Source organism: Vicia villosa, linkage group LG3 (genome assembly GCF_029867415.1).
Source record: "Vicia villosa cultivar HV-30 ecotype Madison, WI linkage group LG3, Vvil1.0, whole genome shotgun sequence".
NCBI lineage: Eukaryota > Viridiplantae > Streptophyta > Magnoliopsida > Fabales > Fabaceae > Vicia > Vicia villosa.
This window is the reverse complement of record NC_081182.1, coordinates 216490172-216562260: the sequence shown is the minus strand read 5'-3', so window position 1 is coordinate 216562260 and position 72089 is coordinate 216490172. Positions and strand designations below refer to the sequence as shown.

The 72089-nt window shown below is 35.5% G+C and overlaps 8 protein-coding genes across 11 annotated transcripts in view; 6 read left to right on the top strand and 2 right to left on the bottom strand.

Moving 5' to 3' along the window:
* The first annotated feature begins 5109 nt into the window (after positions 1–5109).
* LOC131593562 (protein NCA1-like) lies at positions 5110–9755 on the top strand. Of its 2 annotated transcripts, none has more exons than XM_058866124.1 (8): positions 5110–5305; positions 5708–5985; positions 6069–6300; positions 6593–6738; positions 7924–8011; positions 8124–8270; positions 8812–8961; positions 9106–9755. In XM_058866124.1, the coding sequence occupies exons 2-8, from the start codon at positions 5726–5728 to the stop codon at positions 9178–9180; spliced, it is 1098 nt and encodes a 365-aa protein (XP_058722107.1). In that variant the 5' UTR covers positions 5110–5305; positions 5708–5725; the 3' UTR covers positions 9181–9755. The 2 variants fall into 2 exon arrangements, with proteins under 2 accessions (XP_058722107.1, XP_058722106.1); XM_058866123.1 differs by having other exon boundaries at positions 5111–5305; positions 5704–5985.
* Positions 9756–13915: 4160 nt separating this feature from the next.
* LOC131659945 (uncharacterized) lies at positions 13916–14398 on the bottom strand. Its single transcript, XM_058929054.1, has one exon. It carries the CDS (start codon positions 14396–14398, stop codon positions 13916–13918), a length of 483 nt encoding a protein of 160 aa, XP_058785037.1.
* Positions 14399–15395: 997 nt separating this feature from the next.
* LOC131657383 (uncharacterized) lies at positions 15396–17236 on the top strand. Its single transcript, XM_058926797.1, has 2 exons — positions 15396–15657; positions 16160–17236. The coding sequence occupies exon 2, from the start codon at positions 16162–16164 to the stop codon at positions 16876–16878; it is 717 nt and encodes a 238-aa protein (XP_058782780.1). The 5' UTR covers positions 15396–15657; positions 16160–16161; the 3' UTR covers positions 16879–17236.
* A 3947-nt stretch (positions 17237–21183) lies between these two features.
* Positions 21184–22511, top strand: LOC131657382 (U11/U12 small nuclear ribonucleoprotein 31 kDa protein-like). The gene has a single exon (XM_058926796.1). It carries the CDS (start codon positions 21362–21364, stop codon positions 22214–22216), a length of 855 nt encoding a protein of 284 aa, XP_058782779.1. The 5' UTR covers positions 21184–21361; the 3' UTR covers positions 22217–22511.
* A 31276-nt stretch (positions 22512–53787) lies between these two features.
* On the top strand, positions 53788–55548 carry LOC131593561 (putative FBD-associated F-box protein At5g56820). Of its 2 annotated transcripts, XM_058866122.1 has the most exons (4): positions 53788–54424; positions 54580–54756; positions 54854–55006; positions 55111–55548. In XM_058866122.1, exons 1-4 carry the CDS (start codon positions 54398–54400, stop codon positions 55393–55395), a joined length of 642 nt encoding a protein of 213 aa, XP_058722105.1. In that variant the 5' UTR covers positions 53788–54397; the 3' UTR covers positions 55396–55548. The 2 variants fall into 2 exon arrangements, with proteins under 2 accessions (XP_058722105.1, XP_058722104.1); XM_058866121.1 differs by having other exon boundaries at positions 53791–54756.
* Positions 55549–57891: 2343 nt separating this feature from the next.
* LOC131593560 (putative FBD-associated F-box protein At3g50710) lies at positions 57892–59583 on the top strand. Of its 2 annotated transcripts, XR_009281009.1 has the most exons (4): positions 57892–58466; positions 58633–58804; positions 58883–59035; positions 59140–59583. XR_009281009.1 is itself a non-coding variant. In XM_058866120.1 (3 exons), exons 1-3 carry the CDS (start codon positions 58082–58084, stop codon positions 59422–59424), a joined length of 1161 nt encoding a protein of 386 aa, XP_058722103.1. In that variant the 5' UTR covers positions 57892–58081; the 3' UTR covers positions 59425–59583. The 2 variants fall into 2 exon arrangements, 1 of the variants encoding a protein (XP_058722103.1); XM_058866120.1 differs by having other exon boundaries at positions 57892–58804.
* Positions 59584–61910: 2327 nt separating this feature from the next.
* Positions 61911–64307, bottom strand: LOC131659944 (uncharacterized). The gene has a single exon (XM_058929053.1). It carries the CDS (start codon positions 64305–64307, stop codon positions 61911–61913), a length of 2397 nt encoding a protein of 798 aa, XP_058785036.1.
* Positions 64308–70441: 6134 nt separating this feature from the next.
* The window catches only part of LOC131657381 (putative FBD-associated F-box protein At3g50710), a 2223-nt gene continuing 575 nt past the window's right edge, over positions 70442–72089 (top strand). The window contains exons 1-3 of the mRNA XM_058926795.1: positions 70442–71386; positions 71478–71630; positions 71729–72089. The exon at positions 71729–72089 is cut by the window's right edge and continues 575 nt beyond it. Of these exons, the coding sequence (XP_058782778.1) occupies positions 70934–71386; positions 71478–71630; positions 71729–72022 (900 nt within the window). The 5' untranslated portion in view covers positions 70442–70933 and the 3' untranslated portion in view covers positions 72023–72089. The remainder of the gene's footprint in view (positions 71387–71477; positions 71631–71728) is intronic.

The following is a 72089-nucleotide window of genomic DNA, read 5'->3' as shown; positions in this document are numbered from 1 at the left end:
CTTGGGAAAGATATAAGTTCATGCTGAGATGATGTCCAAACCACAGTTTTGACAAACTCATGCAAATACCCGTCTTCAGGAATGTTCAATTTGCAGTGTTCATTCAGCGGTGAGATTGAATACGTTAAATATGTTGGTACTTATATCTTCATGAATGTTCAATGTATAGTGTCCATTCAGTAGTGGATTGAATACGTTAAATATTTTGGTACTTATTGACTAATTTCACTAGCAACTGTTATAAAAAAATCCCCCGATTTATCTATAAAAAGTGAAAAAAATGTCAGTTTGACCTTTTCTTGTATACATTTATCAAAAACATGTGAAAAGAACTAGAAATCCATGACTCCACACTAAAAAATAGGCCAAAGCAAAACGCTGATAAAAGCAGGCTCGCTAGGCCCATCATAGGTGCGTTAAGTGCGGTATGGCATGGACATATGGCATAACCTGCTACAATTACTTCATGGTGAAGCAAGGGGTTAGCTTACTAGTCTAAAAGGTGGTACGTTGAGCGAGCAAAGGCGACCAAGGACACGTGGACACATTAGGCATAAGGACGATGCACCTAACGAGAGCCTCATAATTTTGCCTATAAATAATAAGTTCTTATTCAATGGAAAGGGAGTTTCGGCGGATCGAGGTAGTAAAAAATTGGAGTAGGTTCACTTTGGATTATAACATGAGAATAAGAGAGGAGGTATGAAGGTGGAAGTGCTGCTTATGTGATAGTGCATATCACACTTCCAAGGTTGACATTTTAGAGTTACCTGCTACTATGCTAACCATGAGTAAGCATAGCTAAAATATCTTTGTTAGGGTTAGGTGTAGTCATTATAGTAATGTAATAAAAGGTGTACAATTCATATGAACTTGCTTGTGATCCTCAAATTGTCTCAAAGTTTAAAGGGCTAGGATTAGCACTCTGTGTGCTTGCTTGTTACTAAGGTAATTTATGAGTTTAAATCCAAATAATGAGCTGAAAAAGGCCTGGTGCAAAACATGACTCAAAGTGAGTACCGAAAGAAAATGTCTCTTTAATTGTAAAAAAATTATTCAAAGCATTGTAAATTGCTTTTCTACTAATGCAATTAATACACTACAACTGGTTTTGTGAATTAGTGAACTAGTTTGAATTTGTAGCTTGTTTTTTGACAGTTTGGACTTTTTGAACAAATGCAACTTGGTGTAATTCTCTTCTTCTTTTACTGATGTGTTGCAAGTACAATGTTTGTTGGCTGCAACTTGGCTTGATCATTTGTATTATGATTTGTGAAGTCATTAACTAGTTTGCTTATTTTTTTTATGATGCAGCTAGATGCGATGATGTGCGTAAACTAGTTTACAACCCAAATGATGCGACTTGAACTAGTTTCACAACCTGCAAAATGAAATTCGGAGTGCAATGTAATATTTTTAGGAGATTAAGTTTTGACTAGGTGAGAGTGGGGATTAGTCAATTGTATTTTTAGTTTTTGGAATGTGAACTATTTTATGAATGCATGTAAATCAGTAAAATGTGAATTAGTTTATGTGAATTGGTTTATGGATGAATGTAAATTAGTTTGAGTATTTGTGTACATGGGTTGGGTAAACCCAGTAAAACCCACCAAAAGAGTGGGTTGGATCGGGTTATTGGGGGAATACAGTTTTAAAAATGAAAGCCCATTAAAAATAATTAGGTTATGGGTAAATTCACACCCAACTCACAAAATCTATGGGTTATTGAGTGACTATTTTTGGCTCTTTTTTGTAATTATATACGCGACGACTTTGATGTTTTTAATCTTGGTTGCTTCATTTCAACCTTTTGAACATTTTTTATTTTGTAAGTAATGATTTTAACTTATTTAGAATGCCGCACTTCGATTATTTTGATGTTAATTATTGTTAGTTGCAACTATTTTATGCAACTATAGATGTTACTGTAATGTAACTTTGGTTTTTGCAAATATGTTTATGATGAATTTTATCGTGCATTTAGAGTTTGTAAGTGGCTGTGTTATTTCATTTTTGGGAATGTGATACTCTTGAGGAGATTAAATTTGGTTCTTGAGATAAACCAGACATAAAATCTCTGTTTTGGTTTATTAAGCTTTGTCAGAATTATTTTATTGTTTTTAGGTTATCGAGATCAGGCTGAAAATCACTAAGAAGGTTTGCTAGCTTAGCTTGTGATAAAAGCTTTATTTAGTAGGGGATAAGCTTGTAAAAATTTTAAAATCAGATTGTATTATGTTTATGGGAATATTCTATAAAAGCTCAAAATTTTATAGTCAAAATTCCAAGAAGAACTCTTAGAGACATGACTAGGCCAATGTTCGACCAAAAACCTGGATAACTCTGGTGTAATCTCTCTAACTCTAATTGTCTTTATTTTTATGCTATTTATTACTTTTATTTTTCACTGCTATTTACTCTTAAGTAACTACTAACACAAGCTTCAAGGATAATCGAGAAAAAGATATAGCTAATTGCACATTTTAAAACCGTAACTCACCCCGCTAGTATTTGAAGTCACTTGTCCAACAAAGCGAAGCTGGAGGAGGGGGTTTAGGAATCAAAAACTGCAAAATATTGAATACGGCGTTGCTAAGTATATGGGCTTGGAGAATTCTTTTGGATTCTAGTTTAGTGTGGTACTCTTCTTTAGAATTTAAATAGGGTGACAATAAAAATATAATTCTCAATCATTCTTGGAGTGTAAGCTATAAAAAACACTATATTTGGAGGCATGATCTTAGACTTTCCATTTGAAAGTGGGGGGAGATCCTAGTTGGTTTGGAAACAATGTCTCTTGTAAATTGAAGGAGTGGTTCAAACATTCAATTTTGGAGTAATAGGTTGTATGGAACAATTCCTCTAAAGCTTTTATTTCCACGCCTCTTCGAGGTTGCCTAGGTCTCTAGGCTCAAGGTTGATGAAGCAAGATCTTGGATTCTTGGAAGGTGGGATGAGAATTTTGAGTACATTGCATGTCTAAATTATGTTATTACAAGTAGGATTTAGGAGGAGCTTGGTGACATTCTCACGTGTGCGGGTCCCAATCTAGAATCAATAGACTCGTTTGTTTGGTGGCGAGATGCAATAAGTTTCTTTGTATAATTGGTATATGCTAGATTGGTAGGCATTAAACTTCTTGGCTCTCATTTGGTAGAAGGAAATGTTGGTGCCTTTAAGTTGTTATTGTCCAATAATGTCCCAGCAACATTCAAGTCTTTGCTTGGAGATTGCTTCTAAATAAGCTCCAAACAAGGGATGAGCTAGCAAAACATGGCGTATTTGTCGGGTCTGTGAGTGTACTTTCCCAAATTAGATGTTTTACATGATGCCAAAACTATGATCTTTAGTGTTTCTCCATATTTGATGATATCATTTGAGTCGTGTTGTGCATCTTAGCATTAGGAAGCATAAAAACATCTTAGAATGCGTTTAGAAAAGGTTTTGTGCATTAGAAAAGGTTTCATGCATTAAAAATCATTTTATGTGAAAAATAAGCTTATGTGTCGACACATACATGCTATGAGTCGACACATGCTATGATGCATGTATGAGGTATTTATATGCGTGCAAGTTGGAGGCAAAAGAAAACAATAGATTTAGAAAAATTATGCTGAATTTTAAGTTTGTTAGAGCATGTGGTAACACATAAGAGTCATGTGTTGACTCATATTAATGCATGTGTACAGTATTCGCTACCCACGTCTTCCTTGGACGACGACAACTGCACATGGGAATAGTTGAAATCTCAAAGGAATTGCTGCTTTTAACACTGTTACTTGCAACCATTTAATCGTTTTAGGGTTTCAAGAATCTAACACGAAATAATGAATGCATGACAAAAGAAGAAGAAGATAACACGATGGAAATGGAAGAAACAATTTTGGAGAAAAATAGGAATGGGCGGATGGAAGAAGAAGATGTGTGTGGAACCTTAGAAATACAATGTCCAACGTGGAAACTTGTGCACAGTCAACCTTCTTCAATTGGCGACGTAGGCTAGAAACACAAAATCTTGGGGAAAAATATGCATCAAGGTTTTTTTCAGATGAAATATTTGAATGTTAAGGGGGATAACAATTTTTTAAGGGGGGTTATATAAAAACACGCTTATATGACAGGGGTAAAAGACATCTTAATACCTAAATAGGATAGTATATACTATATATGATCAAAAGTTCACGAGTACGACCTTTTAGGCTTAAATACAATCCCCCCCCCCCCCCCCCCCCCCGAGTTTTTCAATTGTTTGATTTTAGCCCCATAAGTTTCAATTGCTTGATTTTGGTCCTTCATGTTTTCCAATTGTATGATTTTGTCCCCTAAAATTTACCAATTGCTTGATTTTAGCTTCTCAAGTTTATTCTCTTTTGCATTTAATAGTCTCAAATCCCTTAGTGACATGTAGATTAAACATTTTTTTACCTCCTCACTTATTTATATATCTTTTTTTTTCTTCTAATTTTCTTCTCTACAATTTTATTTATTTTTTAATTTTTATGCTTTGAACGAAATATTTTGAAATTTTTAATTATTTCACTTAACAAATATTTAATGACAAATGATTCTGACAACAAAAAAGATTGACCACTATGTAATTAAAATAGCTAATTAAAATAATAAACTGTTTGCCAATAACATATTTGAACTTTTTATCAAAGTTATTTTAGAATATAGGGACAAACCTAAAATATCCCATATAAAAAGATTGAAATTCTATACGACCAATAAGAATGTTAGACTTCAGAATTTTATGCTTAAATATGCGCGAGTTATTGATCAAAGAGTTTGTTATTTTAATTAACTAGTGGTTTATCTTTTTTGTTGTTAAAATAATTTGACATTAGACATATGTTAAATGAAATATTTAAGATTTTCAAGATATTACATTCAAAGTTTAACTCTTTTTTGAAGAAAAAAAATTGTAGAGAAAAAAAAAAAAAATAGTCTTAAAGTTATGAGGGGATTATCAAATAAAATCAAACCATTAATAAATTTTAGGGTAAAAGATGCATATAAGTGTTTATTTTATTACCCTCCATTAATTTCCACATATTTTCCCCTATTTTATGTGGTTGAGTATGAAATACATATAAACTTAGGGACTAAGACCGAAATATAAAAGATAAGCCCAACCTCGATCTCCAACCAACCGCGTAATCAATCCACAAATTTCTCAGAAATCATCGCTCAAACTCTCTCAAACAAAACCAAACGTTGAACATCACAACAACAACAACAACAATCAAATCCCTCTTCAACGACGTCGTTTCTTCCATCTTCCTGTTTCCTCTCTCAATATCCTGTAACAAAAATCTCATCTTCTTGAATCTTGATTTTATTTTAGCATAGTTGAAAATTGATGATCTTCGAATTATTGTATTTTGATTTTACCGTTTTAATATATGCCTATGAAATATGAATGCATAGATGTTACTTTTCTATGTTTTTGTTTTTTTTTCAAATTGATAGAATTTTTTAATTTATCATTTTAATTCATGTCTATTTGTCTAATATCTAATATCCGACACGGACACTTGTGTTTACGTTTAATTTATTTATTTTATTTGAAATTATTATTGATGCTGACGTGTCAGACTGAGTGTCGTGTTTCTGGTATCCGTAGACTCTAATTAATGAGGATTGATACAGTAGCAAGTTGTTCTTGAGTTAACTGAATGCAAAAATGTTGTATTTTTGTAGGCAGTTGTTGTTGTGGAACAATATGAAACCGGTTTGTCCATTTGTTAAAATTCCTCGTCCGGATGATAGTAATAGAAAACCGAGTGAAAACTCGGCTAAACATCATGTAGAACATGAAAGTAAGGTGAAGAAAGAGGTTAATGACGCGGCTAGTGTCTCGCCGAAGTGTCCGATGGGATATGACTCTCAGACGTTCAAGCTTGGTCCTCTTAGCTGTATGGTATGCCAAGCGCTGCTGTTTGATACAAGTAAATGTGTGCCGTGTTCGCATGTTTTCTGCAAGTATGTATCACGGCCCGTGTGTTTATTTCTTGAATGTATATTGTTTTTGGATGATTTCTGATTTTAGGTGTGTATCATGTTAGAGCATGTATATCGCGTTTTGAGGACTGTCCGTTGTGTGGAGCTGATATTGTGAAGATCGAGCCCGATGACAATCTTCAAGGTGTAGTTGATCGCTTTATTGAAGGTCATGCTAGGATCAAAAGGTCTGTTAATTTAGACAAAGGAGAAGAAGCAGCAGAAAGTAATAAGCCGGTTATATACGAAGATGTGTCTTTGGAAAGAGGTTCTTTCTTAGTGCAACAGGCCATGAGGGTAAGTATTTCCTTTTCAAATGTTAATGTGGATGAAGTCTTGTATATGAAGGGTTAAATTGAGAAAGAATGATCCTTGTTATCATCCACAATGTAAATGGTCACTAGTCTTGATCAAGTGCTTATTCTATAACAAAAGATAAAATAAAGTCAAAATGTTTACATGGGTATGGCATTGTTGATGGGAACCCTAGCCCTGCCGAATCTACTACTTTTTTGTTTTACTTTGTTTATGTTATACTTTTTTAGACCACATGATAATGAGCATTTTACCATATGAAATTCAAAAACAGGCATTCCGTGCTCAGAATTTAGAAAGTGCCAAATCAAGACTTGGCCTATGTGCAGAAGATGTTCGTAGTCAGATAGAAAAAGTTGGTAATACTTCAGAGTTATGTTCACAACTTGGAGCAGTCTTGGGTATGCTCGGTGACTGCTGGTATGTTGTAGGATATTATCATTGTATTTTATGATAAGATATTGTTTACATATTTGTTGAGCTTAGTGAAATATGGAAAAAATTTCTAATAAGAGTAATGCATCTGTCAAGAAGACAAAATAGTCTAATATACAAAGGCGTTGTCAAAATACTAGTATAAATAGTAACTAGTGTTGTAACATAGCGGCTACAGTGCTGTAGCATAGCGAAATTTGAACAAATCCCTATTGTTCTGCGATAAGCTATTCATGTAGCGGAATTTCTGCAGACCACTATTTTCTGTGATCCATGGTTGACAATACTGATAGTAACACTGAATATAACTAGACTGAGACCAAGACTAATAAAATCAAATAGGGATGTTTAGAATAAGTGGAAATTGTCTTTGGTATTGAGGACATTTTGAGTTTTGGCTATCTATGTCTGTACCAGAAATTGTTTCCCATTGTATCCTCTTTGTATATCTATAATGGAATCCGAATCATCTTTGGTATTGAAGACATTTTGAGTTTTGGTTATCTATGTCTGTACTCTGTACCAGAAATTGTTTCCATTCTATCCTCTATCGATATCTATAGTATCATGTAAACGGTTCAATTTCCTATACTGCTTTAGCCCTTTTTGGTGTACAGAAATAAAATAACTATTTAAGTTGGAAGAAGCTCCTAGTTTTTGCTAGTTTTGCCCTATTATCTCCCACTTTAAAACAGGTCCTAAACCCATTAGCATATAGTTGCCTCCTCTGAAGCAGACGCACTGTCAGACATTGGTAATAATTTGAGAAAATGGAAATGATTGTGTGTAATCACATGTATTAGTATCGTGTCAGTGCTAAACACTGACATAAGCACACCTTTAATTGAAGTTTCAATGCCACGTGTTTGTGCTCTTAAACTATTATGTAGTGGGCCTTTTGGTCTCTTCGTGGTGCATTTTATCGTTTTTGTAGAGCCGTTTAGATCATGAACATCCGTTTAGATCATGAACATTTTAAGAGATTATTTATCGCTTTTTTGTTTTTAAGCCTTTTGTTTTCTTTCTTATTCTCCGCTTTTTCCTTTTTTCATTCATATGTCACATTTCTTTTTGTATCACAAACTATAAAAGAATATAGTTTAATTACATGTTTAATGGGAGGAGGTGGATTGTGATCATCATGTTTACGAAAAAAAAATTTTTTTGCAGCCGAGCAATGGGTGATAGCAGTTCTGCAGTAACTTATTTTGAAGAAAGTGTTGAATTTCTGTCAAAGTTGCCAAAAGATGATTTGGAGGTTATTTCATTAGAACCTTACTTTTCTTGGCTCCCATGAAAAATAATAAATTACCAGATCAAAATGCTTATGTTAATTGTCAATTTATTTCTTTGACCTTGTTGTCTTACAGATTACTCATACACTTTCCGTTTCACTTAATAAAATTGGTGATCTTAAATATCATGGGGGAGACCTTGAAGCTGCAAGATCTTACTATTTTCAATCCTTAAATGTTCGCCGTGATGTTGTCAAGAACAATTCAAATGCTTCATCTCAGGTTAGTAAATAATTTCCACTTATATTTGAATTAACTTTAACAGTAGTGTTTTCTGACTTGCTTTAAGCTTATTTAAGTTGACTTATTTAAGGTTACCTAGTAGCATATTTGGGAGACTATATAGAAACAACTTATGATATATCCATAAGTTATTTTTAACTTATTTATGTAACCTCTTTAGGATAGTTTGTCAAAATAGTTTATAGTTTATAGGAAAAGAGATTGATTTTGTTTTATCTGTCTTAGAAATATGGTCTTGGATAGAACATTATGGCGGGATTTGAACCATGTAACCGACCCCACTTAGTGGATAAGGAATGGTTATTTGGTTGTTATAGAAATAGCCTAAGCACTTGTATGATGAGGTCTTACACTAAGCACTTAATTAGATGTTTGTCCAAAAAGGGCCTTTGTAAGTTGATTCTACCTTACTAGCCTATTTACTCACCAAATGTTTCATTATGTGATTTACACCAATCATGTTTGTTAGATTCTTTTTTAAGCATAGCACATGAAACACTTGCTGTTTATGTCAATTTAGGTCTTAGATGTTGCTGTTTCTCTCGCAAAAGTAGCGGATGTTGACAAAAGTCTAGGAGATGAAAAGTCGGCTAATGACGGATTTCAAGAAGCTATAAACTTGCTGGAATCACTTACTTTAAAATCTGAAGCCAGTGGGCTTGAGCAACGGGTAAGTTGTTAACTATATGTATCCTAATAAATAAGTACTATATTATTGTATTCTTCCTCTGTTTCCTCATCCATAACACAAATTTCATTTTGCGTGCATTTCAACATAAGATCTTGAAATTAACATATGTTTCTGTTCTTATAGCGGCTATCAGTTCTAGACTTCCTTAGAAGCCAACTGGCAGATGATAAACAAGAACAAGTTGAACAAGCAGTTTGAGGTCAGGTAGATGCTTAGCGAGCAAAAAGAAAGCATCAATTCAGATGCAATAAATGTTTCTTTATGTGATTGGATACGTATGTAAAATAAGCTCAGGTCTACGGAGGCGTTGTAATAGAGGAAGAGAATTTTCATTTCAAGTGATGAGTATCTCTGTTATTTTGGGCACTGCAGTAGTACTTGTCTTTGAGATTCTACAACAGTTCCCTCTGTGTTTCTTATACCACACCACTGGAGTTTTTGTATCCACCTCTTTAGTTGAAGATTCGATCCTCTCCCGTTACCGAAAGTTCCTTTCTGATGACTGGAGATGATCGCAAGTGCAACTGTGATGGTTCTTCCTTGCATTTATGTAGCTGATATTAATACGTCTCTAATAAACTAGAAATGAAGAAACATGTAGGTTGTGTTTCAAACTTGAATACATTCTATAATGTGAAGGGTGAAATTTATACAATATTCATAAATGTTTGTGTTTGGGTGAGTTTTGATAAATATGATTAAGTAGAATTCATTTTGTAAAACCAGTTTGGTTACTATGAAGTTTAAAGTAAAAGTGAAGTGATTTATGTTTAGATATTTTTATTTTGAAAGTAATAGAAAGATTGAAAAGTTAGTTACAAAAGTGTAACAAACTTGGTTATATACACAAGAGAATGACCTGCTATAGCAGGTTAGGGATGCTGACAGATGTCAGTCATCCTTACAATATAACTAGTATACTCAGCTTACTAAGTACATCTAATACCCCCCCCCCCCCACAAACTCAGGAGGTGGTAACAACTCTGAGTTTGTGTCTAAGATCCAAAAACTTAGTAGATGCTAGAGGTTTTGTAAGAACATCAGCAATTTGGTCAGTCCCAGGGATGTGAAGAACAGAGATTTTCTTAGCTAAGACCTTCTCCCTGACAAAAAACAAGTCAATCTCCATATGTTTGGTTTTGGAGTGCATGATAGGGTTATGAGCAAGCAGAACTGCAGAGAGATTGTCACACAGTATAACAGGTGGCTTGGTGGTGATGTGAAGTTCTTGCAACAAAGTTTGAATCCAGAGCAAGTCAGCAGTAGCAAGAGCAAGAGATCTATACTCAGATTCAGTGCTGGAACGAGCTACAACCAATTGCTTTTTGGACCACCATGTGATGAGATTATCTCCAAAGTATATAGCAGCACCTGAAGTACTTCTTCTATCATCAGGGTCAGATGCCCAATCAGCATCACAGAAAACTTTAAGAGTGGGAGGAACAGAAGTAGACAGAGGAGAAAGGCACAGTCCATGACTAATGGTGCCCTTGAGGTACCTCAAGATCCTCTTAACAGCAATCCAGTGAGTCTCCAGGGGATGAGACATAAACTGGCACACTTTGTTAACAGCATAAGCCAATTCAGGTCTTGTGATTGTGGCATATTGTAAAGCTCCTACCACAGACCTATAGAAGAAAGGATCAGAGAGAGCAGCAGACCCAGTTTTAGTGAGTTTGCAGGTGGATTGCATAGGAGTACTCACAGGAGAAGCTTCTAACATGTTTGTTCTTTGAAGCAAATCTCTAATGTATTTAGACTGAGTGAGGAGTAAGGAGCCATTGGCAGCAGCCTTAACTTCAATGCCAAGAAAGTAGTCCAAGTCACCCAAAAACTTAAGTGAAAAGGCTTGATTCAGTTTGGTGACTAGGAATGAAATCAGAGATGCAGAGCTGCTAGTGATGATTATATCATCAACATAGACAAGAAGATAAATGGTATGCCCATCAGCCAAGTAAGTGAACAAAGAGGGATCACACTTACTAGGTTTGAAGTGTAGAGCAATAAGAGCCTGTTGCAGTTTCTCAAACCATTGCCTAGGAGCTTGCTTTAGCCCATAGATAGCTTTATGTAGCTTACATACAAGAGTGGAATCTGTAGCTGCAAACCCTTGAGGCTGTTGCATATAAACTTCCTCAGCTAACTCACCATTAAGAAAGGCATTATTGACATCCAGCTGCTTAATAGGCCAGTGATGAGTGAGTGCAATGGTGAGGATTAGTCTAACAGTTACAGGCTTAACAACAGGAGAGAAAGTCTCTGTAAAGTCAAAGCCATGCTGCTGGTGGAAACCCTTAGCCACCAATCTTGCTTTGAACTTATTAACACTGCCATCAGGGTTCTCTTTGACTCGGAAAACCCATTTGCAGCCTATAGCCTGTCTGCCAGGGGGAAGAGGAACAAGAGACCAGGTCTGATTGGCAAGAAGAGCATCATATTCTGCTTGCATAGCAGAGTGCCAGTGAGGAGTAGACAAGGCCTGCTTCACAGTTTTAGGTTCAACATGAGTTAGAAGCAGTTTTGGTTGCAATCTGGGCTGAACAAAGCCTGACTTGGCTCTAGTAGTCATGCTATGCTGATTAACAGGAATAACTGGGGCAGGAATAGCCAAAGGAGGGATGACAGGAGAACTATCAGAAGAAGAAGAGGACTGAGAGATAGGTGAGGAATTGGAAGAGGGATTCTGAGACAAGGAAGAGTTACCAGACATGGAGGATGAAGAAGAGATTTCAGGAGTATGAGATGAAGTATTAGAAGGAGGTGTAGGGGACTCAGAAGGAGTTAGATTAGGAGCAGAATGAGAAGGAATGAGATTAGGAGCAGAATGATGAAAAGGGAGAGCAGATAAAGTGACTCCAGTAGGAGCAGAAACAGGAGCAACTACCTTGGAAAAAAGATCATGAAAAGGAAATTTTGCCTCATTGAAAATAACATCCTTAGAGATGTATAACCTGCCAGTAGAAGATAGGCACCTGTACCCTTTGTGAGAGGGAGAATAGCCAAGAAAAAGACACTCTTGTGACCTAAAATCCAACTTGTGAGAATTATAAGGTCTAAGTAAGGGAAAGCAAGAACAGCCAAAAACTTTAAGAAACTTGTAATCAGGGGACAGTTTAAACAGAAGTTGATAGGGAATCTGAAAATTGATGGAAGCTGAAGGTAACCTGTTAATGAGATACACAGCAGTAGTGAAAGCATAATCCCAGTAGGAAATAGGAATAGAAGCCTGACTGAGAAGAGTTAGGCCCAGATCAACTATATGTCTATGTTTTCTCTCCACCACACCATTTTGGTGGTGAGTGTGAGGGCAAATCAGCCTATGCACAATGCCCAGTTCAGTGAGATAAGTGGTGAATGGTCTAAACTCTCCTCCCCAATCAGATTGAACACACTTAATAGAATGACCAAGTTGCAATTCAACCATAGTTTTGAATTGTTTGAAAAAGGGTAAAGCCTCAGATTTGGTTTTAAGCAAATAGATCCAAGTGAACTTGGAGTAAGCATCCACAAATGATATATAATAGTTATATCCCATGGCAGAAGGGCCAGGGGAAGGTCCCCATAGGTCACAGTAAATCAATTCAAGAGGTGTAGTGTATGTGGTGTGTGAGGCATTAGAGTGTAAACGATGTGCTTTTCCCATACAACAAGCAGTGCAAAACAGAGAATGGTCTTTATTTGAGAAAGGAATATTACAACTTTGTAAAACAAGCTTCAAAGTCTGAAGATTAGGATGCCCTAACCTAAGATGCCATATATTGGGCAAACAAGAATCTACACTAGAAGACTTAGTGCTAGAGCTATCAGAATTATTTGCTGAAAAACAAGGAAGAAGACTAGCTGACTTAGCAGGATTGGACAACTGGATATGAGGAAATTCATAGAGACCATCACTTCCAACAGACCCTTGAAGAAGCACATCATTGGTGACCTGAGATTTAACATAGCAAGTATCAGCATTGAACAGGAAATAGACATTATTATCCCTACAAAACTTGCTAACACTCATTAGATTCTTAGTAATGGAAGGAACAAGCAACAAATTCTTGAGTGTGAGAGGTGTGTGAGGTTGATAAGGAGAAGGAAATGAACTAGAGCCAGCTGACTGAATAGGCAAACCTTGTCCATTCCCTATGAAGATTTGCTCATGGCCTTCAAAGGGAGTGAGTTGTTGCAAGTTTTTAGCATCACTGGTTACATGGTAGGAGGCTCCTGAATCAGGAAACCAGCCTGAGGAGCCTGAGGGAGCAGCATTAGCAACAAATGTGCTAGGAGCAAGCATGATAGGAGCAGCCATCTTTGCAGGTCCAGGAGCTCTAGTCCAGACATGAGGAGCTGGAGTTGCCCAGGCAACAGATGGAGCAGAAGTATAATAGGTGCCAGGCATAGGTGCTTGCTGAGGCTGTTGAGTTTGAGGATAGCCAGTAGATTGTTGAGGCTGGAACTGCTGATTATACCTATGCCAGCAATTCAGGGCAGTGTGACCAACTTTGAAGCAAACCTGACATTGAACATTAGAGTTGCGACCACCACGACCTCTACCAGAACGACCACCACTTCTACCAGATCTGCCACCTCTGAAACTATTGTAATCAGGTTCAGTGGAGGGAGTGGAGTGTGATGGAGGAGCTTCAGCACTAGCAGCAGGTATAGCATCAGTGGATGAAGGAGTTTCAGGTGGAGCTTGAGTAAGATTCAAGGAAGGCACCTCTGAAACTTTCTTGAACTTGGAGAGTCTAAGTTCATGAGCCACAAGGAGAATCTCAACCTCATCAATGTCCATAACTCCAAACTTGCTTTCAATCACCGACACAACCGGTGCAAAATCAGAGGGAAGTCCTTCAAGAATCACATCAATGTGATGCGAAACTGGAAGAGTGTCACCAATAGAAGCAAGAGAATCAACAATCATACGAATCTTGAGAAGATAATCCTAAACAGAGAGAGAGTCAAGCTTCATAGCGCGAAGTTCAACACGAAGTTGACGAGCACGAGCGCGTGTTTGCTTCTGAAAATACTGAAACAGACGGTCCCAAAGTTCATGCGCATGAGTGCAACCTAACATTCGTGAAAGAATCTCACCAGATAACGTGGATTGCAACCACGAAAGGAGCATTTGATCCTTCTGAAGCCACGCGGAATACGCAGGATTCTCAGATCCAGAGTTGCGAGCTTCATCGGTGAGAAAACGAGGTGGAACACGAGTGCAGACGACGAACTCAGTGAGTCCGTGCGCATTGATGAACGGTTCCACTTGTTGCCGCCAGAGATGGAAATTTTTCTCATCTAACTTCTGCGAAAGCTTGAGCGAGAAATTGAAGCGGTGAAGATCTTCGGAAACGACCGGTGAAGGTTTCGCCGGCGACGGATCTTCACGATCGGAAGCGGAGCTAGCGGTGGACGGTGAAGACACCATGGCCACGGAAAGAGAAGGCTACGATCTAGTCTACTGATACCATAATAGAAAGATAGAGAGAGATATTCATTGATTTTGTGAAACTGTTATTGATTGAAAAGTTAGTTACAAAAGTGTAACAAACTTGGTTATATACACAAGAGAATGACCTGCTATAGCAGGTTAGGGATGCTGACAGATGTCAGTCATCCTTACAATATAACTAGTATACTCAGCTTACTAAGTACATCTAATAGAAAGCAAGTTTAATGGAAAATATTTTATCACTAAATAAACATTGACGTTACATAATCATGCATAAATGGGTCTCTCTAAAAGCTATTAAGATCATATTTGGAAACAATTATGAATTGAATCACAAATTAGAAGACCATCCAATTGTAGACCGTTTAAATGTTGAAGAGAATAAAATTTTTGTTGAGATGATGATGAACATGGTTCTAACCAAAATTATACTTATGACTTTCAAAAAAAGAAACTCGTCGTTTAAATGTTGAAGAGAATAAAATTTTTGTTGAGATGATGATGAACATGGTTCTAACCAAAATTATACTCATGACTTTCAAAAAAAGAAACTCGTTAGTGTAATAAATATTAAGTCAATTTATAATGCTAGACATAGAAGCAACAAGACAATAAGGGGTTTAAAAATTAAAATAAAGCAACAAGGCAATAAGGGGTCTAAAAATTAAAATACGTTTGTTGAAATTTTTGGATGAAATTAGTATGTTTCTAGGTATAAAATATTTGTGATAAAAAATTCGTTCAAAATAAATTTTGGATATATCCATCATCCATCGAATTGTTAAAAATTTCCTAATGTGTTAATAATATATTCAACATATACGACAATAAATAATGGTGGTATGATCAAAAGCTGATTAAACTAATTAAATAAAAAAAAAACTAAAACATAATAATTTTTAATTTTATGCTATGAAATTATCCACTTACATATAAGACTGTTTATTAAAAGAAAATCAAAATGGATAAAACCATATATAAAACCAATTCAAATTATCCGGATCCATGTCCAGATCCATTTTCGCTTCACTTCTAGGGTTTCTCAAAACCCATTCTAGCACCTCTCTAGTCTCTACCCTCAAATTCCCTCTGTCGGAGAACTAATTCCGTCGCCGGAAACCGAACGAACTCACCGGAAACAAAAAAAATCAGAACCGAAAAAAATCCGCCGCTGCATCTGCGATTTCGTCACGGTCTCCCCACCGCTCCTCGCTCTCTCAGAAATATCTCTCACAGTATGTTGCATCCCTTTTCCATCTAAATTTTGAGTTCAATTTCAATTAGGTCGTGTTTCAATGGAGAGAGTTGAAGCACTGTTGGTTTGATTTCAATATGTGTATTTGTGTTTTCAAAGGGATTGATGATAAAGTTGAATTTGTTTCTGCATAATTATAATTTTGAACTGCGGTGTTCTCAATGACAGAACGTAGAAAATATATATATATTTTTTAGTGAAATTTAGGTATCAAACTTAGTGATAGGATTACTGTGTATTGCGTCTCTGTGCTTTCTTTTTTTTGCTTTCGCACCGGTTCTGACCTAGATGGTAATCAACTAATCCGGCTCGTGCTAGGGAGGCACGTGCACTGGCCAAGCTTTGCGTCTCTGTGCTTTCTAATGTATAAGTTTGATATGTTTTTGCTGAAGGAAGGGGTTCTTGTATTAGTTTATGAAAAGTTTACTGGATATTATTCTTTTAACACTTTAATTTATACTCTGATATTTTTCTCTTGTAAGGAATGAATCGTTTGCGAGATTCTGCTTTCACTCAACGGAAACGACAAAAAGTGTCTGAGCCGGTGTTGACAGATGAAGAGCGTTTACTCTTTAACCTCATACGTAGCAGGGAAAACATAGGGATATGGACTGGAGACATGAAAAGAGAAACAAATCTTCCTACTACTGTGGTCAATAAATCCCTGAAGACACTTATAGCCAAGAATATGATAAAGGAAGTTACTACTATTCAAAACAAAGGTCGAAAACACTACATGGCAAAAGAGTTTATGCCTTCCGAGGAAATCACTGGTGGTCATTTTTATCATGATGGGAAACTTGATACTGGTTATATAAACAGTTTAAAACTTGTGTGCTTGCAATTCATTTTCAGGCAGAAAATTTCCACATGTGATGGTTGTGTGGAGTGGATTAAAAGAAGTACTACAGTCTTTAATACTGAAGTCACAACAAAACAAATGGAAGAGATTTTGCAAACTTTGGTTTTGGATGATGAGATCACGCAGATGATAAGTACTGGACTTGGGGAATTTTCGTCTATTCCTGTTGGCAAAACTTGTTACATGAGCAAAAGCAAAGGTGGAGTTATAGGGGAAAAGAAGACTGCTGACTTGACTTCCATTCCATGTTTTTCTTGTCAAAGAATGAGCTTTTGTTCACCAGATGGCACTCTCTCTCCAGCAACGTGTGTCTATTATCAGAAATGGTTAGATTTCTGAAATCACTGGATTACTAGTTTGTTTTCTTATACTCTCCAAGTTTTGACTCTCATACAACACTTATTGTAGTTTTTTTTCTTTCTCTTTTTAACTTTATTGCTCAATATATCTAAGTTCCGTCCACATTAAAATAGAGGAAGAGAATTTTCATTTCGAGTGATGAGTATCTCTGTTATTTACAACAGTTCCCTCTGTGTTTCTTATATCACACCACTGGAGTTTTTGTATCCACCTCTTTAGTTGAAGATTCGATCCTCTCCCGTTACCAGAAGTTCTTTCTGATGAACGGAGAGGATCGCAACTCCTGTAGTACCTTATTTGTGCATAAGTGCAACTGTGATGGGTCTTCCTTGCATTATGTAGCTGATATAATACGTCTCTAATAAACTAGAAATGAAGAAGAAACATGTAGGTTGTGTTTCCAAATTGAACACATTATATAATGTGAAGAGTCCAATTTATAGAGTATTCATAAATGTTTATGTTTGGATCAGTTTTGATAAACGTGATTTTAATTGAGTAGAATTTATTTTGTAAAATCAATTTGGTTATTTTGAAAGCAAAGTTTAATGTAAATTGGTGCAACTTTTTAATCCAATCTAGAAGTTACTTTTATCAGTTCTAGTTAAACTGAAGTTTGAAGACAATTGATTTTGCCAGAAGCTTAAATCCATGATTTGTATGTATGTTTCTAGGTATGCTTAGTTACAGTTATTCATGTGTTTACTAAGGGTATGGAATTGTTTCTTGTTTATACACTTTTCATTATATTTGAAAACAAAATAATGTCAACAATCTCATTATAAATAAACCAATAAATATTCTTTAGTACTTTGGAATTGGGTTAGAGCATTTTTATTGAAGTGAATAATAAGGAACTAAAAGTGCATAAACTAAATTATTTTTGATGGGGTCAAATTGTCACGTATAATTTAAGGAATTGAATTTATAGTTGATTTAACTTTTTTTTTTTTTACTTTAATTATGAGATTTTTTTTTTAAATAACCAAGTTTTTCAAAAAAAATTCGTATATAACCAAACTTCCAATGGCCATTTTTTCACTATTTTAATACATAGTCGCCACTTGCATTGGCGAATTGCAAATTGGGGCGGTTTAAAACCCCGCAAAACATTTTTCTTAAGGCAAATCGCCACTTGCATTGGGGACTACACTTAAATTTTAAGTTTTATTGTAAACTGTGGAGGTTCAAAACCGCCGCAAAGTTTTAAAAAATTAAAATTTTAATTGTAGTCGCCAATGCAAATGGCGTTTTGCTTTAAGAAAAATATTTTGCGGGGTTTTAAACCGTCCTAATTTGCAATTCGCCAATGCAAGTGGCGATAATGTGTTTAAATAGTGAAAAAATAACCATTTATGTAATTACTTTGAAAGTTTGGTTATATGCAGAATTTTTTTGAAAAACTTGGTTATTGAAAAAAAAAAATCTAATTATGATTCTTTATAAATAATTCAAACTTAAGTTCACATTTTTATATATTTTTATTCGTAATTAGTTTTATTTCAAATTTAATTATATTAATTAAAAATATAAAAATATTAATTATGCACAATAGTAATTTTAAAACATTTTATAAAAAAGTTATCTTAATAAATGTTAAGATATTATAAAATAAAAAATGACATAAACTCTTAATGTTAAATGAGTTTGCTACGGGCATGCATTTTGGAAGACGGAGGGAGTGGGAACTAACACTCATCGTTAATTGAGTTTGCGTATAACAACACTCGCCATTTTAGTGTTAGGATGTCACCATACAAGGCTTTATAATGTAGGAAGTGCATGACACCTTTGTGTTTGGCAGAAGTGGTTTAATAAATTATTGAGAAGATAAAACCGATTCAAGAAAAGATGAGAGATCAAAATCACCATAAAAGTTATGCAGATACACGTAGGAAACCGCTAGAATTTGAAAAAAGATATCATGCTAGAATTTGAAGAAAGGGATCACATGTTTTTAAAAGTTACTACTGAGTTAGGCCTGCAAGGATTATTTAAGATGAAGAAGTTAAGCCCTCCATACATATGACATTTTCAAATATAAATCAAGTAGGAGTGGTGACGTATCATTTGGCGTTGTTATCATTTATATCAGAACTACATGATGTATTCCATGTATCTTAACTTAGAAAGTTTGTGCCTAATATCTTTCAACTCGTATTGGTGGAGTCGATAGAGCTAGAATCAGATCTCGCTTTTAAGCCTCAACCAATTCAAGTGGTGGGTAATTTAAGGGTGATAAAATAAATCGTCCCTACTGTACTAGGTGGTCCACACTATTCAACTGGTCAGTTGCCTCTTTCACACCTAGATTGTCTTGCAAATATTGAATGTTTAAGAGCATCTCGTGTCTAGGCATCAATAGTTATGAAAGAGGCTGCTATGAAGGTTGGCTTGGCAGAACTATTATATACGTTGGAAGAATAGTAAGCGTTGGAATGTTCTCGATCAGTTCTTCGAGGAAGAATGTCTTATTCAGTAGAAGCATAAGGGGAGGTCACGAGGACTAGAGGAGGCAACAAATTTTTGTTAGTCTCAACGGTTGCAGTACTGACGTAAAACTGAGCAACGAATCTGGTAATGATCGATGTTACCATGAATTCAAGAGTTCGTTATTAGATTTGTTCGAGGAAAGAGATTGGTGTTTGCAGTGAGGTAGATCGATGATTTGCGAGAAGGATATAAATGATATGAGAGAAGAACATCGATGATCTACGACAAGAAGAACGATGACCTACGAGAATAAGATCGATGATCTGCATGTTTTGGGGAAGATACTATGGTTTTTGTGGAAAAACAAGGGAAATCAAGAGTCAATTTTCACACACAGCGCCATTGTTGAATTCAAGAACTAAAATTGTGTAGTTAAATGGTGAAATGAGGTCATGGAGCGGTGGAATAAGCTTTCAGTACGACGAAGAAGGGATGAATTTGCAAGGTTAGTACTCCAATCCAAGTCACCTACTGAGTGAAGAATTGTATAAAACGAGAATGAATTGAATATATGAAATGAGGCGACCTGATCTTTATACAATATGGACAATTAAACCTCCCGCATTTGATTTCATACTCTATACGGATGACCACTCAATCACATATGACCGATGAGAGACGTGATAGAAGGTGTGATCGAGTGTCCTCGTCAAAGATTAGAGTCCACATGTTCGATGTGCTTTTCCTTTCAACGCGTGTTACTGAGTCATCTTCGTAGGTCTTGCAGACGACCCATAACATATGATACTTGCTGAAGTGGCACAATCTAACCATTTCTGGAGAGGCTTTCAAAAATTCAATAATCCATTTTTTCAATTAAAAAGCTTGTGAAAGACATTGAATGCAACAACCTTTTACAATAAGGTAGTTTAAATATGAACTTGGAAGAGATTAATATGTGTTGGCATGTTAATGAAATGGATAAAGCTCAATTGTGGTGGTGCCTTTTAAGTAAAAGAAATATTAAGTGTACACTTAAAGTTACACAAACACCATATACAAATACGATTAGATATACATTTTATTTTTTTAATAATTTTTTTTGTATGTTTTGGTTTTTGTGGAACACTAAATAATTATATGCATACGTGTAAATGCCATACGGTGTAGAAAAATCAATATACACATAGCATAGCTCTTTAAGTAAAGTTTACATATGGTTGAATGTGGAGGTCTACTTTGTGATGTAACCATTAGGTGAATTAAGAGTTATTCTAAGAAAATTGACACTTCTGATATTTATTCTATAAAGATGTGGCCAATCATTATTTTTCACAAATAAATTTTAAATACTATCCTTTTAACTCATATAATCTTATATGAGTTAAAAGGATAGTATTTAGAATTTATTTGTGAAAAGTAATTTGTAACTCTTATTGATATGATGCTTGATAAAACTACTATTCCTTGTTCAAAGAATTCACAAGTTTATAAATAAAGAATGTAGCATCAAGGTTTGTTAAAAAATTCACAAGTTTATAAATAAAGTATGGATCATCAAAATTTATCACACATCTTGTAAAATCAATCATAAAGCTTAACTACTCACAACTTTAATTTGAACATCATGGAGATTTACATCTTTAATAACAATTTCCTTGAGGATTTAAAAAAGATGTTATTTAAAAATTATAGTGGAACTTTATTCTTTTTATCTTTGATCCTATATTGTATAAATAAATAAAAAATAAAAAATAAAAATAAAAACACTAGTTTGTGAGCAAAATATCCATTTATAAATGGATAAAACCATATCCAAAACCGATTCAAATGATCCGAATCCATGTTCAAATCCGGTTGGAGTTTTCGCAGTGACACATAACCATTTTCGCTTCACTCCTCTAGGGTTTCTCAAAACGCATTCTAGCACCTGATTTCCTCTCTGTAGATTTAAGAAGCATCGGAGAACTAACTCCGTCACCGGAAACCTAACACCGTTGCCGGAATCATAAATCTAGAACTGAAGAAAATGTCAAGCAAGAAGAAACACAAACAGAAACACAGCGAAAGCGACGAAGACGACGACGTTTTCTTCTACCGCTACTGCGCTTCATCATCAACCCCCAACGGCACCACCACCGCCGCCACCACCACATCCAGTAACCAAACCCAATCAAAACCGAACAACAAACGATCGTTAATAGGAGAAACAGGAGAACCCTTAGCACCGTCAAAATCAACGCTATACGTTTCAAATCTAGATTACTCCCTAACAAACTCCGATCTCCACACGCTCTTCTCCACTTTCGGCCGGATAGCGCGTGTGACCGTTCTCAAAGATCGTCACACGCGCCTCAGCCGTGGAGTCGCGTTTGTGCAATTCGTTTCTCGTCATGACGCGCAACGTGCCGTGACGGAGATGAATAAGAAGATTCTCAATGGAAGGACTCTGACTGCTTCTATTGCTGCTGATAATGGACGTGCTCCGGAGTTTATTAGGAAGCGCGTGTATAATACTGAGACTGAGACTGCTTTGTGTTATGAGTGTGGGGGGCATGGTCATCTGTCGTATGAGTGTCCTAAGAATCAGTTGGGGCCGAGGCCGCGGCCTCAACCTAAGAAGCCGCGGCGGGGATTTGGTGGGGTGAGGGATAGGGATAGGGATAAGGATGAGGAGGGTGATGAGGAGGAGGAAGAGGGTGGTCGGATTGATGCAGAGCAGTTTGAGGATAATTGGGCTTCTGTTGTGGATGATGAAGCGGGGGAGAGGTTGCTGGGGAGAAACGGAAATGATGGTGAGGGTTTGGACAAGAAGAAGACTAGGAAGAAAGGAAAGAAAGCTGGGTATTTTAGCGATGAGAGTGATCATGATGATGATGATTGATCACGAGTGTATGTAGCATTGACACTTCATTGTGAAGGTGTGTTTAGTATAGCATTATCGCATTATTGTGAAATATGATTCTAATAAGAGTAATGTACCAGAAATTGTTTCCCATTGTATCCTCTTTGTATAACTATAATGGAATCCGAATCATCTATGGTATTGAAGACATTTTGAGTTCTGGTTATCTATGTCTGTACTCTGTAAGAATATTTGTAATCAATAGTTGTAAATGCTCGTATTATTATATATAGAAGCAATACAATAAAGAAAGGCATCAAGCCATAATTCGTGACATCTAGTTGTTATCTACCTATGTCAAGTGTCAACCAAATTTGAAGAGAAATCAACTTAAAGTTTGTAGTTTATGCACTTGTATTTTGTACACTGGACAAGGTTTACTATGGATTTGTGCGAAGGAATACTGGATATCGTAATCTGCAACTTCATGGTCTAGAGAGTAGAATGACATCTTGCTTTCAATGGAAAAACAACTAGTACGGTCTTACTTTGCACTCCACTCCTCTAGCTTTTAGAATTTCATAACTAATTCTCAAAATTGTGGCTAGGAGGATATTTCCTGTTTTTTTTTTGTGTCTGAGTTTGTAGTTTTGCTTGCTGCAGATGTGTTGTAAGTTTTTGTTTTTTTATGTGCTGATTTTTAAGGTTAAACTTAAGATTACAGATATTTATAAAATTGTTTTTCTATGTGCTGATCTTTAAGGTTAAACTTAAGATTACAGAAATTAATTAAATTGTGGACTGTGCTTGTTAGAAAGAAGCAACCAGGTAATTCATATGGATATAAGTTTTCTAAACCCTAATCAGTGTGAAAATTTATATCCATGTTATTGAGGTTTTCCTGTAATTTTACTGTGCAGTATTATCCCGCGGTGGAGTAGTTTTTGCTCGAATAATGTTCAACTATGGTTTATTTTCTGAGTTTTATTTGATTGCTTGAAACATGAAAATGTGCTTGATTGTTTGATTGGTTGGAAGTGTGTTTTTTGGTGTATGAACATCTTAATTTGAATAAGTAGTTAAAGTGTATAAGAAGAAAACAATAGGTATCGTTGCATAGCATTTTGAAAAACAAGAAATGAAAAGCATTGAAAATTTTCAACAAAGGCGATTCTTAAAATGCAACAAATCAAATAAAAATGTAAACAAAGGCGATACTTAAAAAGCAACAAATAAAGTAAAAATATTACATTTGGTAAACACATTTTCTAACACTTTTTATAATTATTATTGTTCAATATAAATTCTATCAAATTATGTAAATTTAATGAAACTATTATGTGTTTGGGTTAAATATGCTAGGGGTCTTATGAAATATTGAACATTTAACTTACCATCACTAAAATTATACTGACACTTCCTAATTTTTCTTAATATTAAAAATATTCCTTTGAAAAAAAAACAATTTTTCTGAACAAAATTCCTGGTACCATGTTGAAATTTTCGGTATGTACAAAATTTTTGATAGTTCATTTGAAACTGTCGGTAAGTTATCATTTTTTTTCAAAAATTTCAAAATCTACCATTCTATACCGGAAATTTAGTTAAAAGGTGAAATTTTTTGTAGTGTATTGACTTGAATTTTTTTAACGATTAGGATTTTCGGTAATGTATTTCAAGATCTGTCGACGACATAATCAAGATGCTGAAACGTCCAGAATTATCTGGTAGTACCTAGGTTTTCATGTTCAGTTATTTTTAATTTATGATTGTTGTACTGTCTTATGTTATGTTCATCTTCAAATTGAAACATGTAATCACTAAAAGATTATGAAACATGTAATCGCTAAAAGATTATGCAATAAAAGAACTGTGAGAAGTTGTTTGAATTACAAATATACAAAAAATACAACTATCAAATAAAAAATCTAAATAGGTCTCCCACAAGCTATGTGTGCTAGCCTAGATAATCCTATAAAAACTTTACCATCCGGGTTTACCAAACCCATGATATTATCCACAGTAACAATGATCATCTGGAGACGCTCCTGGTCATATGTGCCTGGTGGAGGTGGTGGTGGAGGCACGTTCTCAGCTAGTACCTCAGCATTAGAAACCCTAGAAACAGAAGGCCCTCAAGCATTCAAAGACCCCAAAACATGTGATATGAGGCGAGGATGTGATATAGTGAGATACCAATCCATTAAACCATCCTCACATTGCGAAGGATATTGAACCCTCATTGCCATAAATCTAATGTCACGGGCAGAGTAGATGATGTGGATCTGAAACAATCTATGAATGCCCCCTTTTGGAGCCTCCGGAACTCATCGAGGGATGCCCTGGACATAATTATACTATTGCAGACACCTCTCACGAAAATGTCTAGCCACCGAGGTCTCCCACCTCATATGCCCTGAATTTAATGTAGCGTCGTCAAATGCACGATGAGCCTGGTGAACTGTGTATGGTATCCAGACGACATCATTTAATTTCAGAGCATCAAGCCTCCTTCTATACTCCACAACACCACCCGGAATTTCTTTTCTGGTCTTCCATCTCCTCGTCCGTGGAAAGTCTGCTACGGCATGCTACACTCTCCTATCAAAAATGTTAGGGAAATGCTCATATATCCAACACTGGAGAAATAAAAATTAATTAATGTCACAAACAACAATTAAATAAAAACTAATTAATGTCACAAATAACAATTATGAAATGCTCGTATACCTGGAATAGACTCAGATAACCAACAATTTGTATGGTCTGAAACACAGTCGCAACTCTAAGTGTCGTATAGAGCATGGTCAACACGACTACTCCCCCAGCCCAGCATGGAGTCTTTAGGATAATGAACAATCACAAGTATCAAACATAAATATAAACACCTGAATTATCCGCAAAGAGAGTACATGCTGTAACACCCCAATTCTACCCAAAGCATTTAGGCAAGAAAATATCAGAGTATTAAAATTTCATACAACACAATTAGGATGTTACACTAAGTAACCAAACAAACACCTTGAAAATAAACGGACATCACCGATGCCAAAAGCATACACACCTACCAATAACATGATACATAACACACGGAAGATATGAACATATATATATATATATATATATATATATATATATATATATATATATATATATATATATACGTGTAGCTCTCACTCTCAAAGAGGAGTTTTCCAAAATAAAGTGTTTACAATACACAATGGCACGTCATCACATATACATATTCAAAAGAGTCATATACAAATAAATAACAACAGACTCCCGACTCCCCGGTGTTACGTATCAGAGCAACCGACAAGACCAACTGGAGAACTACCTCTTCCAAAAGACTCCCAAAGCGGCTAATCTGCAGGATGCCACTCAAGCATCAAATCAGCAGAAGGGTGAGAATATAATTCATAATGAAAGCATGACAAATATAGTAATGCCAACAAGTATCATCAAGAATCATACAACAAAGTAATCCACTCATTCAACCACAATCAATATATAAGTAATGTGACACATGAATGATAACATAAAATTATACAGACAGACAATGATGAATGAGACTCGACTATGCATATGCATGTGGTACCAAATCCGGAGTAAAACTCCTCCTTGTCATTATGACAAATACACCTTTGCCGAGCATTATGCTGGGACTTCTTTCCCTCAGGAAAATACACCTTTGTCGAGCAATAAGCTACGACTAAATGTCATCGAGCATTTAGCCCCCACTGATGACCTCTTGCCACTCGGGCAAATACACCTTTTTACCGAGCATTAAGCCCCCACTGGTAATAATTGCCAATTCAGGCCACCTGCTAATAGCATTCCGCCATTAACGTAATGAAATGTTATGCTGTGCAAATATATGACTCTATTACACGACAACAACATCATCAACAATATAACACGGTCACATACCCACGTTACACCGTTTATATTCTATCCAAAAGGATACATCACCAATTAATAACATCGTTATCAATTACATCACACCATAATTACCGCACGGGCACTAATAAGCACACAACACACATTCACCGTAGACACATACTAGCCACATCGGCACAAATGATCGCATAATTGCATCACATCAATTAATATTGGCCATTGGCCCACAACTCCATCAATACATCATCAAAAAGTTGTAATAACAACAATTCAACAATGATAATACACCATTCTCATAACAACAATTACTTGCCATAAGACCACACATCATGTTAATAACAAACAACCAAACATTGTCACATATTAAGAATGAACATTCATTAATACATAACACATACGAACATGATCTCATGTTATCGACAACTAATCACATACCTCGTACCAATACGATAACATTCGCACAACACATCATCATGATTTATCATGCACTAGTTCACAAAACCATTTATGAAAATCAACCACCCACTACTACATCCTACATCATTAACAATTACCACCAAGCACTAGGATTATTTACCTATCATATCACGTATATAAACAATTATGTGTTTTTAATCAACAACACCTCATAACTAATTAATAACAAGCTAACCAAGCCTATACTATCATATAGAACATCCAACTAGCTTCCTAACACTTCGAACGGCGTACGAAACAGAGCTACGAATCAAAAGTTACAAGGTTTCAAAGTTTGGATAATTGAACATACTACACAACTCATTACTTGATCCTAATAAAAATAATGGGATACTACATACTATTAATAATTTAATTAGATAATAATATAGTTCATTGCGTTAGCTTTCCAACGCTTCGAACGGCGACAAAATCGGAGTTACGGTTCAAGAGTTACGAAGTTTCAAAGTTTTGGAAAAACAGAAAAAGCTGTTGTCCGCTTCAGCTCCGCTCAGCGGACCTTCGCAGAGAATTTTCTGCAACAGAACCTCCGCTCAGCGGACCCACCTCCGCTCAGCGGACCTGCGTAAACCCAGAAAAAACCAGAACGAACCAGAACTGTTTTAACCCCCTTATACCCACCAAAACCACTCCCAAACATCATTATAACACATACAAACCATAGAACCAACCTAACATCAAACTTTTCATGGTTGATTCATCAATCTATCTCAAAACCTAACTTTCTATCCCAACTCAATCAAGCCATAGAAATGGAAAAGAAAGCATGATCAATCACCATAACACAACAAGGATATCATTTAATCATCATACAATCATTCTCAAACAAACTTAGATCAAACAAAGACCACACAAGAAAATTGTGGAAATTGGAACAAGAAGAACAAGAACAAGAACAAGAACAAGAACAAGACTATAAGAATCATACATCCAAGATAAATTAGATTCACCCCCTTACCTTGCTATTGTGACGATCGACAATCGATTCGGTTGAGAATCCTCCACTTTCTCTTGTTTTTCCCCTTTGCTCTTCTTCTTCCTCTCTTCTCTTTCTTTCTCTTCTTTTTCTTTCCATCCTCTTTCCTTCTCACAATATTTCTTTCTTATAAAGAAAATATCTATCCCGCGGAAATGACCAAAATGCCCCTACGCTCAAATATCGTTCAAACGCCCCAAAACGCGGAATATTACCTTAATAATATTTCCAGTACCAAAAATATGAAAACCTTCAATTAAATATTAGTCCGCCATCCCGAACTAATACCGACTGAAACGACTCCAAAAACGGTAAAATTCCAATAAACGTCACAAACGTCCAAATTAAGCATATACTTATTTTTCCGGGCGTTACAACTCTCCCCCACTTAGAAGATTTCCGTCCTCGGAAATATCCCAATCGCAAACAAACCTGGATACGCTCTTGTATCCGACTAACCAACTATCGAGCCACGAAAGCAACGACACAATCATCACCAACAACGAATCACTCTTGCTAAAAGCAAAACAACCAAAACACAACAACGGCAACGAGATGCAATGCCCATACAATGCACTCATCGACTAACACCAAAACACAAGAAATAACCAAGACACAGACAACAACCCGGTCGCACAACATCCAAACAACCATGCCAAGACATAGCAGTCAAACATGTAACCAAAACATCTGGTGGTCTTATAATTCCTACCACATCCACTGTCCACAATTTGAACTCTAACAATTCCTACACATACGAACCGCGTCATTCACGCTTCCGATGTGCACTCTGATTTCCCACAACAAACAGATCTACCAATTACATATCCAACTTCCAGCCCTTTCTAGTATTCACCAGAAACTCATTGTTCTCTCTTATCATACTCAACCTCTTAATATGCTGTGTCAGCTTGCACACCAGACAAAATTCTTTGTATTATCCAATCAAAGGCAAAAAGCTAATCCAAACACATCCTTGTTTCACAACACAAGCCCTCATAGATCCTTAAGTGACCAAATCGTCCTCTCAGTCTGACCATCCGTTTGAGGATGATACGCCAAACTCAAACGCAACTTCGTACCCAAAGTACTTTGTGAACCTTCTCCAAATTTCAGAAATAAACCTCGGATCTCAATCTGAACAATACCTTTCGAAACACCATGCAAACAAACAAACCAACAAACAATTTTATCAACATACCACTCGCCAGTACTTCCATCGGTTAATCCATTCTTATCGAAATAACGTGAGCAGACTTCGTCAATATATCCATAATAACCCAAATCACCTCACAATTACTTGGTGTCCTCGGAAAACCAGAAACAAAATCCATAGAAATGCTATTCCACTTCTACTCAGGAATGGATAACAGTTACATGAAACCAGACGACTCCTGACAAGTCAAACACCAATAAACAAATCCCTTCATATCCTTTTTCATTACCTTGCCACTAAAAATGACCTTCTCAAATCTTGATACATCTTAGTAGCATCAGGATGAATACTCAAATTACTATGACGCACTTCATCCAAAGTCCTCTTTTCAAATCCGAACATTAGGGATACAAACTTGATCATGACATCCCATGACATTGTTCTTATCAATCCGAAGATCACCATATTTATCTTTGACTAATAAATGTCATCTTATCAACCCATTCAAATCCGATTTCCGACCTTTTCTAATCTCATCAAGAATACCACAAGTAAGCTTTCACATATAAAGCTCAACACTTGAAGAAGTCGCTTTACGAACCAAACTCAAATCTCACAACTGTTTCATCAATCACAATACTCGAATCATCAACGTAGACGTATGCAATGGTTTCTCATATTCAACTCGTTCTGATCAAACGAATACTTCAAACTCTTGTAGTCACTTACACACACAAATCTCGATCCGAATAATTAGTGCCTTCAAATTTCCCAAACAGAAATAACAACTGCCAACTCTAAATCTTGTGACAGATAAATCCTTTCAAAAATCTTAACTTGCATAAAAGCATAAACCTCCACTTACCTCTTGAACATTCACTTCACTCAACCAAAAACTCACATAAGGAAACTTTGCAAACAACTTCTTCTTCCCAACACGGACAAAACAATTCTCAAGTACTTAGCATGACCATCTTCACACTGATGATACCCATACCTCAAATCAAACTTGCAAAACAAACAAGCTCAAACCAACTTGATCCATCAAAATATCAATCCTCGAAAGTGGATACTTTTCCTTAATTGTCACTTTTCTCAATTGTCTAAAATCGACACAAAGCCTCATAGAACCTTCCTTCTTAACCAACAAAACACATGCACCCTACGGCGACACACTCGAACGAACAAACCTCTTCTCAAGAAAATCCTTAAGTTGACTCCTCAACTCTTTCAACTCAGAAGTTGGCATCCGATACGGAACCCTCGACACAATGAAAGTTCTAGGAACTAAATCCATCAAAACAGAACTCCAAGACAAAATTCCTCTTTCCGAAGATGAATCACTTAAACCTTCAAGAAACACTTATACAAATGCACAACTATCCGCAATTCCCAGAATTGCTCTTCCTCAAGAACATCCAAAGTCGTCGACAACATAAACAACGTCGTACCACCTTGCACCAACTCATTCACTTCCAATATTATCAAACTAGCCAGATAAGCCTATCACGTCCAATACGATTCCGTCTACTATCAACAAGAGATTAAGGGTGATCAAGTCCTCAATTTGTCAATAGGTAGCCGACAATCATAATAGAGTATAAACTATCAGTACCAACATTAATAATATTCTTTTCCAACTTTTGCTCATAGCACAGAAGCACTATGATTCCGTAATTCACAAATCTTCCAAGATCATCTGAACCAGCTAACACCGACGTCTTGTAGCTACGTACCAAAACACTTCTAACAATATCTCAAAACAAAATTCCTGAGATCCTACTCATCTCTTCATACTCCTAATTTTCACTCGAGTTCCAAAACGTTTCCAACAACGTCAATAACTCCTACAACAAAGTCCACCACAATAATTTCCTTAATCATTGATCCAACAACGACACCTCACACAAGGCTACTCAAACAACAACTTCATAGTCCATCAGTAGCGTTAGAGCATCACAACTCTCTAAATTCCATTCCTTAGAAATAACCAAAATCTACTCTGAGACACTCCAACTTGATTAACAACCAAAGTCTTAAGTCCAAGTCGCCTTCACTTCAGAAAACAACAAATTCCAACAACACTAGTACTGCTGCCCTCAATAGCATACTAACATCTTGCAACTGAAACATATCCGAGAAGCATATCTTCTCCCCCACTTAGCTTCAAACCATTCCTGCATACAACCGGCTAGAGGCACAATAAGTACTGACAGTGCTCCACACACTTATCACATACTGAGGAATTAAACAACATTAGACAACACTGGTCGGACAGACCGACCTGCTCTGATACCACTAATGTAACACCCCAATTCTACCCAAAGCATTTAGGCAAGAAAATATCAGAGTATTAAAATTTCATACAACACAATTAGGATGTTACACTAAGTAACCAAACAAACACCTTGAAAATAAACGGACATCACCGATGCCAAAAGCATACACACCTACCAATAACATGATACATAACACACGGAAGATATGAACATATATATATATATATACGTGTAGCTCTCACTCTCAAAGAGGAGTTTTCCAAAATAAAGTGTTTACAATACACAATGGCACGTCATCACATATACATATTCAAAAGAGTCATATACAAATAAATAACAACAGACTCCCGACTCCTCGGTGTTACGTATCAGAGCAACCGACAAGACCAACTGGAGAACTACCTCTTCCAAAAGACTCCCAAAGCGGCTAATCTGCAGGATGCCACTCAAGCATCAAATCAGCAGAAGGGTGAGAATATAATTCATAATGAAAGCATGACAAATATAGTAATGCCAACAAGTATCATCAAGAATCATACAACAAAGTAATCCACTCATTCAACCACAATCAATATATAAGTAATGTGACACATGAATGATAACATAAAATTATACAGACAGACAATGATGAATGAGACTCGACTATGCATATGCATGTGGTACCAAATCCGGAGTAAAACTCCTCCTTGTCATTATGACAAATACACCTTTGCCGAGCATTATGCTGGGACTTCTTTCCCTCAGGAAAATACACCTTTGTCGAGCAATAAGCTACGACTAAATGTCATCGAGCATTTAGCCCCCACTGATGACCTCTTGCCACTCGGGCAAATACACCTTTTTACCGAGCATTAAGCCCCCACTGGTAATAATTGCCAATTCAGGCCACCTGCTAATAGCATTCCGCCATTAACGTAATGAAATGTTATGCTGTGCAAATATATGACTCTATTACACGACAACAACATCATCAACAATATAACACGGTCACATACCCACGTTACACCGTTTATATTCTATCCAAAAGGATACATCACCAATTAATAACATCGTTATCAATTAAATCACACCATAATTACCGCACGGGCACTAATAAGCACACAACACACATTCACCGTAGACACATACTAGCCACATCGGCACAAATGATCGCATAATTGCATCACATCAATTAATATTGGCCATTGGCCCACAACTCCATCAATACATCATCAATAAGTTGTAATAACAACAATTCAACAATGATAATACACCATTCTCATAACAACAATTACTTGCCATAAGGCCACACATCATGTTAATAACAAACAACCAAACATTGTCACATATTAAGAATGAACATTCATTAATACATAACACATATGAACATGATCTCATGTTATCGACAACTAATCACATACCTCGTACCAATACGATAACATTCACACAACACATCATCATGATTTATCATGCACTAGTTCACAAAACCATTTATGAAAATCAACCACCCACTACTACATCCTACATCATTAACAATTACCACCAAGCACTAGGATTATTTACCTATCATATCACGTATATAAACAATTATGTGTTTTTCATCAACAACACCTCATAACTAATTAATAACAAGCTAACCAAGCCTATACTATCATATAGAACATCCAACTAGCTTCCTAACACTTCGAACGGCGTACGAAACGGAGCTACGAATCAAAAGTTACAAGGTTTCAAAGTTTGGATAATTGAACATACTACACAACTCATTACTTGATCCTAATAAAAATAATGGGATACTACATACTATTAATCATTTAATTAGATAATAATATAGTTCATTGCGTTAGCTTTCCAACGCTTCGAACGACGACAAAATCGGAGTTACGGTTCAAGAGTTACGAAGTTTCAAAGTTTTGGAAAAACAGAAAAAGTTGTTGTCCGCTTCAGCTCCGCTCAGCGGACCTTCGCAGATAATTTTCTGCAACAGAACCTCCACTCAGCGGACCCACCTCTGTTCAGCGGACCTGCGTAAACCCAGAAAAAACCAGAACGAACCAGAACTGTTTTAACCCCCTTATACCCACCAAAACCACTCCCAAACATCATTATAACACATACAAACCATAGAAACAACCTAACATCAAACTTTTCATGGTTGATTCATCAATCTATCTCAAAACCTAACTTTCTATCCCAACTCAATCAAGCCATAGAAATGGAAAAGAAAGCATGATCAATCACCATAACACAACAAGGATATCATTTAATCATCATACAATCATTCTCAAACAAACTTAGATCAAACAAAGACCACACAAGAAAATTGTGGAAATTGGAACAAGAAGAACAAGAACAAGAACAAGAACAAGACTATAAGAATCATACATCCAAGATAAATTAGATTCACCCCCTTACCTTGCTATTGTGACGATCGGCAATCGATTCGGTTGAGAATCCTCCACTTTCTCTTGTTTTTCCCCTTTGCTCTTCTTCTTCCTCTCTTCTCTTTCTTTCTCTTCTTTTTCTTTCCATCCTCTTTCCTTCTCACAATATTTCTTTCTTATAAAGAAAATATTTATCCCGCGGAAATGACCAAAATGCCCCTACGCTCAAATATCGTTCAAACGCCCCAAAACGCGGAATATTACCTTAATAATATTTTCAGTACCAAAAATATGAAAACCTTCAATTAAATATTAGTCCGCCATCCCGAACTAATACCGACTGAAACGACTCCAAAAACGGTAAAATTCCAATAAACGTCACAAACGTCCAAATTAAGCATATACTTATTTTTCCGGGCGTTACACATGCCATTAGATATAGCATGTACGCCCTAACAGCAGCCTCATACCTCTTTGCCTCCATAAGTTCCTGATACTTGTCCCGCAACCAAGAAATCCGAAGGTGAAGTCCTCTGTTAAAATCAAACTCTGCTAGCACGACATCCTTAATGACTTACAAATCATTTACAACCTGGAACAATATTGTAGTCTGGTTAGTGATAAGACTGGTAAAGAATCTACCGCCATTGGGGAGATGAAATAAAGAGGAGACACCATCCAAAGTGATAGTCATCTCCCCAAACGGAAGATGAAGGGAAGATCTCTCCGAGTGCCATCGCTCAACAAAAGCAAACAAAAGGGATGCATCGAGCATGGTCAATGAGCAATCGACGAACTCGAGTAGACTGAAATAAGAAATAATACGCCTGACTTGCGCAGACATCAAACTCAGGGGGAAGTTCTTCAACACCGAACCGTGGGATGCAACCTTCATCGTAGGACGCTCATGTAGGAATCAAAGTTAATAAATTATCAGTAAATTTTTAACACATCACCGAACCATAATAAATATTTTGTAAATAAAAAATATAACATATATAACTCTTCATGCCATATTGTATACACGAAATGGTTAACATACTCTGTGAGCACAAATCAGTCACTAGGTCTTTTCGGAAAGGCTCTATCTATGTGAACATATGCCTTTATAGAAGCACGAGTTGTGGCCTCTGTATTAATAAGAGTAGCTAAAGGTGCGAGAAACACAAGAAAAAGGGGATTTGATTATTACATTTCGTAACACATTTTCTAACACTTTTTAATTATTATTGTTCATATAAATTCTATCAAATTATTTAAATTTAATGAAACTATAAAAAACAACAAAAAAAGTAAAAATATTACATTTAATAGAGTTACTGATCACAATATTGAATATTAATGGGAACCTGAAGTTACTAATTAAAATATGGGACCCTGAAGTTACTGATTAAAATATTAAATATTAACGGGAAAATGAAGTTACTGATCAAAATAATGAATATTTTCGGGAAGATGAAGTTACTGATCACAATATTGAATATTAACGGGAACCTGAAGTTACTGATTAAAATATTGAATATTAACGGGAATATGAAGTTACTGGTCGCAATATTGAATATTAACGGGAACCTGAAATTACTTATTAAAATATTGAATATTAACGGGAACATGAAGTTACTGATCAAAATAATGAATATTTTCGGGAAGATGAAGTTACTGATCACAATATTGAATATTAACGGGAACCTGAAGTTACTGATTAAAATATTGAATATTAACGGGAATATGAAGTTACTGGTCACAATATTGAATATTAACGGGAACCTGAAATTACTTAGTAAAATATTGAATATTAACGGGAACATGAAGTTATTGATCACAATATTGAATATTAACGGGAATATGAACTTACTGATTAAAATTTTGAATATTAATCAGTAAGATGAATTTACTAATCACAATATTGAATATTAAAGGGAACGAGAGCTTACTGATTAAAATATTAAATATTAGCGGGAACATGAAGTTATTGATCACAATATTAAATATTAACGGGAACTTCAAGTTACTAATTGAAATATTGAATATTAACGGGAATATGAAGTTATTGATCACAATATTGAATATTAACGGGAACCTGAAGTTACAAATTAAAATATTGAATATTAACGGAAACATGAAGTTACTGATTAAAATAGTGAATATTAACAGGAACATAAAGTTATTGATCACAATATTGAATATTAACGGGAACCTGAAGTTACTGATTAAGTTATTGAAAATTAACGGGAAAATAAAATTACTGATCACAATATTGAATATTAACGGGAAACTGAAGTTACTGATTAAAATATTGAACATTAACGAGAACATGACGTTACTCATCACAATATTGAATATTAATGGGAACCTGAAGCTACTGATCAAAATATTAAATATTAATCAGTAAGATGAATTTACTGATCACAATATTAAATATTAACGGGAACCTGAACTTACTGATTAAAATATTGAAATTAACGAGAACATGAAGTTACTGGTCAAAATAGTGAATATTATCGGGAACATGAAGTTACTTATTACAATATTAAATATTAACGGGAACATGGAGTTATTGATTAAAATATTAAATATTAACGGGAACATGAAGTTACTGATTAAAATATTGAACATTAACGGAAACATGAAGTTACTGATCACAATATTGAATATTAAAGGGAGCCTGAAGTTACTGATCAAAATATTGAATATTAATCAGTAAGATGAATTTACTAATCACAATATTGAATATTAACGGGTACGAGAGCTTACTTATTAAAATATTGAATATTAATGGGAACATGAAGTTATTGATCACAATATTAAATATTAACGAGAACTTGAAGTTACTAATTGAAATATTGAATATTAACGGGAATATGAAGTTATTAATCTTATTATTGAATATTAACGGGAACCTGAAGTTACATATTAAAGTATTGAATATTAACGAGAACATGAAATTACTGATTAAAATAGTGAATATTAACAGGAACATGAAGTTACTGATTAAGTTATTGAAAATTAACGGGAAAATAAAATTACTGATCACAATATTGAATATTAACGGGAACCTGAAGTTATTGATTAAAATATTGAACATTAACGAGAACATGAAGTTACTCATCACAATATTGAATATTAATGGGAACCTGAAGTTACTGATTACAATATTGAATATTAATCAGTAAGATGAATTTACTGATCACAATATTGAATATTAACGGGAACCTGAACTTACTGATTAAAATATTGAAATTAACGAGAACATGAAGTTACTGATCAAAATAGTGAATATTATCGGGAACATGAAGTTACTTATCACAATATTAAATATTAACGGGAACATGAAATTACTGATTAAAATATTGAATATTAACGGGAACATGAAGTTACTGATCAAAATAGTGAATATTAACATGAACATGAAGTTACTGATCACAATATTAAATATTAACGGGAACATGAAGTTACTGGTTAAAATATTGAATATTAACGGGAACATGAAGTTACTGATCACAATATTAAATATTAACGGAAACATGAAGTTACTGATCACAATATTGAATATTAACGTGAACTTGAAGTTACTGATCACAATATTTAAATTTAATATGAACTTGAAGTTACTGATCAAAATAATGAAATTAACAAAAACATGAAGTTTTTTTATACAAAAATTGAATAATAACGGGAACATGAAATTACTAATCACAATATTTAATATTAGCATAAACATGATGTTACTGATCAAAATATTGAATATTAACGGGAACATGGAATTACCGATTTAAATGTTAATTACTTTTAATATACATTTTTTTCTATTAAAAAATATACTTCTTAAACAAATGCGCGTCCCATACCAGAACTCATGCGGACGCACAAATTTCTTACTAGTTTGTTGAGTAGACACTAAAACATTTTCTCTATCTTTTGTAAACCTAAGTGTCTTATTCTTCCTCAAAATTGGTCTTCTTCTCCAAAATTGATTTTCTTCTTCCCCATAATACTCTGCAACAAGTTTCCATCAACCATCAGAAGCAAATCCATTTGAATGTCGTCTTTTATTTCAAGGTGAAGCAAACCTTTTTCATTTCAGCCCACATGTGTGAGCAATGGTTAGGGGTGTTCAAATTAACCGATTATATAAATATCCATATTCATATTCAAATCCAGTTATAAAAAACTGGTTAATTTTAGTATGTGTCATACCCCAAAATTTGCCCACCCCATTTTATACTCAAGCTCATTTGAATATCAGAAGCTCAAGACTCGACTGAACAACAACCCTCAAACTAGGTTTTTTTGTTTCTCTTCAAGAAAAATCGAGTTCTGACAATTCAAGTGGACCTCATAACCTCCCATATGCCTCAAAGGAGCCCAATATTTTTTTAATCTTGGTTCACAAGTTACCAATAGGGTCCATATCCGATGCCACAAATTATTGATTATTATTTGATTTTATATGAATTTTTGATTCATTAAAAAAATCAATTTAATCAAAAAATTTAAATAAAATGCATGAAGAAAATATGGACTAAACTTGGAAATTCTTCAAATGGGCCTATGTTTCTTTGATTCAAACATATTCTTAATATTGCCAAGGAGTTCCAAAGCCCATTTACATGCCTTGTTGTCATTTATTTTATTGTTGGATTAATTTAATTTAATTCAAATTTAATTAAAATAAAATACAACAAATCAAGTTAATGAAAATACATGGGCTAGGTTCAAGTTGTATTTGAGATCCAAAACAAGCAACAAGTCGTGTGAATCATAAATCTCTATGGAATCTTGGTTAAAATTGGAAAGCTTTCATGTGATTTGCAAATCAAATCTCTCTACCATAATCACAAGATTGATCTCACAAATACTGACCTAAAAACACTTGCCTATATATTCACAACAAAATCATAATGATGAGAAGGAATTTATAAGGATTGGCTGCCCAGAGCATCGTAAAAGTTCAAACCAATTCAAGAAGAAACTCAAAATAGGTTTTCCGAATTGGAGGAGAATTAAAGACTCTTGAAGGTTTAAAAGCGATCCTTGGAGATTCAAGAAGCGATTCCAGTCATTCTCAGGAGTCCCGCGCATCCAGAACCAACACCTTGCACTCACGGTTTGTTCAAATTAATTTCAATTCGATTATAGCCATTTGCGCATCATACTCCTGTTTTACTCATATGTTTGTGTTCGTATGGATGTGTAAATGAGTTCTGGGTCGGTAGTTTCGAGTTTGGATGCTGATTTAACAGGTTGCCATTGTTAGGTTTTTTGAGCTCAAATTGGGAATTCCGAATCGAGTCCAAATTGGACGAAATCAATGGATTTTATGGTTTTAGATACTGTTGTTTGATTGATTCACGCCTTTACTTTGAATTCATATGGTGTATTGTGTGAGATTTATTGTCGCAGGGCTATGGCTACAAACATGCAACCGTAGGTAAAAGTATTCATATATTCTGGAAAAGTGAACGAAGAAGAAGACTCCTCATGGGCGCGCAATTGCTGTTTTAAACCGTTTATTTTCAATATATTTTGTTTATGTGTTAATTTGTTTTCAGCGAACCACAAGTGGCTCAGTGGAAGAGAAGGGACGCGTTTGATGCATTCGTCATGAGGACGCTGGTTCGATCCAGCCCGACGACGTTTTGGTTTTAATTTTCTATTTCAAATGACCTTTTCACTGCAAATTCTACGCGATGATCGTGCGAGGGTCTATCGTGTGCCCTCAACGGATAACCACTTGATCGTCCCAAATAATGATCTAACGCCCAGGAAGCATGATGCGCACCATGCACCCTCACAGGCAGTCCACACTGAATAAAAGCTGAGTTCTTTTACTTTTATCATATAATCTGTTTTTTCTATTTTATGTATTGTTTGTTTTTTTAATATTCTTTTTAAAAATAAAAAAAAACCTCTTTCTTTAAAAATTTCCTTTTCATAAAAGACAATAAAAATTAAAATATTTTTTATTTATTTAATATTTTTACTTGATTTGTAATTAATTTAAATTGTTTAATTTACTTTAATTAATTATAAATTGTTTATTTTTATTAATTGACTAAAAACCATATTAGGGTTAAACTATTTTAATTGAAATCTTATTCTCACCAATTTAATTAAGTGGGTTGAAAACCAACAATTAATCTGAATTTGTTTATTCTATTAACCATAGTTAACTTGTACCCTAGTTAGGATTTACGAGGATTTGCCCTACACTGAGATATTTGTTTACCGTTCATTTTTTTTAGGATTGCTTTTCAAATACACCCCGACTACGCGCCACGTCAAAAGAACGAAGCTAAGTTCTAAACCTTTTTTTTATTAATATTATTTACCTATTATTTTAATTAGGGTTTAATTTCCTCGCACATAGAATTTCTCCTACACTCATTCCTTTCCTTTTTCTTTGCCAATTCTCCGATGGTCAGGGTCAATGCTTAAGGCTCGAGGCAAACCTTTGCCTATCAACCTTCGTCAATTGAAGCTAAGTATCTATTGTTTATATGTTTATTTATTAATTTCTTTATCTTTTTTTTTTTTTGGGTTAATTTCGTTTGCCTCCGAATGGATTATGCACTCACCCCCTTCTTTTGTTTACTCTTCCTTTTCCAATCTTCAGGGTTTATCAATTGCCAAAGCTACGTCGTTGGTAACCCTAAGCTCTAATCTTTTATTCTTTCTGTTTAATTATTACTTATTGTCATACCCCAAAATTTTCCCTCCTATATTCAATCAAAGATTCCTCTATGCATCTCCAATAACTCAAGGCTCTAAGGTTTTCTCAAGTCATTCTCTCATATCCAAAACTAGGGTTTTGTATTTTATCAAAGGTGTTTGAATCTCTGAGGCCTCAAATGAACCTCAAGGTATCTCATATGTCTCAAAGTGTCTCCATGTCAATTATTAAGCTTTAATCCCAAGGCTTTCCCATTCAAAGGCTCAAATGATCAATAATCGACTATGTTGACCTAAAAAGTTAACTATAGTCAAAATACAGTCAAACTTCAAGATTTTTGGTCAGCATCAAGTATGTGAGGTCATATCCATCATTTGATCAAAGTTTGATCATGATCCATTAATAAAAACTCAAAGATGAACAAATGCAAAGGTTCAAATTAGGGTTTTTCATAGGAAAAGTCAACTCAACTTTGACTGGCCGTAACTTCTACATGGAGTATCAGAAATTCCTCACTCAAAGCCTATTCTGAAGGAAATTTGATTCTCTACAACTTTGCCTCTCACAAGCCAAGGCTAGAAAGGCTTCATTTGAAAGATATAGTCCAATACATTATAGATCCTCCACAAAGGTCAACAAAAACACCTTTTGGGTCAAAGCTCATAATTTGAGCATGGAAGCTTCAATTGAGATGAAACTAAAAAGGTCATTTAGAGGACTCTTTTAGCTTTCTAAAAAGTCATGGAATGCATACATATGATTAAAATTGAGAGAGATGTGCGTGGTAGAAGTTGGTCAATTTTGGGGAAATACATGAAGCCCTAAATGAAGAATCTTGTATTTTCGAGTAATGGGCCATGAGTTTTAGGTTATCCACGTGATTTTGAGATCATGCAAGGCCCAAAGATCATTTGATAATTATTTTATGATTTTTATTATATTTATTTTGGATTTATTCATTTAAATTCAACTTAAATCAAATAAAATCAAAAATAAATAAAATCAAATCATGCAAAATATTTCCATTCATTGAATCAAGTCAACTCTCATGTACCAAGGGCCAATTACACGTTGGAAAAGTTATGGGAAATAGCATGGAGCTTAAAATAGAAATATTTCATAACAAAATCAAATAAAATTTTCTTTAATGAAGATTTGATCTTTCTCCAAGTCTTTTTAACCTAATTTGATTCTCCTATATAAAGGGGAGAAAGACTCAGAGTGGGGGGACGAAATTTGGAGAGGAGAGGCTAGGGTTACGAGACACAAAAAGTCAAGAAAAGGTGAAAAATTCGTATGCCCTAGTGCAGCCAATTTCAAGGGTTCCAATTCAATCCATTCTTCTCATAGGGTATAAGAGAGTAAGTATAAACCGAAGGAGATGAGGAAAACAACCAAAAACACGTACTGTTCATTCATCATGTCCATGTAAGTTTTGCTTTCGTTTTGCATGTTTGATCATATTATACCCTGAACTAACATTTGTTTTGAGTTTATGCCGTGATTTGGAGGAGGTATGACGTGTAGCATGGAGGTTTAGAGCCCTGGATTGACATTTGCCATTGTTAGGGCATAGAGGTCTCTTTTTTTCGTTTTCATGGTTATAGCCGGTTTTGAGCCAAATAAATTACACCATTAGATTCACCATGTGTGAATTATTAGATCTGGGTGGTCACTTTGTTAAGGTAACATTGTTTTACTTGAGTTTCGTTATATGTCATTATTGTGAAAATATACTGAAACCGCAACTTTGAGGCTGATTTTCTACTTGATATAGTCCTTTATTTGCATAAAACTAATGATGTTTGTGTTCATGGAATTTGGATCTACAATTTTGGTTTAAACTTCGTGTGATTTCGTGGAGAATTGATAGAGTTATGGATGTGTGAAGATGGGAGGATGAAATCGCGATTCACGGTTTTGGGGTGGTGTTCATGCACCACGAAGCATCTCCATGAGGAAGATGATTGGGTGTCGTCACGGCAGTGGTCCGTCAGCACCGTGTGGGACCCAGTTCTTTTGCTTTTTATTTTCTCCTATGTCTGTTCGTGTGCAGATTATTTGTACAGTCTTGGTGATGATTAAAGCAACAACACTAGCATGGCCCAGTGGACGAACCGTATATTGGTAATCCCAAGGGCCTGGGTTCGATCCCCAGGCTCCAGTATTTATATTTTGTGAATTAAACATGCCCTTAATCCAGCGCGCAGCACCAATTTAGCCTTACAGCGTACCCTCAGCGATAGCCCTTGGATGACTTGAGAGACGGATCTGACGCACACAAAGATGAAGGCACACCATAGACCTTCGAAGGCCACACGCACAGAATCGACACCAGGTTTTCTTTATAATTTTTTTATTCATTAATATAGATCATTCTTTTTTAACTAATTAAGCCATTCTTTTCTCTATAAAATTCTTATTAATTAATTTAAAACTAGTTACTAGACAATTAGTCAATTTTTTTAGGAAAACAATTGATAATTTAATTTAGGTTAATAATTAACTTAAAATTGGTTTAATAATATAATTTATTATTCGCTTCGATTTAAATCAATTGATCGCGGTGGGTAATAATATTCTTTAATTAAATATAAATTAAAATAATATTTATTTTGCTAAATGGTTTTAACCAAAGCTATTGGTTACGATGATTAGCATTTTCCCCTTATTCAATTCTTTAGCATAAACCTTACCTTAATACTCTTAGCCATCAAACCTTTGCCTTAGATTCAAAGCCAATAGGAAAGGGTTGAGGGTGCCTAACACCTTCCCTCGACCTGAATATAGTAACTTACCCTGAATCTCACATCTGCGTAGGGTTTCCTATTCGCCCTTCAGAATAGGTGGCGACTCGAAAGCTAAAATTTTAGGCAGGTTGCCACAGCTGGCGACTCTGCTGGGGAGACTATAATGGTGAATTATTATGCTCCTATAGGTTTTGGCAGGGTTTAGGTTTTTGGCAGACTTCTTTTAGGGTTTGGCTAATTTGTCAAAATTGGGTTTTATTTATATTTAAATATTTAAAGTTTTTACTTTATTTATTTATTTATTTATAATTTCATCTTTTACATCAATTAAATAAATACCTGTTTATTAAAAAAAAAGTATATGTTTATTTAAATATTTGCTGCGTATTGTATTTTTTTTAAATCGCAAGCGGCTGGAGTTCAAGGTTAGTTTTAAATATTTAAATTCTATTTATTTATTTATTTTCCTTTTCAATTTCATTACTGCAATTTAATTAAATATTTATTTAAGTGAATATTTATTCCTATTATATTTGCTGGTGTCTTTTTTATGTTGTGTTAAACCCTAAGTGTGGGAGTTAACTTTGAGACCAATAGGGGAGTATGAATCTCCTACGAGTCTCATTGATAATTCCACTCGGAGTGGGTTGAGTATTCGGAAATGTCCAAAACGAGGCTTGACTTTGTTGAGGGCAGGACTGGATACTTGGCTGATCTCTTCGAGAACCTACCCCAAAAATTCGAACCTCATGGATAAAACGAGTTGTTCTAAAATCCGAAGAGACAAAAAGTCTCGGAGGCTACGAACGACCCCATGAGACCTGCTAGAACCCCCTATTAAAAGGTTGGCTCCCAAGAGCCGCTACGTCGGACCTATGAACCTAGGACTTTTGTGCTTATGTGCTTATTATTTGTTTGCGATTTATATACTTCGAATATCTATGCGTTTCAATTTTGCAGGTATCCCTACGTAGTCCCTAGCCTGTAAGGGCTCTAATTTCTAAGAACACGTCTTTCCCACGAAAGACATCACCTTCTATGCATTTCCTAACCTGTAGGGATTTTATTTTTATATCCTTATATTTTTACAACTATGCGTCCTTCCCACAAAGGATATCTCCGTTAGCATACGTCAATTGGTCTCTCGATGGCCATGAGACATAGTGACTGTCTCGAACAGTCACTCTATGCTTGCTCCCATGAACTCCCTAGCCTGTAGGGATTTGCTTTCACGTTCATGTGTTTCTACAATAACGTGTCCTTCCTACGAAGGACATCTTTATTAACGCACGTCAATTGGTCTCTCGATGACCATGAGATCTAGTGACTGTCTTGAACGGTCACCCTGGGCTTACGTCCATGTGTTCCCTAACCTGTAGGGATTCTAATTCAAAAATCGCATCCTTCGTTCGAAGGACGTCTTTGTCTATGCATGTCTATTAGCCTCTCGATGGCCATGAGACCTGGCGACTGTCTTGAACGGTCACCAGCCGCTACCTTCTGCATACTCCCTAATCTAAGGGATTCCCATGGGTGTGTCATAACATCTATCTCGCAAGGACTTCACGAGGGTCTAATTGTCGCCTCTAAAGCGATCCCCAGGAGTACATGTCACACGTCCGCATTTCATACAAGGAGTTACAATAAAAAGGAGTCTTGTACATACGCATGCATTCGCATTTTCATGTGTGCATACATTTACAATTTACATGTGCATTTTCTATCTTCGCCCGCATCCATACTTACCACACTAGCCGATTCCCCGAGGCTCACGAAGAAAATCAATGAACCATAGACTATGGAGAAAGGAGGATAAACTACTGAGAATGATCTCGGCCTTACTAAGGAGGAAAAGGATGCCTTTCGTCATGCCACATGTCCACGCCTTATCGTAACAGGATTATAAAAATAAAAAAGGTTGTCGTCGGCAAGGGTTAGTTCAACAAAGAAGTTCCCCATAGATACACTCAAGATGTATCTAGTCATCAAGGGGTCCATCTTAGAACACATCAATTTTACAAGGATGCTCTACGATAACCTGAGGGCAAAGGATTAGTCCAACAGGGGCAATATCCTGAACAAAGATGCATAACTACGATGGGGGGAATGCGACATAGGTTAACTCCTCACTAAGGGGCAAAAGGGCCATAGGTGTTCCCTATCAATTTATAAACTCTGGAGGTTACCAATGGTGTGATACTATCCTTAGGAAAAGCAAAAGAGGTTCAGTCTAAGGAAACTCATGAAGTTCCGAAACGACGAAAACCCACCGCTAACGGTTTATTCACGACAGGTTTGACGTGCCCAAGGAGAATTCGAGATCACCCTTTACTTCTACAAGTCCATGAACTAAGGAGTGAAACGAGGTCAATGGATTCACAAAGGAGACTGCCCTTAGGATCAATAGGTTTTACCATTTCAAGTTGTAATTTCTAAGATCACAAAGTGTTATTTGATGTAAAACGTTGTACCTATCGAATATTAATTCAATAAAATGATCACGCATGTTTTGAAATCAATTATTTCGCTCCGCTTTTGCATTACTACGACTTTCCATTCCAAATTATCTTTCAAATTATCACTCCCAATCATTAACAAACTTGAGGGAGAATGACGAATACAAATAACTAAGTCCAGCTAAGTATATGCTTTCAAGGTAAGACCGAACCGACGATGTACAGGCATTGTTTCAATCCCCAAACAGTGGAGAAATAAGGATGTTAATCCCTCGTTACCCCCTCGAGCCAGGAGTTGGAGTGTGTTTCTACTTTTTCAATTAAACCTTGGTTTTAACCAGGGGCAGGGTAGATTTCGATTAATTCAATGGTGTATTTAGGTTGTCAAGAGAATCAATCAATTCAAGCAAAGTTTCAAGCATATCTTCTTCCTCGCGTTCATCCAAGGTTGAGGAAGCAAATGAAGATAACATTCACAACAATCTTCTTCCTCAATACATCATTCAAGATCGAGGAAGTGTCAAAGTCGAAGCTTACAAATCAAAACCAATATGGCAGTCACAACATTAAATATCCAAGGATCAATATTTCCAAAGGAGCATTCAAAAGAAAAACGCCCGCTAAGTCAAAATGGAAATTTCCACGAAAGAAAACAAAACGACTTAGGCAAATTTGGGCATCCCGATGGATCAAATTCAAAGGAGTTGGTTCATGCAAAAAACAAGGGATAAAAACAAAGGTGAAATACAAAGGATAATCTTATGACTGCCACAGCTTCTCATAAACGCTTGGATCTTTACAACATTTTTCAGTGCTTGGATCTCTACTAAGGCCTCCGCGCAACATCAAAACTGATTCTCTTACAAACAAAGCACATCCATTGGATTAAGCGAATTTTAGGACTGGGAGAACATCAAGGAGAAAGGGGTGGGCTAAATAAATTTTGAGCCTTATATCCATTGTTTCTTAAAACCGTGAACCAGGCCAAGATACAACATTCAAAAGTCCTAATTGAGGCAAGGTTAACTACGAAAGCATATTAAGCAGGATTTGTTATACTGACTCCTATGTTTGTTAACACTATTTCTAATCACTACGCTTCTTCAAGCATCCATTTCTAATCATTCAACCTTAATTCATAACGAACCTCGATTTCAAAACTTGCATTTGCATTACATTGAAGTTACTTCTCAAAAGGTACAACACCGTCTACGAATATACACTTAGCATAAAGGTGATCATTTCTGATAAAGACTCTTGAATGGGGAAACCACGTCCAGAGGGTTTTCCTAAACAGAGGCATACAACCAAACATCCTATTAACTAGGGGCATTCTTCCTAAGGTTCAATTGACTTGGGTTACATCTCGAAGCAATCTCAATCAGGGGCATGTCAAACATGGGAAGAATTCAAATTCAAAAGGATATAACACTATGGGTAACCCTCCATATCTGGGAAGTCAAGGGCATACCCTTCAATCTAAACGTCAAAGCATATGACAAGGTTATTTCCTGGGGCATTTCCCTCATAAGCATCTTCTTCCACTAAAATAATGGGGCAATGGATACTAAATCCATAAAGCGCACAACAAAAGACACTTTCATATTCTGCAGCTTCGAACAAATCTTCCTCCTAACTACAATCTTCAAAATTCGAACAAAACAGGTATTGGGAAATCGCGCTAGCATCACACCCTACCTTATCCAACAGCCTCACAACATTTCGCATACGCTTTGGTTATCAACAACATATCATTCGAGTACCATGCAAGTACATATAACTCATGCATTACATACAATGGCTGTTACATTACACCACACCTTTTTAGGTAGTCTTCTTTAAGACAAGTCCTATGATCATTTCCGATAACCTTTTTAGGTAGTCTTCTTTAAGACATTCATTCCTAAGAACCTCTTCAGGTAGTCTTCTTTAAGACATTCCAAGAACCCTTTTTAGGCAGTCTTCTTTAAGACATTCTCTTTCTACAGGTAGTCTTCTTTAAGACATTCTACGAACCTTCCTGAGTAGTCTTTTCTAAAGACATCCATTATCCTTTCCAAGAACCTTTTTAGGTAGTCTTTTAAGACATTTCTTCCAACCTTTTCAGGTAGTCTTATAGAAGACATTATTTCGTTCCACTCGTTACATCAATCAACATATGCATAAGCATAAGCATTATCCCATGCATCGAAACATCCAATTCAAAACTCTGGTGCTAAGCTACATTGTCCACCTGCTTCCCGGTAACCTTACCGATGATAGCAACCCTGCTGAACATTTCATAAAACATATACATACGCATTAGCATATACATACCATCTAACATATTCACATACTGCATATCACAGAGGTCCAATTTTCATGTACAAATCCAAATCCTATTTCAAATCCTATTCAAGTTCCTAGTCCAATTCCTACCTCCAATCCTATTTCAATTCATATTCCAATTCCTATTCCAAACTGATTCCCCATCCTATTCCCAACTCCCATCTTTCGAATCCTATTTCAAATCCTATTTCTAAATCCTATTTCAATTCCTATTCCCAATTTCCAATTCCAAACCCCAGCTTTCAAATCCCATTTCAATTCCAATTTCAAATCCTATTCCAATTTCAATGACAATTTCAAACCAAATCGTAACCCTCGCGTTACGTCTTATCACGGCAGTGATAACGGCAATTTCAAACCAAATCGTAACCCTCGCGTTACGTCTTATCACGGCAGTGATAACGGCAATTTCAAACCAAATCGTAACCCTCGCGTTACGTCTTATCACGGCAGTGGTAACGGCAATTTCAAACCAAAATCGTGACCCTCGCGTTACGTCTTATCACGGCAGTGATAACGGCAATTTCCAACCAAATCGTAACCCTCGCGTTACGTCTTATCACGGCAGTGATAACGGCAATTTCAAACCAAAATCGTGACCCTCGCGTTACGTCTTATCACGGCAGTGATAACGGCAATTTCAAACCAAAATCGTGACCCTCGCGTTACGTCTTATCACGGCAGTGGTAACGGCAATTTCAAACCAAAATCGTGACCCTCGCGTTACGTCTTATCACGGCAGTGATAACGGCAATTTCCAACCAAATCGTAACCCTCGCGTTACGTCTTATCACGGCAGTGATAACGGCAATTTCAAACCAAAATCGTGACCCTCGCGTTACGTCTTATCACGGCAGTGATAACGGCAATTTCAAACCAAAATCGTGACCCTCGCGTTACGTCTTATCACGGCAGTGGTAACGGCAATTTCAAACCAAAATCGTGACCCCGCGTTACGTCTTATCACGGCAGTGATAACGGCAATTTCAAGTTCAAATCGTAACCCTCGCGTTACGTCTTATCACGTTAGTCCCTTGGCAGTGATAATGGCACCTTCAATTTCAAGTTCAAATCGTAACCCTCGTGTTACGTCTTATCACGTTAGTCCCTTGGCAGTGATAATGGCACCTTCAATTTCAATCCAAATCGTAACCTATCGCGTTACGTCTTGTCACATTAGTCCCTTGGCAGTGATAATGACACTTTCAATTCCAATTTCAACCCCAACCATGACTTATTGCGTTAGTCCCTGAGCAGCAGTAAGATTATGTCTTATCACGTTAGTCCCCTGGCAGTGATACAAAGCTACGTCTCTTTGCAAGTAGGGATTTATTTTCCCTGATCACAAGGTTTATCAAACAGTTCTTCAATTGGGTTTATCACATTAGTCCCTCGGCAGTGATCTTCTTCAAAATTTCAACAATAACAAGCAAGGTTCTATTTTTCTTTTCCGAAGTTACTAACTTCAACTAACATAGCTAATAATCATGCATCATTCGACTAACATATCTCATTCATACATAATGCATATACATACATCGCTCTCATTTATTTTGAGAAGCTCACTGCATCATACATCACATGCATCGTAACATTGCATAAAATTCAGGTTGCCTCTTTAGGCCGTGTTACAATCAAAGCAAGTGGTTCTTTCGAAAGAATATGCTTCGCACTCTAAGAAAGGAGGGTATTCACCTTGGATGGCATCTTTAAGCCCATCTCCCGCATAACTTCTTCCCAAACAAATGCAAATTTCGGGGCATTCTCAGTGTCCAATCATCTTCCACCTTTAGATCACGATAGGCAGACGTGCCTATCCGACTCTTCAGGTTTAAGAAGATTGAACAGGGGCAGCTGTCATACCCCAAAATTTGCCCTCCTATATTCAATCAAAGATTCCTCTATGCATCTCCAATAACTCAAGGCTCTAAGGTTTTCTCAAGTCATTCTCTCATATCCAAAACTAGGGTTTTGTATTTTATCAAAGGTGTTTGAATCTCTGAGGCCTCAAATGAACCTCAAGGTATCTCATATGTCTCAAAGTGTCTCCATGTCAATTATTAAGCTTTAATCCCAAGGCTTTCCCATTCAAAGGCTCAAATGATCAATAATCGACTATGTTGACCTAAAAAGTTAACTATGGTCAAAATACAGTCAAACTTCAAGATTTTTGGTCAGCATCAAGTATGTGAGGTCATATCCATCATTTGATCAAAGTTTGATCATGATCCATTAATAAAAACTCAAAGATGAACAAATGCAAAGGTTCAAATTAGGGTTTTTCATAGGAAAAGTCAACTCAACTTTGACTGGCCGTAACTTCTACATGGAGTATCAGAAATTCCTCACTCAAAGCCTATTCTGAAGGAAATTTGATTCTCTACAACTTTGCCTCTCACAAGCCAAGGCTAGAAAGGCTTCATTTGAAAGATATAGTCCAATACATTATAGATCCTCCACAAAGGTCAACAAAAACACCTTTTGGGTCAAAGCTCATAATTTGAGCATGGAAGCTTCAATTGAGATGAAACTAAAAAGGTCATTTAGAGGACTCTTTTAGCTTTCTAAAAAGTCATGGAATGCATACATATGATTAAAATTGAGAGAGATGTGCGTGGTAGAAGTTGGTCAATTTTGGGGAAATACATGAAGCCCTAAATGAAGAATCTTGTATTTTCGAGTAATGGGCCATGAGTTTTAGGTTATCCACGTGATTTTGAGATCATGCAAGGCCCAAAGATCATTTGATAATTATTTTATGATTTTTATTATATTTATTTTGGATTTATTCATTTAAATTCAACTTAAATCAAATAAAATCAAAAATAAATAAAATCAAATCATGCAAAATATTTCCATTCATTGAATCAAGTCAACTCTCATGTACCAAGGGCCAATTACACGTTGGAAAAGTTATGGGAAATAGCATGGAGCTTAAAATAGAAATATTTCATAACAAAATCAAATAAAATTTTCTTTAATGAAGATTTGATCTTTCTCCAAGTCTTTTTAACCTAATTTGATTCTCCTATATAAAGGGGAGAAAGACTCAGAGTGGGGGGACGAAATTTGGAGAGGAGAGGCTAGGGTTACGAGACACAAAAAGTCAAGAAAAGGTGAAAAATTCGTATGCCCTAGTGCAGCCAATTTCAAGGGTTCCAATTCAATCCATTCTTCTCATAGGGTATAAGAGAGTAAGTATAAACCGAAGGAGATGAGGAAAACAACCAAAAACACGTACTGTTCATTCATCATGTCCATGTAAGTTTTGCTTTCGTTTTGCATGTTTGATCATATTATACCCTGAACTAACATTTGTTTTGAGTTTATGCCGTGATTTGGAGGAGGTATGACGTGTAGCATGGAGGTTTAGAGCCCTGGATTGACATTTGCCATTGTTAGGGCATAGAGGTCTCTTTTTTTCGTTTTCATGGTTATAGCCGGTTTTGAGCCAAATAAATTACACCATTAGATTCACCATGTGTGAATTATTAGATCTGGGTGGTCACTTTGTTAAGGTAACATTGTTTTACTTGAGTTTCGTTATATGTCATTATTGTGAAAATATACTGAAACCGCAACTTTGAGGCTGATTTTCTACTTGATATAGTCCTTTATTTGCATAAAACTAATGATGTTTGTGTTCATGGAATTTGGATCTACAATTTTGGTTTAAACTTCGTGTGATTTCGTGGAGAATTGATAGAGTTATGGATGTGTGAAGATGGGAGGATGAAATCGCGATTCACGGTTTTGGGGTGGTGTTCATGCACCACGAAGCATCTCCATGAGGAAGATGATTGGGTGTCGTCACGACAGTGGTCCGTCAGCACCGTGTGGGACCCAGTTCTTTTGCTTTTTATTTTCTCCTATGTCTGTTCGTGTGCAGATTATTTGTACAGTCTTGGTGATGATTAAAGCAACAACACTAGCATGGCCCAGTGGACGAACCGTATATTGGTAATCCCAAGGGCCTGGGTTCGATCCCCAGGCTCCAGTATTTATATTTTGTGAATTAAACATGCCCTTAATCCAGCGCGCAGCACCAATTTAGCCTTACAGCGTACCCTCAGCGATAGCCCTTGGATGACTTGAGAGACGGATCTGACGCACACAAAGATGAAGGCACACCATAGACCTTCGAAGGCCACACGCACAGAATCGACACCAGGTTTTCTTTATAATTTTTTTATTCATTAATATAGATCATTCTTTTTTTAACTAATTAAGCCATTCTTTTCTCTATAAAATTCTTATTAATTAATTTAAAACTAGTTACTAGACAATTAGTCAATTTTTTTAGGAAAACAATTGATAATTTAATTTAGGTTAATAATTAACTTAAAATTGGTTTAATAATATAATTTATTATTCGCTTCGATTTAAATCAATTGATCGCGGTGGGTAATAATATTCTTTAATTAAATATAAATTAAAATAATATTTATTTTGCTAAATGGTTTTAACCAAAGCTATTGGTTACGATGATTAGCATTTTCCCCTTATTCAATTCTTTAGCATAAACCTTACCTTAATACTCTTAGCCATCAAACCTTTGCCTTAGATTCAAAGCCAATAGGAAAGGGTTGAGGGTGCCTAACACCTTCCCTCGACCTGAATATAGTAACTTACCCTGAATCTCACATCTGCGTAGGGTTTCCTATTCGCCCTTCAGAATAGGTGGCGACTCGAAAGCTAAAATTTTAGGCAGGTTGCCACACTTATGTCAAACCCTATTAAGGGATCCGCTGGTTACAATTTCCCTCCCCCATATCTGTTTTGATTATACTATTTAAATGCGTGGTTAGTAATCCTAGGGAGTGCAACCTTTGAATTGAACATAGAATCACTAAATTTACAAGATAATATGTTCGAATATGATCACGTGATTGATGCACACGCGCACACTTTTGGGTAACCTCTCTGTTGCCTGTTGCCTTGTTGCCTGTTGCCTTGTTGCCTTGTATTTTGTGCAGAATAGCCAGTCCCTCGAATACGAGGATACCTCAGCCATGTTGCCTCGATAAAAGGTCATGAGACCCTAAAAATGATGCTGCCTTCGATACACTAACATGACCTCGACCCTCGGAAGTTGCCCACGAATAAGGATGAGGTATCTTCTGGTTGCCTACGAAAGGCTATTCTGATCATTCCCTTTATACTACCTGCCTTTCTATGGCATGGGTCAGTCTTTGGGCGAATGGTATCTCGACGACCCTTCAACCTCCAAACGAAAGGCTTCCTGCCCTCTTATGGCAAGGATAGACCCTTTCATTCTGAAAGGCTAAAAAGAGACCTATCATCTGAGTTTAAGGTAATTGCCCCTAATTGCCTTGCAATGCTCAATTTTCATATTCTTTCTCACAATTCTTCAAAAACTGGCTACGCTCATTTACGAGCTAAAGTCCACTTTTTTTTCTTTCATCTACTTTTTCTAAAGACAAACGAGCAAGCAAAGCAATTAAGAGCCCATGGAAAACCATGGATGCAAAGGGTGCCTTACACCTTCCCTTTGCATAAATTACCCCCCGAACTTAGATTTCTTTAAAAAGGTTTTTTTCTGTTTCTTTTTGCCTTTCCGATTTAGTTTGGATAAAATAAAAGTCGGTGGCGACTCATGCTTAACCGCGACATTTCGATCGATAAAAAGTCAGTTCACCGTATTACAGTATGGTTTTTAACCAAATCCACATTTTGGACATTTTATAAATATGGTTTTAACGAAATCTATATTTTGGACATCCATATCCAAAATAAAAACTAAATTTAAATATTTTCTGAAAATCCATTTTTTTTAAAGAAATACGAATAAATTTAAAAAAAAAATGATAAAGTTGATTTTTTTCGAAAATACGAATTTTTTTCGAATATATGAAAAATCATTTTTTTCTCGAAAAGATACAAATTTTTTAAACCGATGTTAAATTAAAATTTGGTTATAATTTTAGAACCGATTATAAAATGTGGTCATAGATAAATCGGATTTATAAACAGTTATGTAAAAATATAACTATTTATATGGACTGATTTTATATCCAATTATAATAAATGGTTATTAATTGAATATGAATTGGATTGAGTAATTATCCGTCCATAAGCACCATGTTCCAAAAACATACCTAACAAAAGAAGGCTTTTATAGGTCTATTTTGGCAGATTCATGTCTTTTTCATCCCAAATGATTTGTGATTTATTCTATAGTGAAACATGTTTGACTATAATTGTAGGGTGATGAAGACATAAAACAAGGAAAAGATGCCCATCGAATATCAGCACGGCCAATTGAGGGTTCTCTATCATCGATCAATGCCAATTCTGATTTTAGAACAGATACCAATTTATGAGATTTTCTATTGCTAATTAGATGAAAAAGGACATGATAGCTTCTTACTTTTATCGTTAGAAATGATTTGAAACTTGAAAACATGCCTCAAAACGCTGGAATTTGATCAAGAATACACGAGGCTGAATTCCACCGTAACCGCCACCTGAGTCTGAATTCCGATGGCAGATAGAATCAGCGACCTACCCGATCCAATCCTCTGTCACATTCTCTCCTTCCTCCCAACCAAACTCGCCGTATCAACAACCATTCTCTCCCGTCGATGGAAATCACTCTATCTCCATCTCCCCACCCTCCACTTCAACGACGAAACCTTCAACCACTTCGACACCTCCATCAAATTCATCTCCACAAAACTCTCCTCTCCCAACATCACCGTACCGATCCATTCCTTCACCTTCAAACGCACCTCTTCCGTTCACAACCAACCAATCGTCAACGTCATTCTCATCTGGACTTTTCAGCGCTTACGACTCCACAATCTCCGTTTCCTCGAAATCACATTCCACGAGAATCTAAATGCTCGATTACCGAAACACATTAGTTGTAAGAACCTTCAAATTCTTAATTTGAATTATGTAATGATGACAGATATCAATATTTCTACTGAATTGGATTTTGAATTCCATTTCGATTTTCCACTTCTCAAAATTCTCCATTGGAATACTGTTAAGTTCCTTACTGCTGAATCTTTTCTCAAGTTTATGTCTAGTTGTCCTATACTAGAAGAATTGCACGCATGTAATTCACAATTCATATCTCTTGAAGATGAATCAGAAAAGTTTAAGTTGTTTCCGAATTTGAAAACAGCAAGGATTTTCGATAATAATGTTCCAATTACCGTGCTCTCTGAGGTTCAGAGTCTGCATCTTGAATTGGTAAATACGAAATTGATTTTTGTATGTATGTTTGAATTGTGTTCAAGATATATGAAAATGAACTTCTTAATTAAGCTGTTTATGCAAATATATGCAGAATATGAATCGGATTCGTTGCAAGCAGCTTCCCTTGTTTCGTCGACTCATCAACATTGACATCATCTTTACCAATGAATTGTTGGTGGGGCCGTTGAAGCGGTTGCTACAATTGCTCCAACATTGCCCCATACTTCAAAATTTTACAATTCAGGTTTAGAATTTATTTATTCCTTTCTTTTTAAATATAAAATTCCAAGTATTTCAAATTCTAAAAACAATCATGTGAATTGTTTACCGGGTGTGAATTGTTTACAGGATTGTGTGGACCATCAGAACAAGTTGGTTGGCGACTATTGGATCGATCCACCAACTGTTCCAGAGTGTCTTTCATCGCAGCTCAAAACTTTCTTCTTTAGAGGCTACAAAGACAACGAAAATGAGTTCCAATTTGTCAGATACATTATGCAGAACTCAAAGGTACTACAGGCAATTACAATTAAGAGCACTCTCGATGCAGATGTCAATAGGAAAGACCAAATGTTAATGAAATTATCTTTAACTACAATGGGCTCTACAACATGTAACCTTTTATTTGATTGATTGATGGCAGCTCGAGTATGTAATACTAGATTAATTCTATATGCACAATAGTAGGATTTGATGGTTTGAAATACATGAATGCTGTTTCATTTTTCTCTTTATGTCATAGAAGTTTTTCAAATATATTCTGTTTCACTTAATTAATTCCTTTTACATTCTAGATTCTCTATCTTTTCTTTCGTTTACTTTCTTATTGATGATTGTGTTCTATTTGAGTCAATGTTTGTTTTTGGTTTTCTTATATTAGCCACATATAAACATGTTTTTCTTATCTACCCATGTCAACTCAAAGTTTGTAGTTTATACACTGGACAAGGTTATTATAATCAACCAGAATTGTTGACAAACCAGTTGCAGTGACAATTGATTGTACTTCTAGACTAGATTTATCAAATTCCATAAATTTGAAGAAAGGATTGAGAACCTTAGAAGAAACTTAAAATGGAAGTATGAATACCAATAACATGATAAAGCAATTCAGGAGTAATCATTTGTGCAAATGTATTCTGCAAACATGCTAAGTTTTTTTTTTAATATGAACTCATATTAAAATAAAAGAAAGGCCAAAGATTAAAAACGGATGAAGAAATGTCAAAAAAATTAGGTAAAGCTTCGAATTCAATGAGGTTCTGAGCCAAAGAATTAGGAAGGTTTTGTTGGGAGAGTTCATCAAGCAGTTTAAAAACATCAGCTACCAATGCGCGTTCGTCTTCGACGACAACAAGGAATTCATTTTCAAATAAGTATTGTTTGAGTTGTTGCAAGTTGAGGGTGGTGGAAGCCTCCGATTCAGGCACATGAGCAACTGTTGAACCAGAAGATTGAACGCTAGCAGAGGCCTGTCGAAGTTTTTGAAGTTGACGTAATGTTTTTGCTGGATTCTTCTGCATCATAGTCAATGTCTGTGTTCTTCCCCGTCTGCATCATAGTCAATGTCCGTGTTCTTCCCCGCAACTATGATCATGGTCGTAATGGTGCAATATGATAATTGCGATATGAAACGAGTGTTGATCGACATATATATTATTCTGAAGTGCTTTTTAAACAATCTGGCTCAACCCTAACATACGGTTCTCCTGAACCGTTTCAAGTAAAAAGTCATGTAACGCTCAAAACAACATTCAAGCGCCATTATAATCAAAATAAAATACCCCATGGACATCAAAATAATATATTTTAGTCATTCTTTGATTCATCAAAATAACCAAGTCTATGATTGGTTTCAAGTTTTAGGCGTCTAGAATTGATTCTGGATGTCTAAAATTGATTTTGAAGTGTTTAGTTGCTCTCCAGCAGAATTGATTATATTTTACAGAATTGATTATATTTGAAGCTAGGATTTATAGCTTTAGGTCAAACGTGATTTTTACACTGAAATTTATTGTTCAACTGATTTTTGCAAGAATTTCACCAAACATAAATCACTGTACCTTTAACTCACTTTTATTCCAAATCAATTTTATATAATCAATTTATTCAAAACCAATTTTTTCACCGCACATTAAAGTCACTTTAGTGAGTGAAGCCATTCCCTTTTTTGGAACTACATCAAAAATCACGTTTCTTGTAAAGTAGCTTCTCCTCACTTTTCAGGGTTAGGGTTTTAAAAAGTTCATCGGAGCAAATTGCATTTCCACTACAACCGCAAGCGCCACCTGAAGCTGAGTTCCGATGGCGGATAGAAATGCTCTCATGAGTAATCGAGGATTAACTGCCCACTTCTATGTTCTATGAGAAGTGAATGCAACTTCCTAGACGTCTGGGATTTAGGTCTAAAAGCTCATATAATACCTCAATCCAGAGGTTGAGAACGACAATCAGATATTCACACAATTTTAAGACACACAGAACTTCTCACCTCCATACGTGAGCTAGCTTTAAATCTTACAATAAACCCAAGCCGGAAACTCTTAATCATTAGGGGTTGTCACATATTGTACTTTTAGCAAGAACAAGTGGATTCCACTCTGATACCCAATAAAATTGATTTGGGCCACACTCATCGTTATCTATTGTTTGCTTTCACTTATCTTCTCACGAGGATGTTTGAGCAAAGCGTTGAGATTGCTGTCAACACTATTTCCAGTGGTTTTGTCTACGGGGGAGAATTCAATTCTTCCCAGAGAAAGTACGTCAAACAGGTTTTTACAACAACCATTATACTTGCTAACATTACCAAAATCCTTGGAAGAGAACGAGAATCCAAAATCACCTTCTCGAATAAAGACGTCGTTTGTGTTCTTCTGCGCAACTATGACCATGGTAATTATGGTGCAATATGATAATTGGGATATGAAACGAGTGTTGATCGACATTATTAGTTCAACATATATCTTATTCTAAAGCGCTTTTTAAACACCCTAACTCGACCCGAACATCCAATTGTTTTGCTGGTGATCTATTTTAAGTAAAAATGATGGGCTGTGTCCCTCATTGTGGGACAGAGAGTATATTTTAGTTACTCTTTTATTCCCTTTCTTAGAACTACATCAAAAAGTCACGTTTCTCTTAAAAATAGCTTCTCCTCAATCCTCACAGTTCACTCTAGAAATGCTTAGGAACGTGAAAACAAACATGCCTCAAAACGCAGGAAATTGATCAAATAGACTAGGGTTAGGGTTAGAAAAGTACATCGGAGCAAATTGCATTTCCACCGCAACCGCTCGCTACCCGAGGCTGATTTCCGATGGCGGATAGAATCAGCAACCTACCCGATCCAATACTCTGTGACATTCTCTCCTTCCTCCCAACCAAATTCGCCGTATCAACAACCGTTCTTTCACACAGATGGAAATCACTCCATCTCCATCTCCCCACCCTCTACTTCGAAGACGAAACCTTCCAACACTTCAAATCATTCATCAGATTCTTATCCACAAAATTTTACTCTCGCGAGATCACCGTACCAATCCATTCCTTCACCTTCAAACGCGACTCTTCCTTTCGCAACCAACGAATCGTCAATATAATTCTCATATGGATTTTTGAGCGCTTACGACTCGACAATCTCCATTTCCTCGAAATCACATTCCACGAGAATCTAAATGCTCGATTACCGAAACACATTAGTTGTAAGAATCTTCAAGTTCTTAAGTTGAATTATGTAATCATGACAGATATCAATATTTCTACTGAATTGGATTTTGAATTCCGTTTTGATTTTCCACTTCTCAAAGTTCTCCATTGGAATACTGTTAAGTTTCCTACTCCTGATTCTTTTCTCAAGTTTATGTCCAGTTGTCCTATACTAGAAGAATTGCACGCGTGTAATTCACGAATCACGTCGTCTGTTGAAGATGAATCAAATGAAAACTTTAAGCTATTTCCGAATTTGAAAACAGCAAGGATTTTCGATAATAATGTTCCGATTACCGTGCTCTCTGAGGTTCAGAGTCTGCATCTTGAATTGGTAAATCAGAAATTGATTTTTGTATGTATGTTTGAATTTTGTTCAAGATATATGAAAGTGAACTTCTTAATTATGCAGAATATGAATTGGATTCGTTGCAAGCAGCTTCCTTTGTTTCGTCGACTCGTCAACATTGACATCATCTTTACCAATGAATTGTTGGAGGGGCCGTTGAAGTGGTTGCTACAATTGCTCCAACATTGCCCCATACTTCAAAATTTTACAATTCAGGTTTAGAATTTATTTATTCCTTTCTTTTTAAATATCAAATTCCAAGTCTTTCAAATTCTAAAAACAATCATGTGAATTGTTTACCGGATGTGAATTGTTTACAGTATTATGTGGACCATCAGAGTGAGTTGGTTGGCGACTATTGGATTGATCCACCAACTGTTCCACAGTGTCTTTCATCGCAGCTCAAAACTTTCTTTCTTGGAGGCTACGGAGGCAACGAAAATGAGTTCCAATTTGTCAGATATATTATGCAGAACTCAAAGGTACTACAAACAATGACAATTGAGAGCAACCCTGTTGTAGAGATCAATATAAAACACCAAATGTTAATGAAATTATCTTCAACTACAATGACCTCTACAACATGTAAGCTTTTATTTGATTGATTGGTGGCAACTAGAGTATGTAGTACTAGATTCTACATACAGAATAGTAGGATTTGATGGATTGAAATACATGAACTTTGTATCATTTTGATTTTTCCCTTTGTCATAGAAAATTTCAACTATATTGTCTTTCACTTAATTATTTCCTTTTACATTCAAGATTCTCTATCTTATGATTGTGTTATATTTGAGTCAGTGATTGTTTTTGGTTTTCTTACATTAGCCACATATAAACATGTTTTTCTTTTAAGGTTCTGATTGTTATCTACCTATGTCAAACAAACAAATTTGACGATAAAGCTACTTAAAGTTTGTAGTTGACTATGGCTTCTATTTTTTACACTGGTCGAGTTTATTGTGGACTTGTGGTAAGGAGTAATGGATGTCATAGTCTGTAACTACACTGTGTAGTGATATACAGTCGTTGATTCTATGAATGAGTTGTCTTTGATGTTATAATATTCAGTTGTGGTGTATTTTCTGAGCTCTGTTTGATTGGTTGAAACATTAAAAAGTGGTTGATTGTTCGGAAGTGTGCTATTAGTTTATGAACATCTTATTTGGAATAGTTTATATTTTAGAAAAACCAGTATGTTAGGTGAAGTATAGCATTAGCTATGATTAGACAAACATTTAAAAGGTTTTGAAGTTGGTGGTTTGTGAAGTCTTCCAAGTTTATCAATTTTAATTTTGTACTTAGAGGGATACTGGAGTTTTCCTCTACTGTTAGGAGTTAATCTTCATTTGCAATGAACTCCAAATTCTTATCAAAATATTAACATTAGCTGTATGCTCTAGAATTTTTCAATAGCATCATGCTAAAGAACTTGATCATGGAAACCGATTTGTTAGTGAACTGGATTTCAAGTCTATACAGGGCATGAAATGTTGTTGCAGATTGCAGAGTATCTGTTTACTCAATAACATGGATTTTAATGAGATTGAGGAGTGATAGAAGAGGGTGCTTTTAAACTTTATTTTCTGGAATGGTGGTTATATTTTAAGCTAGAAACCATTGATTGAGGAAACAGTGTTTAAGACCAAGACAATCTGCCGAATTCAGTTCCAGGCTATCTATGGAGCACCCAACGGTTAATTCCTTTGAAATTTAAAGGAACCGATTGGTATACACAATCATGGCTGAAGCCTGAAGTATTCAAAATATGAAAAGTTGCATCTCTTACAATTCCCAACTTTGAGAGACTAAAATAGTTACAGTTAAAACCTTTAAGTATGATCACATCCATTTATCTTCAACTTGAATATCCACATATTTCAGACTACATTAAGTATACAAAGACATTCATTTGGAATATGGTAGTTACAAGAACATGTATCCGAGGTTGCCATGGTCTTCTCTTGCAGCCATGGTCTTCTCTTGCAACAAAGACATTCATTTGGAATATGGTAGTTACAAGAACATGTATCCGAGGTTGCCATGGTCTTCTCTTGCAGCCATGGTCTTCTCTTCACCTACCAAGTCTGTACAGTTAAAATCTTGGAATTTGAGAAATGCATAAGGATCCTATATTGCTTACATACTCCGAATCCATATTTTCGAGTCATCCAAAAAGACCATTTCATGGTAGTAACATTCACATCACGATAAAGATAACGAAACACAATAATCACCTTAAGATTGCTACCAATATGGAGCTTCTTGGTTCTTCCTTAGTTGAACAATCCCAATCACGGAAGCACAACAATAAATTTGGTTTCATCAGGAGATGACCTATTAAAAAAATGAGTTGACATTGCAATAATCATAAAATTGAGCAGCTGTATGTGTAGGTGTATAAGAAACCTGTTGGAACTTACCACTATTGATGTTATAAAGTTTATCTTGGTGATGAAGGAGGGTTGACAGCGTGTTGCGCGTCAGAACGGTTCAACGGGATTTTAGGTGCACCATACGAAATATTAAAGGTGTTTCATATTAGGTGCATCATCTTATCATCTAGGATTGTTGGAGATAAGATTACAAGAAAAGGGAGGATTGTTTTCTTTTCTTGTGGAATAAGTTTGAAGAGGATTGTTTTTGATAATTTAGTTAGAGTGTTGTTTAGGGTGATTTAACAATATTAAAATCTCTTACACATAGTAAGGGGATTATACGTACTCTCGAACTCTGAGAGGAACTAGTATAACTTTTTGGTGTTCTTTACTTTCCGAACTTTATATCGCTTTCATTGTCTAACCTAACAAGAAAAGATAGAACCAATATTCATTAAATCGGATAAAATTTTAAAGTCCTTATCCACTCCCCCTTTTAGGCGCACTCAATACTTACCCTTTAATGGTCCCAATGTCAAGCTTTTCTCATGGATAGGAGACAGGGGCGGAGCCAGGATCAAAATTCAGGGGATTCCCATAATGAAAATAAAATATACAAAAAGTACGAAGAAAATTAATGACATAAAATATGATAATATTACTTAATAAAAATGTATTAGTATTTCAATTACAACTTAAAAATAAAAAACATTCTAATCTAATCGTAAATGCATTCTTCTCTTGTTCATTCCTTGGAAACGTTTGATGATATCCATATCATCGATTGTATTAAACACCTCTTTCTCCACAAATGTCACTAAGCAATCATTTAGCCATGGATTAGCCATTCTACTTCTCAACTCATTCTTAACATATTTCATCCCCGAGAATACTCGCTCAACACTTGCAGTGGCCACCGGTAAGGACAAAGCTAGTTTGACAAGTGTGTACACAAACCTAAATGTCTTATGCTTCTTTGTTCGAACAAGAGTCCTACAAAGTTCCGAGATGCCAGTCAAATTGGAAAAGCGATCGTCCATCTTGACACTCTCAATATAAGTCTCCAATTCACTAGACAATTCCTTATCAGTAAGATCCTCAAAGTCATTTGGGTACAATCTTGCCAATCTCACAAGTGATTTAACATCAAATGATTCAAATGAATAACAAGGACTCAGGCAAGCAACATAATTGATCAACTCAATATTTTCAGGTGTAAACCGATCATTCAACTCTTTCAATACCACATCTATGACATGTAAGAAGCAATCATTCTTGAAATAATGAAAATTTGTAACAAAAGGAGCAAGTCGTTTGGATTTCTTATCTTTTACATACCGGGACTCCATGTCAGGCACATCAATTTCAACATTTCCACAAGAAGCCACAACTTGCTCATAAAGTGTTTCCCATCCATCATCTCTAAATTCTTGCAACTTTTTCTTGCATATTTGAACAAGTTCCATGGCATGCACAATATCTTGATCCCCCTTTTGCAATGATTGTGACAAATTATTTGTCAAAGATAAAATCTCAACCATTAAGTGCAACATAAACACAAAACTAAAAGTTTGCATAACAAGTAACAAACTTTTTGGTTCACCCTTAGAATGACTATCACTTTTCAAATCTTCGAACACTTCAATAATAGGAGTAAACAAATCAACCAACCTATTAAGAGTTCGAAAGTGAGATCCCCAACGTGTATCACCCGCTCTTGCAATGGACAACTCTTGATTTAAACCAGTACCAGTTTCCACCAATTCTTTTTCAATTAGATTTGCAAAATGAGCAACTTGTTTATTCCGAAGTAGAGCTTGTCTTTTGTTAGATGATTGTAAGAAAGTGACAATACGAGACACTTCACAAAAAAACCAATCAACATCTTCATGCTTTCTTGCCATTGAAACAAGAGCCAATTGAAGTTGATGAGCAAAACAATGGACATAATAGGCTTGCGGATTTTGCATTTGAATCAAAGTCTTCAAACCTCCAAATTGACCACGCATATTACTTGCTCCATCATACCCTTGACCTCGAATTTTAGATATACACAACCCAAACCCCGACAACAAACATTCAAGAGCCCCTTTAAGCGATATCGCACTTGTATCCTCAACATGAACAATGCCGATAAATCTTTCTACAACAAACCCTTTAACATCAACAAACCGCACTACAACAGCCATTTGTTCTTTACCAGAGCAATCACCAGATTCATCAACAAGAACACAAAAGAATCCATCTCCAATTTCTCCAACTATCTTCTTAATAGTTTCAACCGCACATGCATTTGCAAGTTCTTTTTGAATAATAGGAGAAGTCATCTTACAATTTCCCCCACCACTTGTTATTGCTGCAGCTATTTTCTCACTATTTCTTCCTAAGGCTTCTACAAATTCTAGGAAATGACCCTTATAAATAGAATTTTCACCCTCATTATGTGCCCTAAATGCCAATCCTCCTCTAACAAGATATTTGACAGCCTCAAGTGATGCTTTTAAACGAACAAGATAATCTACTTCTTCTTTTGAGCTATATTTTGCATACGAAAACTCAATACTCTGTTTTTTCTTCATAAGATCCTCACATGCTTTCACACACTTTTTATGATGACTATTCGGTTTCTCACCAACATGTTTATCCAACTTATGCTTTAGATTCCAACCTCTAAAACCAGTCACCACAAATGCAGAATTACTAGTACCATTGTAACACACATAACAAGGCAAACAAAAAACAGCATCTTTTTCTACACTATATTCCAACCAGTCATACTCTTCATGCCAACTATATTGAAAAGAACGTTCCCTTCCCCCAATATTTGTGGATTCATATTCAGTTAATTTAATTTTACATGGCCCATTCACAAGGTAAGCTCTTCTTACCTCATCTTGATCATTTGGATAATACTCAAGAATTTGACTTCTTTTTCCAGGATCCGTCTCCAAATAAGCACCTTTTTTAAACACCTTATATGAAGAATGAGGTTCTAGTTGTACGTCATTTGAAGAAGGAACCGAAGAAGGTTCTTCGGGATGCCCATTTGAAGGAGCAAACTTCTTTGGCTCTGGAAATCTCGGTTCGGGTGTAAAGTATTTGAGCAACATTCTACAATCACAATCAAAATCCAATTAATTTTACAATACAAAATTTCAAATCAAAATTATAATTAGAAGTTACAAGGTTTGGACTTTGGATTCAATAAAATTCCCATAGTAGATAAAAAGAATCAAGAATGGAAGTTATTATTAACATAATAGAGAAACTTGAAAAAGCTTGTTATTTACATAATAGATAATCAAATAGAACTATGGAAGTTGTTAATTACCTAAGCTAAATTGAAAATTTGAAAAGAAAAAAAATGGGAACTTACTGTGTGAGAGAGAAAGCTGCTGCTAGGAAGTAGAAAGTGAATATGTTGTTGTTTTTACTAAACCTAATTCTAATCTAAAAAAAAGGTTTAAAGGGGGAGGGTAAAAAGGTAAAAAAATTAAAAATGAAGGGTATTCCAGGGAATACCCTGGACCCCTCTACATCCGCCCCTGATAGGAGATCCACTTTTGGATATTGTGCCCATATTGGATGTAACATGACCTCGTGGAGAAGCAAGAAACAATAACCGATCGAAACTTTAATACAACCTTTTCTGATCCCATAGGAGGGGGAGACCCCATATTATACCAGCATCTCTTTCGGTTCTCCGGTCATCCAGAGGTATTTAATCTAATTCTGTTTAGATCCAGTTTCATAAGTCATATCGATTCGACTTTTTCGAGAAAACCGGTCTTCGGATATCTAGGCATGGTTTATGCCATGATCACTATAGGTGTTCTTGGATTTCTTGTTTGGGCTCATCATATGTTTACTATGGAAGCAACCTCAAGGAGCTCGTATGCCTTAAAAATTTACTCTCTGAGCTTAGGTTAGGAGATCTTCATGCCGCAAAACTCATGCGACAATCAAGCGACACTTCATATTACATTTAATTTGGTTTTCCATGAACGAACCAAGCACGTAGAAATAGATTGTCATTATGTAGGTTACATTGTACGTTCAGGAGAAATCACCACAAAGTTCATCAAATCTGAAGACTGATTGAATGATTTGTTCACTAAGTCTCTTAGGGATTCTCGAGTGAATTACATTTATAACAATCTCGATTCATATGACATATATGATTCAGCTTGAGGGGAAGTGTTAAGCATCAATATTTGTAAGAATATTACGTAGAATACTCCTTAGCCTATTTAGAATAGAATAAAATAAACCGTAACATATTCCTTATGTAATTAATTAAATAAGTTGTAAATTTCACTATATAATATGATCTCTATAGTAAAATTCAAACACACGGTCATGATTATGAGCTTCACAAAAACGACAATCCTAATTCCCCCAAAAGGAAACTTATACTTATGAGGCTTTGATAAGGCTTGTGGGTAATCGCCATCATTAGAATGATTATTAAGGATTCTACCGATGTCGCTTAATATTAGGCGTTGTCCTTAAGAGATTGATTTTGACATCTTTATCTCTCAATCATAACAACTTTATCATAACTTTAGATGAAGACTTCACCTCATAGAGTTTTAATCATCAAAAACCATTAAGGTTGTTTGATTTTTGCAGACATAGTACTTGCAAACACATAGATCCATATTCTCTCCCTTTTTTATAATGACATCACATCTCTCAAGGAGATGGATAAATAGAGAAACACCAATAAAATAATTAAATTAGTTAAACTCCCATTCAAAAATATAGAGAGCAATGCCCTACTTACCCTAAGAGTCCACTTCTCCCCCATTTCTCGTGATAAAATAGGAGGGAAACAAATAAACTGTTAAGGAAATAAATCAAAGCACATAGATCAGAAAATTCAAATATCAAGGGAAAAAGCATAAATCAAAAGTTACACAAGTTTGCAAAAATCACAACGACTAGAGAACAATGAGAAAAAGATAATGCAAGATGAGATGAAGAAAAGGGACAGTTTACGTTTTTAGGCTACTACTAATCTATTATTAGACCTAATAATCAATTATATTAGTTAATGTCATAAATCTCGACGATTGATTGGTGGCATAATACTTTTTAAGATCTTAGGTGTTTAAGCCATTAGGGTTAATCGATTATAGGGCACGAAATTTAAATTTCTAAAAGAACCTAATCAATTATACCTCTATGGTAATCAATTATTTAGACTTTTTTCAGCTTCCTTGGTCTACTAGGCCTTTGATGGCTTTTGGGCTTTTGCATTTGTATTTGGCACCTCATTTTTCTTACCAAAATTGCACCTTTTGGCTAAATATCTCATTTTTTCATGGCAACCTTGCTAAAAATAAATTTATCTCAAACCAAAAATATTTTTGTGATAAAATAATATTCATTAAGCATACATGAGCCCACTTCCTAAAGGACTTAATTAGAGTTTTTTGATTTAATTTCTATAAAGTGTTTTAACTAAAAAAATCTAAAGATAACTTGAGAAACTCCCCTTAGAAGGGAAATATAAACCATTGTAGATTTTCCATTTCTACGAATAACTTGATTCGAGAGATGGCTCAACAATTCTCAAGAGTCACACAATCATCAATGCTCTTTTACCTCAAATTTCCAAGAGGTTTTATGATCATGAGAATCATCAAATCTGTTGAAAAACACCATAATCTTTCACTTGCATAGTTATGGTGCACACATGTTATGCATAATATATTAGTATATTTGTAAAGGTTCAACAAGGGGAGACGTGGCAGGCAAGTGATGAAACACTTCACCCCAACACTTTTTTGATCTCCCGTATTTTAGATGGATTGCCCATTTACTATATGTGACGCTCCTTCCTCAAATACTTCCCCCACTTCCAGGATAACTCATCCAAAATGGGAAAACATGGGAAATGACATGTCTCCAATTCAAAACAATGTGGAAAAATTCAAGTAGAAATTAACCATGCTCTCAAGAGTAATAGAGGATTAACTACCCACTTCCAGGTTCTAGGATAAGTGAATGCAACTTCCTAGACGTCTGGGGTCCAAGTCCAAAAGCTAATATAATACATCAATCCAGAGGTTGAGAATGACAATCAGATATTCACACAATTTCAAGATACATAGAGCTTGTCACCTCCACGCGTGAGCTACCTCTAAACCCTACAACAAACCCAAAACCTATGAAAACTCTTAATCATTAGGGGTTGTCACGTATTGTACTTTCAGCAAGAACAAGTGGAGTCCACTGTGAGGCCCGAGAAAATTAACTTGGGCCAGACTCGTCGTTATCCATTGTTTGCTTTCACTATCTTCTCACGAGGATGGTTAAGCAAAGCTCAGAGGTCGCTGTCAACACTATTTCCAGAGGCTTTGTTGGCGGGGGAGAATCTTAATCTTCCTAGAGAAAGTACGCCATACATGTTTTTACAGCTGGCATTATACTTGCTAACATTACCAAATGTCGTTGGTGTTCTTCCCCGCAACCATGATTCATGGTCATAATGATGCAATATGATAACTGGGATGTGAAACGAGTGTTGATCGACATTATTAGTTCAACATATATCTTATTCTGAAACATTTTTTAAACACTCTGGCTCGACCCTAACCTTCGATTGTTCTCCCAAGTGAACCGTTTGATGTAATGCTCGAAACAACATACAAGCGCCATAATAATTAAAATAAAATACCTCCTCGATGCCTTGTAAATCAAAATAATATATTTTAGACATTCTTTGATTCATCAAAATAACTAAGACTATCTACAAAGGTTTACATATTCAACACTCTCCTTTTTTACTTTTTACACTCCCCATCATCTTCTCTCTCTTCCACCTAATAATTCAACATTCATTCAACTTTTACTCACTATAATGGTTTTTGTTTAATAAAATTCAACACCCTACCCCCACCACCTTTATTTTTTATTTTTATTTTCTTTTATGTTTTTGTAAGTATATATTAATAACAATTGTTGATTGAAATTAAATTAAATATTTAAGTCTTAATTTTTTATTTTAATTTTTTTTCTAATTTAGTAATTTATTTTAATTTTATTTTACTAATTTTATATACTTAATTAGTTTTTTTATTTGCAAGTAATAAAGACGAGATATAGGGATAATCATTATTAAAATATATAAAATTATAAAAAAAAAACTTAAAATACAATACAATAAACACACAGCACATCTAAAATGAAACATATAACTTAATTAGTACAATAGACTCAACTTACAAACAAGAATTTATTGGAGGCTAAATAAAAAAAATTAGAGAGAAAAAATGATTTTTTTCCTTTGTCCAAATCAAATGAATCAAGACTCTATTTATAGACAAAAAATGATGAATTTTGGTGAAAATAAAAATAAATAAAATAATTGATTTTCTATAAAATAATTGACTCCAAATAATTAAGGTGGGATAAAAATATAAACAATCACACCAACCAATAAAATTTTGCAAAGTATTAAAAGTAGCCCCCACTCATTTCTCATTCAACATTCAACGTGTTGAATATTTTCAACACAAATTAATCCATGTCACTTTCAACACCTCATTCAACAATTCATTGCAAGCATTCAACTAAAAAATATTTTCAACACCCCATTGCAAATGGTCTAAAGGAAAATATAATGGAGCGGAGCGGAACGGAATAAAATGGAGCAGAATGAAGTGGAACAAAATATAAACTCCATTCTATTGTTGGGATATTTTACGACGGAGCGGGATTAATATCTCATTCCATTGTTTGGAAATTGGATGGAGCAGAAAGCATTATAATGTTTTCATTCCATTTTTACCCTTTACTTCAAAAAGATTAATATGGTTAATGTAAAGTTTTGGAGGACAAAATTTGAATTGTGTTACTAATTTATTTTATTCCATTGGATACACCCCAATTTGGGCGGAATGAAAAATAAGCTAAAGTTGTGGTATTTGATGGAATGGATTCCATCACATTTCATTCCATTCCATTCAATTCATTTTTTATAAAACCAAACAATAAAACATAACATCATTCCACTCTATTTCATTCCATCATTTTCCATAATTCAAACATACCCTAAGTGACTGAAGTCATTCCCTTTCTAGAACTAAATAAAAAGTCACGTTTCTTGTAAAGCTAGTCAGAGACTCGTGCTGTCTCCCGGGTGTATTATTTGCGGTGTAGTAGTTTTTGAACGATATGAAAATTTTGAATTAAAGAAATTTGATCAAATTGCATATATAAAACGGAAATTAACCATTTTAAAAAAAGTTTTACTAATAAGATATTAGTAGTGTGAAACTTAGATTCTAAGTTAAAATAATGATCCACAAAGAAAAGTTTAAGATAAGTTAATACGGGTAATTTCATTCATATTTTAGATCATTTGATAAGGTTTGGTTGCTGGTAAGTAGATGAGAAAAATGGAAAGGTCAATCAATCTCAGACCACTGAACCAAATTCAATCAACTGAACCAAAGTCGTTAACATACCTCTTTGAAGTCATTTTGGGAACTCTTTGATGATATAAATTGCCAGAGTAGCAGGTTCATCATAAGGATATTTGGAAAATGAAGCATAAAACATTTTTCAAACTTAATTAAAAAGAAACAATAGCATTTAAAGTCGGGAAAAACAATAGCAAACAAACATTCAAAACAAAACATGACCTGATCTAAAACAACAATAAACCATTAGGAGACACATCACACGATCAGAATATGAAAAATAGATCAAATGAAAAAGAGAATTGCCGAAAACAAAATAAAATTGATTCGAAATAAAAGATTTTGGTTTTCTAAATAGAGCCTTCAGAGAAGAGAAAGAAAAATGTTTTCTTTTTCCGTTTCAAGTTATGACGGTCAGAGAATGAAAAAGGGTGATCGACGACAAGGTTCGTCAAAACAAAAATCCATTCGATTTATTAGGAAGGTCTTGTGATGGGGAGAACGAGTATGCAATTGGTTTTGCAATCATGGATGGTGATGGAGTGGAGAAAGAGATTACGGTGAACTAGGATTTAAAGGAGGAAAAGAGAGACGAGAAGAGAGGTTCTTTGGAGATGAAGAGATAGAAGTAGAAAATGAAATACACATGGAGATAATAGGAATTGGGTCTCATTATTATCTGGGTATTAATAAATAATAATACATTTTAAATAATGTTGCAAAATCTCAAAAATGAGTAATAATGATGCCACCTTGCAAAAACATATAAGAAAGTTCTTATTTAGTCAACCTTTTGTTAGTGCAATTTTGGTCCAGTGATTAGTAATCATTAGATAGTACTGTAGAATAGTAGATAGCAGATAGCTTCTCCTCACTTTTCACTCAAGAAATGCTTTGGAACGTGAAAACAAACAAACATGCCTCGAAACGCAGGAAATTGATCAAAGAGATTAGGTTTAGGGTTAGAAAAGTTCATCGGAGCTAATTTCATTTCCACCGCCACCGCCACCGCCACCTGAACTCCGATGTCGGATAGAATCAGCGACCTACCCGATCCGATCCTCTGTCAAATTCTCTCCTCCCTCCCAACCAAACTCGCCGCAACAACAACCGTTCTCTCACACAGATGAAAATCTCTCTATCTCCAACTCTCCATCCTCGACTTCAACGACGAAACCTTCCAACACTTCAATTCATTCATCCATTTCACATCCACGGTAATTTCCTCTCGCGACATCACCGTACCGATCCATTCCCTAACCTTCAAATGCAGCAACAAAACCTCTTCCTCTCACCAACGACTGATGCTCAATGGAGTTCTCAACTCTGTTTTCGACCGAATACGAGTCGAGAATCTCCGTTCCCTCGAAATCACATCCAATGGTAACCTAATAGTTCAATTACCCCGCCGCGTTCTTAGTTGTAAGAACCTTCAAGTTCTTAAGTTGAATAATGCAATAATGGAAGATAGTTGTACTTCTAGTGGATTAGGTTTTGAATCTCGTTTCGATTTTCCACTTCTCAAAATTCTCCATTGGAATGGTCTTAAATTCTTAACTGCAGAATTTCTTGTCAAGTTTATGTCCAGTTGTCCTGTACTAGAAGAATTGCACGCGTATGGTTCATCACACGTATCTCTTGTACATGATTCCGAGGAAAAGTTTAATCCGTTTCCCAATTTGGCAACCGCAACAATTTTCGATCATAATGTTCCGATTACTTTGCTCTCTGAGGTTCAGAGTCTGCATCTTAAAATGGTAAATCGGAAATTGTTTTTTGTGTGTATATTTGAATTGAGTTCGAGTTATATGAAAATAAGTTGTTTATACTTTATACAAACATATGCAGAATAGGAGGTGGATCCGTTGCGAGCAGCTTCCCTTGTTTCATCAACTCACCAACATTGACATCATCTTTACCTATATATTGTTAAAAGATGCGCTGAAGTGGTTGCTAGAGTTACTCGGAAATTGCCCCAAACTTCAAAATTTTAAAATTCAGGTTTATTTGTTGTTTAGAAATTATTGATATTCCCCTATTTTTAAAAGTCGAATTCCAAGATTTTAAATTCTAAAAACAATTATGTGAATTGTTTAAAGGATTATACGGATGGATATGGATATCTGATTGAGTTGGTTGGCGACTATTGGATTGATCCATCAACTGTTCCACAGTGTCTTTCATGGCAGCTCAAAACTTTCTTCCTTGGAGGCTACAAAGGCAACGAAAATGAGTTCCAATTTGTCAGATATATTATGCAGAACTCAAAGGTACTACAGACAGTGACAATTAAGACCACCCTCGACGCAGATATCGATAGAAAACACGAAATGATAAGGGAGTTATCTTCAACTACAATGAGTTCTACAGCATGTAAGCTTTTATTTGATTGATTGATGCAGGATGAGTATGTAATACTAGATTCTACATATACAATAGTAGAATTTGATGGTTTGAAAT

Bases quoted from the DNA above. Each gene is read 5' to 3' on its own strand.
- LOC131593562 (XM_058866124.1), top strand. From the start codon at position 5,726: ATGAAACCGGTTTGTCCATTTGTTAAAATTCCTCGTCCGGATGATAGT. The intron at 6,739-7,923 runs GTATGTTGTAGG...ATTTTTTTGCAG, and splicing joins GGTATGCTCGGTGACTGCTG to CCGAGCAATGGGTGATAGCA. The intron at 8,962-9,105 runs GTAAGTTGTTAA...CTGTTCTTATAG, and splicing joins CCAGTGGGCTTGAGCAACGG to CGGCTATCAGTTCTAGACTT.
- LOC131659945 (XM_058929054.1), bottom strand. From the start codon at position 14,398: ATGGTGTCTTCACCGTCCACCGCTAGCTCCGCTTCCGATCGTGAAGAT.
- LOC131657383 (XM_058926797.1), top strand. From the start codon at position 16,162: ATGAATCGTTTGCGAGATTCTGCTTTCACTCAACGGAAACGACAAAAA.
- LOC131657382 (XM_058926796.1), top strand. From the start codon at position 21,362: ATGTCAAGCAAGAAGAAACACAAACAGAAACACAGCGAAAGCGACGAA.
- LOC131593561 (XM_058866121.1), top strand. From the start codon at position 54,040: ATGGCAGATAGAATCAGCGACCTACCCGATCCAATCCTCTGTCACATT. The intron at 54,757-54,853 runs GTAAATACGAAA...AAATATATGCAG, and splicing joins AGAGTCTGCATCTTGAATTG to AATATGAATCGGATTCGTTG. The intron at 55,007-55,110 runs GTTTAGAATTTA...AATTGTTTACAG, and splicing joins TTCAAAATTTTACAATTCAG to GATTGTGTGGACCATCAGAA.
- LOC131593560 (XM_058866120.1), top strand. From the start codon at position 58,082: ATGGCGGATAGAATCAGCAACCTACCCGATCCAATACTCTGTGACATT. The intron at 58,805-58,882 runs GTAAATCAGAAA...TTAATTATGCAG, and splicing joins AGAGTCTGCATCTTGAATTG to AATATGAATTGGATTCGTTG. The intron at 59,036-59,139 runs GTTTAGAATTTA...AATTGTTTACAG, and splicing joins TTCAAAATTTTACAATTCAG to TATTATGTGGACCATCAGAG.
- LOC131659944 (XM_058929053.1), bottom strand. From the start codon at position 64,307: ATGTTGCTCAAATACTTTACACCCGAACCGAGATTTCCAGAGCCAAAG.